At 37.8% G+C, this 72,089-nt stretch overlaps 1 protein-coding gene across 2 annotated transcripts; it reads right to left on the reverse strand.

Moving 5' to 3' along the window:
* Nucleotides 1-2,979: 2,979 nt before the first annotated feature.
* lmo1 (LIM domain only 1) lies at nt 2,980-42,758 on the reverse strand. Of its 2 annotated transcripts, XM_056461469.1 has the most exons (5): nt 42,169-42,758; nt 24,188-24,247; nt 19,084-19,297; nt 8,444-8,569; nt 2,980-3,818 (listed from the first exon to the last, which is right to left on the reverse strand). In XM_056461469.1, exons 1-5 carry the CDS (start codon nt 42,188-42,190, stop codon nt 3,713-3,715), a joined length of 528 nt encoding a protein of 175 aa, XP_056317444.1. In that variant the 5' UTR covers nt 42,191-42,758; the 3' UTR covers nt 2,980-3,712. The 2 variants fall into 2 exon arrangements, with proteins under 2 accessions (XP_056317444.1, XP_056317445.1); XM_056461470.1 differs by lacking the exon at nt 24,188-24,247.
* Nucleotides 42,759-72,089: the final 29,331 nt, after the last annotated feature.

A 72,089-nucleotide genomic window follows, 5' to 3' on the forward strand; every position in this document is an offset into this window, starting at 1 on the left:
AGCCTCAACACAGTACCGGGAAACACCCATACAATCTCGCACACACACGCACACGCACACGCACACGCACACGCACACGCACACACACACACGCACACACACACACACACACATTACAGCCAATTCAGTTCATCCAATTCACCTATAGCGCATGTCTTTGGACTGTGGGGGAAACCGGGGCACACGGAGGAAACCCACGCAAACTCAGGGAGAATATGCAAACTCCACACAGAAATGACAACTGGTCCAGCCGGGACGATGCTAACCACTGAGCCACCATGCCACCTTTTAGACAATATACAGTTATGAACAAAACACTGGGACATTTTCAGTTACTTTTGGATTTATTAGGTTTGGATGGAGTTGGGTACCGAAACGGTACCTATGTAACCAGTATGCAATGGACTGAATCCGCATATGAATTTTGGTGCCTAGTTTTGGTACCACTGGTGCTGCGACAAGGATGTAAGAAGCATCAAGGGGTACATCAAAGGCACACATAAGTATGCGTTGTGTCACACCATAACTAATCATTTAATTCTAAACAACTTTAAAGTATACGTACATCATCTGCGATGTTAGACGTTTATCCTTGTTGCTTTGGGAACGCACACAATTAGGCAGCATGCGGGGTACAGTCACAACCCTAGAAGAATGGTGTTAACTGATTTTGATGACAGCCTTTCCACAGGTTAGCAGTAAGCTAATGTAATGCTAATTGCATAATGCAAATCTTAAATTCATGATAACAAACAAATGATCAAAAGGAATATATTAAATTAAATTATTCATTCATTTACTTTCTTTTCAGCTTAGTCCCTTTATTAATCAGGGGTCGCCACAGCATAATGAACCGCCAACTTATCCAGCATATGCTTTACCCAGCGGATGCTCTTAAAGCTGCAACCCAACATTGGAAAACACCCATAAACTCTTGCATTCACACTCATACACTACGGTCAGTTTAGCTTATTTAATTCATCTATACTGCGTGTTTTTGGACTGTGGGGGAAACCGGAGCACCCGGAGGAAACCCACACAAACATGGGGAGAACATGCAAACTCCACACAGAAATGCCAACTGACCCAGTCGGGGCTCAACCAGTGACCTTCTTGCTGTGAGGCGAATTGAATTGAATCCAAATTTTATTTGACAGATTTTAGACAAGCTGTACAAAAATACAAGTATCCCATACATTTGGAAATAACTGTCACATTAAATACCTGGGATTGTTTTTTCTATTGTGGTCCTTGCTGTTAAATAAAAAAAATATGGCATTAAAATACAGTTGATGCATAAAACAAACAGTACCTCCCCAATTTAAAACAGGAACAAAATTATTCACAAATACATTTATTCCTTCCTTCATTCATTTTCTTTTCAGCTTAGTCCATCTATTATTCAGGGGTCCCCACAGTGGAATGAACTGCCAAATTATCCAGCAAATGTTTTACACAGCGGATGCCCTTCCAGCTGAAACCATATTCACAATACAATAACATATAAAATAAAACATCATAATCCACCATGCAAACTAATTATCCTCATCAAACAACCAATTTAATTATTTTGATTTCAAATTTTAATTATGTTGTTCAATTAAAATGATTAAAATATATCTTTTGGTCGAATAATATTTTTCTAGAGTCATCCACCAAAAATTTGTCGCTTAAAAGTATCGCTTAAGGCACCATTTTGGCACGATTTTAGAAGCATTCATTTAGCACTGGTATTGAAATAACCCCAAATGATACCCAACCCTAGGTTTGGTTTTGTGTAAAATTGTAATATTTGTTTTGTACTAAAACGCTCAGAGAATGGTTATTTCAAATAAAAAACATTGTTTTGAAAATGACAGTAGATCAAAAAAAAAATTTTTAATGAATGATTGAAAATCAGGGTTAGTCCATCAAAATCCATTTTACTCTCCTGCAGTCAGAAAATTGGTATGGCGTAGTCTAAAACTGCATATAAACGTCTGAAAAAGCTTGAGAACTTTGTTATTTTATGCTAAATTGCTTTAAATGGCAACATTCTTATTTTAAATTTAAAGAAATTTCATCAGTAGTAATCCAGAAACACTGAGAATTAAGTGCTCTCATTTTTTTTCCATAGCTGTTTATCCTATTAAATATTCAACGTGTGAAGCAATGTAGCATCCCTTTCTTATTTTATTTATAGTAAAGACGTTAGTATTTCAATTTTTCCATCTACATTTGACAGCCTTTGTAAGAAAAAGCATTCTTTTATCAAGTTCATGTTTGTTCTGTTTTTTTTTTAATTACTTTGTGCTCTTAGTTTTCAAAGCACTCTGGGAAACGGAGAGAAGTTTTCCGTATGAATAGCATGAAAGGCTCCATTTAGCAAAACTATACCGGAGAGTCTGCTTTAAGTATTGGACATCTGTAAATGAAATTTCAATATGCTGTGAGACCCCAACTGATACCCTTCCCATTTCTTACCCACAATGAATGAAACTAATTGCTTTAAATGGCAGATCCTCCGTGAAGCAGCTCTCCTGTGGTTCAGAGCTCATAGAAACAAGAATTACCACCAACAGATGAAAATCAAAAGTAATGGGACAGAAGATTGTGTCACCTCAGTCGCAATCCTTTAATTGCACTTCTTTTGTTCACGAAAGCCATTCGGAAATGCGCCGCTTTTGAGAGAGCAGTTTAACTCTCACAATGCCACCAAAAAACCTGAAAACCCCAAGGTGGCACGGAAAATTGCTCTGTATGTTTTTCTTACAAATACCACGCTGTTATTATAATTTTCTTTCAGACAACAGCACATTATGAGTGATATTTTGATAGTAGTAACGTGTTAGATATAAACTGAACAGATTAATTCATGAAAACTTGAATCACCACTAATATGACTTCATGTGTGAGTGTTTGAATCAAAGGAACTCAAAATCAGACACTTAGCAGATCTGTTGTGGAACTTGCGACGACAATAACGACAACAACATAGAGTTTTTGAATTCATTTGCTTTATTCGAAATGAGACCATATTTAATTCATCTGAAAACAACTTGTCTTTGTCCATCAGCAATTAAAATATGCTGCTTCATTATGCCATTCTGTATAGAAAATTGTCATTTATTATTTCTTTGTAGTTGTCCGCTAAACGTTTTTCGAAGCTTTAGCCGTTTTAAGAGTTCAATAATTACATCTGTTGATCCGTGGGCCAGCTTCTTCAAACTTTTTTGGGCTTTGGGATCAGAAAACAAACTCAACTATGAACATTTAAGAATCTTTTTAATTCACACTGGTAATAAAATTGCATTACAGTTTCATAAAATAAATGTTCCAGTTTATATATACAGAAAACAGACTGTACATACCCTCAGAGAAGCATTAGAAGAACATGAGAAAGAGAAATAGAGAGAGCGTGTGTGTGTGTGTGTTGGTGTGAGAGAGAAAGATTGAGACCAAAACAGAAAAAACATCACAAAAACCATACAGGCAATACAGTGCTCAGCTAAGCAGGCACAACTGTACATCAAAACGTGTAACTGCTCAGTGTTGGGGACAGGAAGGGCCAAAAAGTAGTACATTTACAATAGAGTCCTCAGGGACCAATACGGCTTTTACTGTAAAAAGTATTGCAGGCAAGCAGACAGATGCTCTTCTCTCTGAGTGCAGCAGAACATCCATCCAGCACGTAAGCGTGTGTTTGAGAGCCGCTGCTGCCGTCTCTGATTGGCTATTGAACTTGCGTCTCAAAGCTCCCGTTGAGCTGCCCCTCCTCATAGTCCATCTGACACAGAATCATGTTGTTTTTTAGGAAAAACTTGTCGCCCACACAAAACCTGCAGGAAAGCAAACAAACCAACATGCGCATTGGTTATTGTTTACCTTTTCTTTGGCCTATACACATTAATTATATCTCCTGCTGAATAGTGTTCACATTTCTAACGCACCTTTTAAGGCCTGGAGATGAGGTTTACATGCGCAACCTGTACTACTAGCTGGCCATCATTACAATTGCTCACCTCGTTTTTGTACCTTGAATATATATTCAGAATTACCCGTGAGTCAATTCCTGCAAAGTTATTCTGCTTGATGCATGTTAGTCATGCTTATTAAAGTTTTGAAAAAAATACACTCGTACATCATTAATTATGACCTACTTTGTGAAAGCAGCAGGTTTGAAATGTTGAACTCTCACGCAAGGGCTGTTGATTTATTATAAAAGTTAAATGATTAGACAACTCTGCTTCACGCTGTGGCGGCATCGCCATCCCAGGTGTGAATCACTTTCCAATAATTCATCAGTTCAGAGTATTTCTGCTTGCATTTAGCTTTTTGATATTGTTTGGATGTCGTATTTTAAGACGTTTGTCAGGCTTTTAGTACTCAAAACCCTCCTGTGAGTAGGACTAGCTACAGTAATTGTGGCTAGAGTCACTGACTACAGACTAATGCAGTTATAAATAAAGCCATTAGAGAAAGAGCTTTATTGTACTTTAGTCTCACAAATGAGGAACACAACAAGCAATTCATTTATCACAAATTAAATAACAGTTTTCTATTGTTATATAATGTAGGACTGCACAATTAATCGAAAAAAAAGATCACAATCTTGATTCGACCCAACACATGATCTTAATTTGGCTTTTCTACGATTCAGCCAATTTTATTTTCAAGGTCAGGAGAGAAACATAAAGGCTCAGCAACATGGACACCTCCAAATGCTGTTGAAAGTGTCACATACTGTATTTATAAGATATAAGTCACCCAAAAATGTCATTTCTGTCTTAATGTAATGACATATTCGTGGCCGCACGTGAGCTGATGCGCTGTTTGTTTACTACTGAGAGGACGCACGCGTGCCCACCAATGATGGCTACTTTAGTGAACAGAACCTGCATAGACAGGTAATAAAGTTGTAAGGAACGTTTAGTTTGATGCACAGAACGATCGTTTGGGAGTCGCTCGGGAACTATGACTTCCATGTAAATTTTTTTCTCAAAGTGACTGTAACCCTGAACCGCACTCGGCAATGAAAGTGAAACCGAAATCGCGTACATCGTTTAAATGATCACATCGCATTTTAGAGTTAAGATTATGACAAGCATTTGATGTTTTAACTTTCATAACGATCACAAAGTGTTGTGCATGAAAATAAATGTTTACTGGGTCAATATAACTACTCTAGCCTATAATGATGAATATAATGCAAGAAGGAATCTGATAATGATCTCATGAGTCTCATTTTACCAGTGAAAAAAATGTCTAATAATGTTGTCAATGACAATTGAGAAGCATATGTCTCAAACATAATAATTCAACTTTATAACTATGAATAGTTGTATTCTGATGTCGTCACTTTACTGTAAATTAAAAAACAGGACCTTTTCAAGTCTGTTCAAGCCTACGGTTCAAAGTCTATACAAAATGTAGCATTTTAACCAACAGTAGAGCTACACATAGGCCTAATATTATTATTGTTGTTTTACCATATGTTTAAGGAAATAACACTAATAATAGCCTATATTAATATTAATCTTTATTTTACATCTACAGAATCATGAGGAAAATCATGTTCTTGAATTTAAGCAAAAAAATAATAATAATTGTGATTCTCATTGTAGCCAGAATCGTGCAGCCCTAATATAATGCTATATGATTATCTTCGATTCTAAATGTAACCAATTCAATTCTCTTTGATTTCTGCATAGTTTGCCGGTAGCTCAGTATAATTACTTTTTGGCTGTGCAGTAAATTCTGCTCCATCTGAAAGCACATGCTGGAGATTTAAATCTGATTACACAACTGCCTTTAATTGTGCATGAAAAATATGTACATATTAGAGCTACAATATTAATCGTATTGTATACACGGTACAAGTGGCATTTGGCATTTCAGTGTGGAGTTTGTATGTTCTCCCCGTGTTTGTGTGATTATTTATTTTTTTTTTTTCCACCTGGTGCTCCGGTTTCCCCCACAGTCCAAAGACATGCGCTTTAAGTGAATAGGATTAACTGAATTGGCCATAGTTTATGAGTGTCTGTGTGGGAATGTGGGAGTGTGTGGGTGTTTCCCAGAACTGGGTTGCAGCTGGAAGGGCTTGTGCTGCGTAAAACATATGCCGGAATAGTTGTTGGTTCATTCTGCTGTGACAACCCCTGATAAATAAGGGACTAAGCCAAATGAAAACGAATGGATAAAATCTGTGTACATGAATTACATTTTTTATAATAGTGCATTAGTGGACCATTTTAGTCATCAATTGGTTAATGAATGCTACGGTTTCTGTGACTATCTGAAAGTCTCTTTGTCGTAATACGGTGCAGCTTTAACGAAAATGTTTTTTTAAACCAACAGCCTTTTTCAAAGCAGGATAGGACTGGCAATCAATGAAAGTATGCCACCAGTTCTTTTCATTGGTTAAAAAACACTTTACCAGTTACCAAGGAAACCCCACCGCTGAGTTTTTCCCCCCATGTTGGGGCTCCTTGCCAAAGTATAAATTGTTAGCCTTTAAAACTTCCCATGAAATTTCATGCTAATTAAAAAGAAAAACATTCCATGTGTGCACTGCATTTTTTACATCGACACGTTAGCATATGAAAGCCATGAATGTCATATGGACAATAGAACGGCCATGATGAAAGTGTTGCCAATGTTGTTTTCTCTTATCAATCAGTGCCACACCAATGTGCCGTGTTGGCAAAGGAATAAAGCAGATCATGCGAGAGTCAGGCTCCCCGTGTGCCATGCATCAGCGCTGAGGCTTCACTCACCAAGCTTTATTATGCATCTAGTGTGCACCAAATATGCCACTTGACCACTTATTCCTCTTTATTTAGCTTGATTGCTGCCCCTAGATCCTTCAGGAGGCCAAAGTCAGTTACATCACAAGAATGATTGAAAATCCTATATTTGCGACATCAGTTCTGAAATATAGTTTTAACTTGTTTGTGTTTATTAATATTAAAGCATTCAACGAGTGTAGAGCATGCATGCTGTAGCTTTTGAGAATGACACAAGAGTCTTTTTTAGAAGTAGGTCACACACTAGAGCATTTAAGACACTGTCACACTGCTTTGCTCCCTAGGAATGTTTGGAAGGATGATCCTTGAAAAGTTCATTGGTCCGGCCGCTTAATTCCCTCGCCGAGACACATAGTGGTGACGTGCTCAGCTTGGCTGTGTATTGAGTAGAAGCTTTCTGGCTGACTGTGTTCAATAAGGTGTTCACAGTTTGATCAGGCTTGGCATTGGTCTGCCAACAGTATCGCCACTGAAGCGCTGGTTAATTTCACTCAACTCAAGCTTATAATCCCACTTCTGGTCACAAATACAAACCAGGATGAGTTTGAGATGAAAACACAGTAGCAAAATCTTATGGGGCAACTGGAGAGCGTGTGTGATTCTAGAAGTAATGTGGTTAGATCATCCAAAGTTCATTCATTCATTCATTTTCCTTCAGCTTAGTCTCTATTTCAGAGGTCGCCACAGTGGAATGAATCACTTACTAATCCAGCATATGTTTTACAGACTGGATGCCCTTACAGCTGCAACCCAGTATTGGGAAGCACCCATACACACTCATTCACACACATACTCATACACTATGGCCAATTTAGTTCATTCAATTCACCTATAGTGCATGTGTTAGGACTGTGGGGAAACCGGTGCACCCAGGGGAAACCCATGTGAACACAGTAAGAACATGCAAACTCCACACAGAAATGTGAACTGGCCCAGCTGAGACTCAAACCAGCGACCTTCTTGCTGTGAGGCGACATTGCTAACCACTGAGCCACCGTGAAACCATAAGATGTAAAGTGTCATCCATTTAAATTTCTCATCCTCATGTCATGCCAAAAGTAGTTTGTTCATTTTTGATAAAGATATTTGTAATCATCTCAGAGATATTTATATATATAAAAAAAGATCTGATTTAATTAGTTTTATCCAAATCAGTTTTTTTAACACCATGTAAATTTGTTCAGAGAAGCCAGATGCTTGCTTGACATGTGAGAACCAGTAACAATGATTCTTGCTTGCTCCTGCAAGACCCAATACGGTTTGTTATCCATGTGTCAAGCAGGCATGGTTGAGCTTCTGTTTATACTGTATTTACTTATCAATAACTAATATGCCAAGAAAAGTCTAAATTAAAATAGTTCATCACATAAATTGATCATGTCTCCTAATAACTCCTTAATTAAACATCTTTTGATTGATATGAATTAAAAAAAAATTTCATTATGAATGTATGTTCATCAATATAAGGACATAATTACTTTTTCAGATTTCATGCATACATGGATTCATAGATTTGTTTTCAAAAGACGAACAAAAGTTGGAACGTTTAGGGGGCGCTAACTTATTAAGCAATTTTTCAGTTTGAGCCGATGAGATGTTGTGCATTTCTATGTAGAAAGTCAATCTTTCAGGTTTGTTGTGATTTGTTTCCTCCTTACCTCTGGTTACAAAGCTGACAGGCAAAACAGTCCAAATGGTAAACATTATCTCTGGCCCTCATCACCATTTCAAAGGCTGGGATCAGTTTACTGCAGGCTGCACAGTTCCCCGTTGTACCAAAGAGCCTGTGAGAGAAAACACAAAAAGCAGATTTACTCACTTATACCTTTCTTAGCCTTTACAAAATCTTGCAACAAACCAGAAAAGACAAGAAAACAACAGAAAAAGTAGAAGGGGAAAAAAAAAAAATTGGACATCTTATGCGATACGTGAATCCAGCTTGGCACACATTAGGTATTTTTTGTTAATGAGGGTACAAACCTAGATGTTAATTCTTAGCTAATGATCTAATTAAAATGATCACATGGTTCTAATCCCCTTCTTCAAAGAGTTTTCGCCTAGCACACTGCAAAAGCAATGAAAACAGGTCTGAGGCGAGCAATTGAACTGCTCAAAGTTTTTTTCCCCCCTCTCTTTTAAATCCGGAGTAACTAATGAGACTTTGCTCAGACCAAAGCCAGCTGGATTTTACACAAGAGGCTAAATACTATAATGTAGTCAAAAGTTCAAAAGATTCCCTTCGCAGGGATACTGCCTCTATCCAGTGCCTCTCTTCACGTTCCTTCCATATCTCTGTGACCTGCTAAAAGCGTAGTGAGATATAGAGGGAGTGTCTGCAAGGTACGTAACCTTGGAGAGGTAAATAGATGCTCACTGGAGCACGGAAAGGGACACAACTCGCATTTCTCCGCTGTTTGTTTAAGCTTATTAGATGGGACGCAAAACCGCCAAGGTCACAAACGGAACAAGGCATTGAAGCAGATCGCTTTTCCTCTGTTACATCTGGCTCTGGATTTACATTTTCATTTTCAAAGCCCTTGCTCCAATGTTTAATTTGGAGATTCAGAGTCAGAGATATAGATGTATACATTCTGCGGAACAGGGATGCTATGCACACGGGACGAGGAAATGGAGAAGAACGGTGGAAAGGAAAAAGGCAAAATAAGGCAGGATCAGGATGAGGTGGTATGCTAAGCGCTCCTCTAAAGTTAAGGACTCGTCTGGAAGGCAACGGCAACTGAACAAAGTTGTGTCGAGTCCATATTAGTCTCTCTCGACTGCTCGCCCTGCGTCACCGCCAGCATCTATCCAGCAGACCCTGCTGTTAATTAGAGCAACAGACCCGAGCGGAGAGGAGTCTTATGGTGGGAGAGGGCATGTTGTTATATCAGATAGGCGAGGTGTTAAAAAGAGCCATTGTTAGATCGGGTTACTGCTCCAGTAAAATGTGTTTATGTGGAACTCTGACACTCTGAGGAGGCCGTGCAACCCCAGCGAGGTGTTGCCTCACAAAAGAGTTCAGCTTATTAAAATAATGGCTTGACTGCAACTCTGTGTCAAGGTCAGCAAAGAATATGCAAGAACTAATAAATGCACAGAGAGTTTATGCTATACATTTTAGTTAGACTTTACATTAGTGTCTGTTACACACAGAATTAGATTAGTATTTACAAGCTGTTTAAAAATAATTGCGTTGTTGTCCACGCTGGTAGTATTTCTAGTGTGTCTCTGTATTATCAAAACATAGCAAAAACTCAGTGATGTACTGTGTTGTGACACATTTCTTGTGACAACTTGTGCCACAGCAGACGTTCTTGGCTCAGTTCAGACGGGACAGCCCTCATTGCCCTTGTGCATCAATGAGCCTTGTCTGCCAATGTGATTTGTCCCTTCCCAAACCATTGCTGACTGGGAGCGTTTCAGAAATCTCTGACCTAGTCACCTTTAGGCATGGGCCGGTATAACATTCTGACTGTATGATAACCTTGAATAAAAATATCACGGTATCATGATTACTGCTCTAAAACATATTCTTTTTAAACGTCTAAGTTAAAAACAAAATCTTTTTACCCTTTTGAACACTATTTATTTTGAGAAACATTTAAAATTTGAGCTGCAAACATATCAGGCTAAATTAATAATTGAGTTCTGCTGTTGTGATTTGTTTCAAAAACAGATTTTTTTGCAATTTAAAACAGCATCTTTAGAAATATTTTCTGCTGAAGATACTGTCGTCCTAAAAAAAATAAAATAAAAAATTGTGCACATACCTTAGGAACGGTATTGCAGAAAATTGACGGTTTTAAAACCTTGACTTTACAAACCGCGGTATACCCAGAAAATGGTTATCGTCCCATGCCTAGTCACCTTGCCAAATCAAATTGGCACTAGTCAAATTTGCTCTGATGTACCTCAACAGTAATAGTATAGCAATTCCTTAACAACGGCAATGTTTTGAGTTCACTTTCTGGAAAAAGCAACAACTAATAAAATGATTGCCTTCAATGCAATGTGGGTCACTTTGATATACTGTATGAGTCTTTTAAATTCATATTTTAATAGGAGACTATACAATATTATATTTGTGCATATACATTAGATTAGTCAGTACTGAAGCCAATTAGGGAGCTTATCTAACAAAAACGTACGATAATGGTCCAAAAACTAGTACTAGTTATAAAAAATATCAAATACAAATTTATAAAGAGGAAAAATCAAGAGAAACTAAAAATCTGACAAATTTATTAGAAATTTTGTAGACTGTAATTTTTTCCCAATATTTTGCTAGAATTTAATTGTATTATGTTTTTTATTTCTAAAGATGTTCGGTGACTAAAATGTTATTTTAATAAATGTATCTGTTTAAATTGCACCAAAAGACATTTGCCTATATTCACTGAGAAATAGATACAAATATTTCTTTTCAAAATGGGGATTACTCAATTATGCTGAGCACAGTAAATATATGGTCTTGTTGGGAGATGAATGATATTTGCTTCGTCTATGACTGGTCATAATGTTTTGCCTCATCATTATTCAAACTAAATAATTAAAAAATACAATTTGTGTTTCATGAACTATTTATTCAAAGAGCCTGCTCATATAAATCATGTGTGAACAGACTGTCCCAGATTTTGTAATTTGTGAATCTGACTATTAGTCATGCTTTGTTTTTGACTAAAAGACAACTCAGCTAAAAGTGCCTGGAGATCTTCAGCATTCACTTCAAATAACCACCAGCCAACTACGCTTATGAACCAGTTCTTTTACTGAATCAATAAGACTCATTATGTAAGAGCATAATGTATTCCAAAGCTTCTCAACCACGTTCCTAGGAATCACCAACACTGCATGTTTTGGATGTCTCCCCTTGTCTGTTACACCCATTACAGGTCTTTCAGTCTTTGCTAATGAGCCGATGATCTGAATCAGGTGTATCTGGTTAAGGAGACATGAAAAATGTACAGAGCTGGTGGTCGTCCAGGAGCATGGTTGAGAAACACTGATCTATTCACTGATCATTGACTACAGTAAGTCGCCTATTTGTTTGAGAATAAAGTTTTGTTGTATGTTTCTGATTCATATTGATAAAAGGGAGTCATTTGTTGCTTAATATTACTACATCAATTGTGCTCTATGAATTTAAATTAGTAAAAGAAATGGCTTTTTATTACAGTACTTTTTATTTTATACAGTATGTTTTTGATTCAGTATAAGAACTCATCATTTCTTTTGTGAATGGTCTGTTTTTGATACAGTAAAGGATCTGGCTCATAAGTAGGGCCAGCCGGAATCTGCGGACATTCTTGCTATTTCTGTGAAGAATTTTGGTAAAAATTCGCGGATTTCTGCGGAATTATTTTGGGAGTATCATAACTAAAACGTTAATATGTGAAATAAAAAATATTATCTTTTTAACTTGTATTTAATGTTTAAAATGCAAATCCAATTTGATTCACTTTATTTGCAAGTTTCTCATATAATATATCTACTAAAAGACTGAAAATATCACTTTACAAACTGCATTGTACATAAATCAGATTCAAATAATTTTCATTTTAGTCAATAATATTACTTTAATTAATTAAAAAACTGAATAAATATAGATTTACACACATTAACACAAGTAAATAAACAGAATTAATGATGGGCTAAAAATCTGCGGAAATCTGCGGAATTCTGCGCGTGCAGATTCCATGTGGGCCTACTCATAAGAGACATTTGTTTGTGAATTGCCTGTTTTTGATTTAGTGTATAAAACAGTAAAAACTAAGAGAGACTGAGCTTGCTGTACTTATTAAGCATTAAATATAGCATTACATTCAGTTCAGACTGTGATCAAACATTCACGATTCAGGTGAAACATGACTTTTCTCAATTTGATGCCAAATGTTCATCATTAAAATACAATAAGTATTATGATTAATCAGAATCAATCAGTTTTTTAACACAGCCGTTTGTATTGGTATTTCATGTTGTCTAAGAATCACCAGTAAGACAAACCGAGATCTGGCCAATAATCATCTTTTAATGAGGACTTTTGGCAGCGCGTTAAAGAGACGACGCCAAATCATTTGCCACAACATTTGACAGGACAACCATTAACGGTGAGAATGTCAGTTTACAGTTGTTGGCTGAGATATATCTACCAGTTATTCTTCGATCTTGGAAAGTTGTCAAATGGCAGGCCACATAATCCTAACGTTTGCAGACACACATTCATGGTCAGAGGCAGAAAGAAGGATTAAGGCGTCTGTCTGAAGGAACGTGTTCTCTAAAAGGGAAACACGCACAGATTGCGGTCGAACACATTTCAAATGTCATGCCTTAATGCTGGAGCAAGCAACTGAAGTTGTGAGTTCAATGTTGTGTTATCCTGAAAAGGTGCTCGGAGTCCCTGGGGATCCTGAACAATTTCTTATGGCTCACGTCCATCATGTTGCACAGTAGAGGGTGTTACAGATCACATCACAAGACCCATTTTCTTTTCTTTTCTAAATCAGGTCAGGGAAAGCACAGGAATGGCAGTTTGAGAGGGTTGTTACTGACTTGTGAAAATTCAGGGACCTCTTGAAGAGCAATGGAGTCTTCTTAAAAGAGAAGGCACTTCTCTCTCTCACACACACACACAGACAGACAGATAACCACGGTTCTGCAAAGAAATCTGCGGTGGTTTAATTGTGGGTTTTTGCGGCACTGTGATGGCCCGGCTCAAAATGGAGACTTTACTGGTGGTTAATTTAAGTGGATTAGGAGGTTACAGAAACTCATTTGGAAGGTCACCAGCAAACTTTGAAATACAATGGCTTGGATTTTCAGGCAATAAAATTCCAGATAAAGCGAAACCAACCATTTTATCAGTAAGGCCATTTAATGTGTTATTCTAAGCAAAATGTGCTCAAGAACGTCCTGGCCCACATCTATTGTGCAGCTTTTTTTGCTATATGAATTGTCAATACGAGCTAACTTTTTGTTGTATCCTTGAAAACAAAGCAGTCTATTCAATAACAGATAACACAGATAATATTAACGAGCTCTTAACTTGCTTTAATGTTATTGTAGTTGCTGCAAACAAAAAAAAATCTCAAAGTTCCCTGTGTGGTTATTTCAGCGAACAGGGGAATATTCACAGGACAATAAAGGAAAGGAGAACAGAGCTTTTCCTTCATAATCGTGTTTGTGTTTAACTAAACTTTAGTATTAAAGCTGAAAGCCTTTGCTCATTGTTCTGATTCCCCGTGGCTCTGTGTAGACAGGTGTTTCTCTTCTGGTGTTTCTTCATAACTCCTCTGAAGCCGGCATCAGCTTCCTTCTCTTTAATGTCTCTCTGTGATTAGACTTCAGCTGTTCTAGTCTTTTACTTGCGTTCAAAGAGACGGTGGTTTAATACTGTGTGTTAATTTGCAAACTTCTAAATACACTGAGGTTCAAAAGTTTGAGACCACAATGAAGATCTGGTATGTTTGAGACTTCACGCTTGAATCTGGACCTAAACCAAATATTTAGGGAATTTTATGTGTATTATTTACACTGCTACAACAATTACTGTTATTAACAGTTATAATAACAACACTGTAAAACCCAAAAAGTTAAGGTAACTCGAACCATTTGAGGAAACCGATTACAACAAACCAATTTAAATTCAAAAACGAATTCAATTGAGTACTGTGAACTTAATCCATTTAAGTAAAAGAAGCAATTTGATCACAGTTAAATCCAATAAATGAAAAGAACTCAAACCAACTGAGTACTGTAAAACTCAATAAGTTAAGTCGACTCAATCCGTTTGAGGAAACCAATTGCAACAAATCATTTGAGTTAAACTAATCTATATGAGTACTGTGAACTTAGTCAATTTAAGTTGAAGTAATGAAGTAATTAATTAACTCATTACCTTCAACATTGAGTTGAAAACTCTTCAAATTAATAGAATTAACTTTCAGTTCATTTTGAGGTAACTACACTCATTTCATTTGATAAAGTTGACTGTTGGGTTTTACAGTGAAGCAGTATGTTCTATGTTAGTACAATGTTGTATACAGTGTACTTACAGTATAGGCTAAAATATTTGTATTAAAATAACTCATTAAACATCATTTAATATAATTATTTTTACAGAATATACTCACTGTAGCAATGGTTACATACTAAAAATCTTTTTAGGCATATTTAGTTTTATGACAAATTATAAGACTATTTAAGAATCCAATAGTCCCAAAAATCTAATTAAATGTAATTTAAAGTTTTATGCTTTGCCACTATCCTTTAAACCACTCATTTATCAGCAAGAAGGTTCATTTCAAATATATTAAAATTTAGTGTTCTTTTATATATTTGAACATGCTAGAATAATTATGCCGTTTGATTTTCACAAAAAGGCTTGGCTGAACGAAAATGTAATTTTTTTTAACCAAATATATTTGAAACAGTATAGTGGACGCTTATTTTTCATTTAATATGCCTTCCAAGTATATTTTATGATTTGAAATTTCATGTGGATACCAAAATGGGACTTTTCGTGACTTATTATGTTTATTATCATGCCAATTATAGCATAATTCTTGATTATTACATTTACTGATGATGTTAACAATTTGGGCACCACTTTAGTTTTTTTTTTTCCTCTCTTTCTCTTTTGTATTTAGGCATATTAGTTATTTTTTTAAAGTGAGATTGCCCTTCCGCTCAAACAGTATGACTGATTTTCCCTCATAGGAATAGCTGTGCTTGCTCAGTAGACTATTTTAACATCAAAATCACTAAATGATTGCTGAGACTTATCTCTGCCCTTTAATCATACTCACATGCTGGCTAGTAATGGATGTGCCGTCATTAGAAAGAGTTGTAATCTACTTTATATTTCAATTAAAAGCACTCTTCTTTGATCAGTAAATCACTGATGTGTCCCCCCGTATTATAATGCAGTGGCTGAGATTTAAAAATAATTTCAGGTCTGGGGTGAGCGCAGTCAAACCCAGAGACACTTTCATTCTCTGGTCATAGGGTCAAAGGATTCTTGACCCCGGCAAAACAGATTAATCTATTTCTGCGCTCAGTAATGCAAGTGTATGGCCTGAAAGCTTATAAATCCTGCAATCTAGTGAGGAAATGGTCAAATGCAAAAACGCTCAATCTAGTTTGTGCGATGATGGGGCTGTGTATGTGTGTGTGTGTGTGTTTTCATGGGGTGGGGGTTCATTATGGCTCTCCAGTACTCCTGAAGGACAGAACGCAGAAGGAGCGCGGCTCATAATTAATGTGCGCATGGCAGGGCTCCAAAAAACCCAGCCGAAAATAAAAGAAATGTGTTTGATCCACCCGCCTGTCTTTAATGAAGTGCCTCCCTGTATGGGAGGCTAATTCTGGGTGAGATTTCAGCTTCATTACTGAAGGCGAGCGGGCTGATTCTCCTGCAGTGCACTGGAGGTGAGGTTTAGGTGGGACACCCTGCGTGGAGTCTCAATCACTGGTGTTTAAAGCGAACGCGCTGATGCTGCCTCGCTCTGTCTGCACGGAGAGGGATACTTCTTAATTTGTTCCTTAATAGAATTCATATCCAGCATCTCCAGGCATTAAGTAGCACACATTTGTCACAGGCTGAAGAGCAGATGAGTGGGCTAGATTTCATTAAGACATCAGAGTCAATACAGCGGCAACAGGAAACTCATCTTTTGTGCGGTTTCGTCTCAATCTTTCTCCATGTTGATTCTCTAACAAACAAAAAGGTAATTAGCACACATTTTCAGCTTATTTAGATTACTTTATGATTCATTGTGATCAGCACCTCAGATGCTGCAGTGTACCTTGGAGTCTCGAGTAGAGGTGTGAACCTACAGTGTTCTTACAGTTTGGTTCGGTTACGATTATCATGCCATCGATTCGGTTCAAATCGATATCTCGGTGCACTGACGATGCTCTCCATAAACAATTTTATATTTTACTTCACAACACAAGAATTCTTGTATTAAAATGTATAAATGTACTTATATTTATATATTATTTGTAATAGAATTCTGTCCTTTAATACAAGCAGTCAGATATATAAACTGTAGCTTTAATTGTACCTTCTCAAAGAAAACACTCTTTTTGAATGTATCAAACAAAACTCAAGTATATGCACAGAACAACATGAGCATTTATAGCAAATAAAGAAATGTAAATATTATCCCGCTTGTTTTTTGAGCGCCTATGATTGGTAACGCGCTCAACAGGAAAGGCTGCGATTGGCTCTAGCACTGTTCACCGATGAGTGACACTGATCTCAGCTGGTCTATAATAGACCCGGTGGAAAAAAAGTCATTCTGCAGACACGCTCGTGTATTGACATTTATCGCTGTTTATCGTTTAATTACTCCAAGTTGCCTCCCTCGCCATAGTAAGCTACTGCAATGTAGCACATATGAGATATGATGTCAATATGTAATAACCGATTAGGATCTATTACTGAACCGATACTAAATTTTCAGTGTCTGCATTGCGCTGCACCGAAGAAAATTTTAATTTTGACACCCCTAGACTTGAGTATGTATTCTTTTTAATACTTACAGTTGAAATAAGAATTATCAAACCCCCTTTGAATTTTTTTTTCTTATTTAAATATTTCCCAAATGTTGTTTAACAGAGACAGAAAATTTTCACAGTATGTCTGATAATATTTTTTCTTCTGGAGAAAGTATTATTTGTTTTATTTCAGCTAGAATAAAGGCAGTTTTTACTTCTTTAAAAAACATTTTAAGGTCAATATTATTAGCCCCTTTAAGCTATATATTTTTTCGATATTATCCTTAAATTTTATTTATTTTTAATTAGTAATAACAATATTTTCATTACATGGATGAATACATTACACGTTATACTTTCAATATGTGCAACAATATTGTGAATTATTGATGCTGTGGTTATTAATTGTTTTTTTAATTGTGACATTATGAAAATTTGAATTTATCATCTGAAAGCTATATAAATAAGATCTCTATTAATTTATGGCTTGCTAGGATAGGAGAATATTTGGCAGAAATGCAACTATTAGACAATCTGGAATATAAATATGCAAAAAAAAAAAAAATCTAAATATTGAGAAAATCATCTTTAAAGTTGTCAAGTTAAGTTCTTACCACTGCATATTTTTAATAAAAAATTAAGTATTGATATATTTATGGACGGAAGTTCATAAAATGTCTTCTTGGAACAGGATCTTTACTTAATATTCTACTGATTTTGGCATAAAATAATTTTTTTTTTTTTTTTGACTCATGCTATGTATTTTTATATTTCCTGCAATGTATTTTTGGCTATTCACATTCATTGCACTATTGGTGTTTTATGTTTTCTATAATTTGCAATTGATATTTGTTATTTGATTAAATTCACATTTAAATGTATTGGTGTTTACAAAAAAATATGTAATATTTTACTAGCTTCATGTCAAACCTCTATGACTTTATTCGAAACACATAATTAGATTTTTTTTCTCCATAGAGTAGCAGTCAGGATTGCTTAATGTTATTTATCACCTAATTTAATGTCAATCAGTGATACCAGTTTGAAACTACAGTACATGAAAGTGACTGATAATATTTTTATTTTTGGGTGAACTGTTCCTTTAAGAGTCATAATGACGACAATGCTGAACTGCATGTCTCACTGCAAAGGGCCTCAGCAGTGGGGGCTCTTTGGGGAGAGCAGCTTGGGGATAAATGACTGGATCTGGTTGGGAGACCCCAGGGACTGGGATTTAACGCCCAGGAAATAATCATGTTTAATTTAGCAAGCAGATGGCTCAGAGATAGGAGGCAAAACAGATCCTTAGACCTGCGGTTCTGCCACTTAGCTGCCTGGGGTGAGTTGAAGGTCTATACACGCACTCATTCGCAACGTTCTATCACTCAACTTAGAAAATGGACGCCACGTCACATTTATGTAAACAAGTGAAACTTCACCTTTCTAAACATAAACAACCGCTAAAAGATGTCACTCCAAGCTATTTGCATGAGTGGGATTTAATTGGAACAGACAGAGTCTTGGTCGCTACACTGCGATGAGGAAAGAACAAGCACTTTATCTTCTGGAACAGCCTCAAAGAAAACATCATTTACAAGCTAAAAAAAAAAAGTATTATCTTCTAACCCTGCAAGTTAGCAGATAAACGCAACAGGGAGAGGACAGGGCCAGGGACGAGACAGGCAGGGTGGCAATCATTGGCTGTTAGATGAGGGTGTACTTTTCTGAATGTCATGCAGCCTGAGGTGTAACAAGCCCTTTCTGCTTTGGCAGCACTTTGACTGGAGCGTGTTCTTACCTCAGGTAGTCCCTGCGACAGAGGATGAGATTGGCTTTGGTGTAGAGGGTGGAGCCCACCTCCCCCAGGCGGCAGTCACAGCAGGCACATTTCAGGCAGTCTTCATGCCAGTATTTGTCCAGGGCCTTGAGCAGGTAGCGGTCTTTAATCTTACGGTTGCAGCCGGCGCATCCCTTCTGTTTTCCTTTGGGCTGGACGGAGAGCATCGGCACACCTGTGGCGATAGGGAGACAAACACAGAGAGTGTTGTGATTTACTGCCTGGCTAAACCGGCGACTTTTCATGTACCGCGCTCTTTGATAAGGGTGGCGACACCGCTGAAGCTCAGCCCGCTGTTTCATATGCATTAGCCATGGATGCTCTTTCTGGCAGATAGGCGCGTGGGTCACTTTGGACTGTGTTCATCTGTCACTGCCCCCGTTCAAAAGAACAGATGTTATTTTTGGCCAGTGGCATGCACCCGTTTAATGGGGGTTTGAATGCATCTCTATGTTGGGATGCCCTAGGACCATCTCTATTTAGATAGCTGACAGAGGTATTTATGTTGTTTGGAAGATTACCCATGGCCCTATTTCATCAGCATGAGAACTGTTGGCCATGCTAAAAGCCTCCCGTGGGCTTTGTTTGGTATAGATCAACATTAACCTTTTAGAGCACTGTTGACCACAAGAAGGCTGCTCTCAGCTTCCAGTGAGATACGCTATGGCCTAAGTGCCTTCCAGACACGCACACACACACACACACATACTCTAAAGCTTGATCTCCTTTTACACTCGCGCTCGCTGCATTGCGACTAGCGAAGAGTAACCAAACCGGCTAAATTGCCGCGCTGTCATGTAGCCTCCCCCCTTTAAGCATGCCTTTTAGCCTCCTAAAGGACAAATAAAGTCCATTTAATAACTGCACTAAACACTAATAGTCTATCTGCGGTCTGACATTTGTGTGTGGACTAAAAGCCGCCCCCGGGCCAGAGCTGGTAACACTGGCACTCGGCACCCCTCTGCCAGCACTAACAGGTCTGCCACAGCTGAAAGCGCAGGACAACAGCTCTTAAGACACTCTCTCCCACACTGAGCTATTGATCCGTCTAATAGAACGCACAGCTAAACCGGCACTCTCCCTCTCTCTATACCTCTCTTTTGCTCTCTGCTTTCAAAACACATTTCTCTCAGAAAGCCCTGTGTGATGCCCCCTTTGACACCCAACCACCCCCCCTCGTGCCTCCTCCCCCCGTCATTCAGCAATATATCGGGCCCCGGATGGTCAAACCATTAAAAGCCCCCAGTCCTGGATGGAGACAGACCTGTCTGGACAGAGGGCTTTTCATTCAAGCATTAGCCATTTTACAGTTGTGTAGTACAGAAAAGTGTATAAATGCTCTCCACACAAATATCCTAAAGAATGTTGATTTGTTTGGAAGCATTAAAAAGGAATGATGTACATTATGCTCATAATAACCGAATAACCGTTAACCGAAAGGGTGTGTTTAACTGATTAATGATATCAGTTAAATTATTAAAAAAAATATTGTTATATATAATTTTAGAGTATGGCTGCATAGGCAAGGCAAGTTCATTTATGTAGCACATTTCATACACCCTGGCAATTCAAAGTGCTTTACATAAACAAGAATAAAATGGACAAGTATAAATAAAATAGAAACAAACAATATAAAAACAGATGAAAACAGCATGGAGACATTTTTTTTCCATATTCCAAAACACTGCTGTATCATATTTTCTCATTTTACTCTGTGACTTCCCTTTTCTTCCTTTGGATTTTTTCGGTACCTCTAAATCTATTGGACGTCTCCAACAGATTCAGTTTTTCATCTAAAATCCAAAATTTAATCTTTACAGCTCTAATTACGTGCCTCCCAATTTCAACGTCCTTCTGGAAGTAAATCGCATGGTCCCTGATTTCTACCCCCTCCCAGGAGTAGATCACTTTAGCTAGCCAAACTGAATAAAAGTTCTTGATCTCAGCCAGACGACCCCTTTGCATAAGGCGCCGATCACAGCGATCGTGCTTTTTGCGTTGAGAGGGGCATCTTTTGAATGGTTTATTAAAGGCCGTGAGCGTTTTGTGTCACCCTGCGCACCTTGTATTTTTGCGTTGCGTGCTGTGAGCTCGGAAACGGAAAAAGCGTGTTAAATCAGTCGCGTCTTTTCATTCTTCAATGAAATGAAAGCAGAGGCAGGATTTCCGTTGATTAAATGCATATTTTTTGAGGTAGCCTGCTATTTTATTTGATGGAAGAAAAAAACAAAACAAATGATTGGACAAGCAGCATATGCCGTTTCTTAAAAAGGATTCAGTCAGTGTTTTCATTTTGAAATGTAAACTTGTCATATAAGTGAAAAATATCTAGGGCAAGACTATTTATTTTATTCTTTTTATTTAGTTTATTCTGTTTTCTATGTTGGGCGTCACGGTGGTGCAGTGGGTAGCACGATCGCCTCACAGCAAGGAGGTTGCTGGTTCAAGCCTCAGATGGGTCAGTTGGCATTACTGTGTGGAGTTTGCATGTGTTCGTGTGGGTTTCCTCCGGGTGCTCCGGTTTCCCCCACAAGTCCAAAGACATGTAGTATAGGTAAATTGGGTAAGCTAAATTGTATGTAGTGTATGTGTGTGAATGAGTGTGTGTGGATATTTCCTAGTGATGGGTTGCAGCTGGAAGGGCATCCGCTGCGCAAAACATATGCTGGATAAGTTGGCAGTCCATTCCACTGTGGTGACCCCTGATTAATAAAGGGACCAAGCTGAAAAGAAAATTAATTTCTATGCTGTTGGAAACGCTGCAGGTGCTTGAAGATGTGCTGTTGTTAATATGTTCTGTAAGCTGTTGTTCACATGTTTAAATAAATCAATATTTTAACATGCAATACTTAATGTGTCAGACACCAAACAGACACGTCCATTATTATTTTTAATTAAATACTAATTTACTATTAATCTGACCAGTTAACCATCAATATTCGGTTAACCAGCAGCAGTTGTTGGTTGGCAAAATTAACCGAATGAGCATCCCTAATGTACATGAAATCAAAATTCTGTCACAAATGACTAACCAAGATTATATTTTGACACTGAGGTCCAGTGTTTTCAGTGAATGGAAAACAACTTCCATCCAAGAAAAGTTGCCAACAAACATTCAGCATTTTTTTCTGTGAACTATCCCTTTAAATTCTTATTCTCCCAGTATCATCATGTTTATATAATGCTTGTGCTTAGCTTATTGTTAGTGCATTTGTGTATGAGACGAGATGTCCGTTAAGAGTATCCTGATGGCAGAGGTCACAGGCAGCAGCTCTTGTTCAGCTCCGGCTTTAATGTCCGGTAATGGCTCTACTGTACATGATCAACAAATGTACGCCAGTGGGCATGAACTCCATTATCCAGTACCCCGCATGCAACTATCAGCATATTAATGTTTTTTTTTTTGGAGTGTGTGTATTCTCCTCTAACTGGACTAACCTTGCATTGTACTCTGAAAGGATGTTTAGTGCTCTCAGGGTTGGACAATATGCAGAATATTGTGAAACTTTAAACCAAACTTTTGTAGTTACACATTGTAGTGCATTCATTTGAACTGGACTTCCTTACACTCAAAACCTGTATCATATCCTGCGTACGGTTTCCAATTAAAGGATTAAATGAGAATTTAGAAGACATTCTCAATTCTGATTAGTGCACAGACCTGATATGCACTCATTCTCCCACTTTTCCTATGTGCTGCATATACAGTATTCACTAACCATATTCAGATTTGTTCAGTGATTCTGGACTGTCCACACATCAGTGGTGCTATGAATATAATATAATTAGCATTTCCTCGGTTATAAAATGGGGTAAAAATGTGAGAGCACTCAGGAAAGACTGAAAAAGGGAGAGAGAGAGGGCAGGAGAGCGAGGGCTTGTTAGTTAAATTTATGACTTGGATGTGAATAAGAGCTCTGGTGGTATTCAACCATCTTATTTCTTTATCAGAACTGGAAAAAGAGGGAAGCTAATTGGTCTAGCACCACTGATGGGAGCCATCAATTAGCCGTGCGATTCCCCCTCTAGCTTCCTCCCCCGTCCCCCCTCCGGCCCCAATACGGGCCCCTTGAAGCCGCCGCATTAGGATCACAAAACTCGCTATAAATACCAATGTTCAGTATAAATGAAGGTAAAAAGCCTTTAAATTGAAGCCACACTAGCTGAGGGCGGTCGTTTTCTACCTGCATTTCATGGCTTGTTAGAGGTGCACTCTGCAGGTATGCCAACAGTGCTCTCCTGTCAGCCTTCTACAGAACTAGAAACAGTCTTAATGAGGAGAGAGAGCGCTCGTCTGCGAGGGAAAAAAGTGTGTCTGTGTTTGTACGTGAGTGTGCGCATGAGACGGAAACGAGCTTGGGAATCAGGCTCCTTCAGTTCCCCAAGGGATGGCACAAAAATCTTTAATTTGCCTTTTATGACAGCTAATTAGTTATTCTATTCAAAATCTTTGCTTTAAATAAGAGAACTAATTATACACAAAGGTCGTTTCCCCCACCTCAGGAGAACCACACATAATTGGTTTAGGCCACCCCCCCCCACACACACACTCCCCGCTTTCCACCCACCTTTTAACAACTCACATGTTGGTTGAAGAAAAAAGTTAACAGTAAAGAGCTTAACCCTTTGTGTAGTAATCCACTCAAGGCTCGTGTGTGAGAACCTCGGAGTGTTCCCATTCTGTAATTACCTGGATGGATTCAGGTTTGTGGGTAACTGAATGGCAACGTCATGTTGTGACAGGTTTCCTAACCCAAATTCAAGGCGGCTAACGCTTTCTGTCTCACCAGGCTAGAGCAGCAGCCTCCAGGATAAGTTAGTTGATATGAGGAGCGCTGTATTCTGTCTGAGCTAATCATCTTGTTTCTGCCATCTCGGAGAAACCTCTTGTTGTTTTCCGAAAAAAAAAAAAGAAAAAAGTCAGCTGAGATAGGCTTTAGAAGCCCTATATAGCCTCAGCACATTTTAAACCTGAAACGACAGAGTAAATGACTGAATAAAAGTACATAATGTTGACTCTGACATCAGCAAACTGGTATTTTGGGGTTTATACAGAAGAGTGCACCTGTCATCATTCTTTGCACAGCCTGGAATCTCGGTTGTCGACCCTTCCCCCATTTCTGTCCTGCAGAACAAAAAAGGGGAACATTATAAACGGAGACGCAAACTGAGGAGGCAGCTCCCACTTAATCCAATCCATTTAACAGATACAAGTGCTGCTGACCTTCCTGTGTCATTCCATGTCACAAAAAAAGCATATCCTGCTATCTGCCACTTGATTCATATCCTAACAGTAGATGCATTTTATTTTTTTCCCCCTTCAAGAGGCAACGTTTGCCTTGTCAAACATTTCTCCCAAACAAATAGAAAGGAGGAAAAGAAATCATTCGCTATTAGTAATTGGTGTGCACCCTGTCATCCGCCTCTTTTCCGCCCATCCACCCTTTAAAGACCTTATCTCAGTCGAATATGTACGGATGCGTTTTTGCATTTGAAACTGTCAGACCATGTACTTTCCATTATAAAGATAGGATCCGGTTTCTATGTAGGCCTTCATTTCAAGTTCCATTTTTGTGGATATCATAAAAATCAAATCAGTGGTACCCTTTTGATGTATTTAAGGTTTAGAGCAAGAGGGGAAAAAAGTCAAGGAATCCTTTTAAAGCATTACAGCACAATTATAATATCTTTGGGGGGAGATTTTAAGAGAGAAGGATTTGTTTGTCTTTGTAGTCAGTTTCTTTTTCCTTTATTGCATCTTTTAATGAGCACACAGTTGAAAGCCTGAGATGATGCAAACTTTACTGTATGCAGGGTCACTGTTATTAGATCTGATTAATTAGCTGGACACCTCAGTGTGAGGCCTCTCCATGGGGGCAGGTGAAGGGGCCGCTGGGGTATTAGGCTTGAATGTGAGATCACAAAGAGAGTGACTGATTGGACTGTGCTAGCTATTCTTACAGAAATGCCTTAAAGAGGTTGCGTAATGTTGCATTATTTACTCACCCAATAAACCGCTATGATGTTGATTATTTATTTTTTATTTTTTGCAGAATATATGAAAGAAATTTCAAATGCGTTTATAGTTTGTGATTGTATCATAATTGTTGTTTTAATGGCATGTGAGCTGATATTAAGCATGTCATTCCTTAGCAAAACAAAAATGCCTTTAGAGTACAAAAGAATTCCCTGCTAATAAGCTTATTAGAATGCAGTTAGAATGACCTTATAATTTGAGGTATGAAAACTAAAAACATGCCTGTATATGTTTTTATATTTATGATGAAATAAAGTTAGGGTGGTGATTATATACAACACTAGAACAACACTAAACAAAATATTTAGTTACATTTTAGTCTCAATATTTTTTTTTCTTCTCACTAAAAAACCAAAACAGAAAATCCTAGCACATCTTAGATCTGATGTCATTTGTTTTGATTAAATCAATTTTTTAGTAAATTGAGTGAATCACTGATTCATTTGTAAAAATGAATCAGTGATTCATTTTTTTTTTTTTTGTTTGTTTTGAAATGAATCCGCTATTTTTGAATTTATTTATCAATTAAAAGGGGTGTAAAACTCAATTCCTGTAGGGCCACAGCCTTGCAGAGTTTAGTTCCAGCCCTGCTTCAACACAACTATCTTCATCAAATAAGCCTAAAGCACTCAATTAGTTTGATCAGGTGTGTTTAATTAGGGTTGGGACTAAACTGTGCATAGCTTTGGCCCTCCAGGAACGGAGTTTGACACCTGTGCAATATTGTGTTTATTTATATTAATTGGTATAAATATATAAATTTCATGCCAATATCACACATAACCTATAGTGTTAGAAACTGATTAGAAACTGACTGCTTATGTTTATTATAGATTATTATTAAATGTTCAGTAAATTTTTTTATAGTAGTAGTATTTAATAAAAGAATTTGGTGTTGCTCGGAATGCTCAGTATGTATGAGCAATGGTGACTGACTGGTTACATTGCTATGCAATTAAATGGCAACAAGAACTAGGCATGGGCCGGTATATGATTCTGACGGTAACCTTGGATAAAAATATCACGGAATCACTGTATTGTGATTACTGCTCTAAAATTAATTATTTTTAAAAAAGGTAAAAACCAAAAACTACCCTCTATTGAACAATATATTTTATTTTGAAAAACATTTAAATATTTTGAAGCAGTAAACATGTCAGGCTAAATAATTTAATTGAATCGTTAACTTTTGCTGTTTCAAAAACACAGATTTCTTTACAATTTAAAATGGCATCTTTGGATATCTTTTCTGCTGGAGATACTGCTGTCCTAAAAAACTAAAATAAATAAATAAATAAATAAATAAAAAGATCTTACATATACTATAGGAATAGTATAGCAGAAAAATTTGGCGGTTTTAAAAGCTTGACTTTTCTATACCTATGAAGAACTAGTATTTAGTGAGTCAATATCTAAGACTTTTATATTAATAGGAACCAAAATAAGGTTGTTAATGACGACAATACTTTTAATTTCTTATCGCATACAATAATCATACATAATACAATAAGTCATTCAGTGAAGCATCTCAACATTCCTTCATTACTAGCTTTAAATTGTGATGGCTTTGACTTAGTAACAGAGGCTTAGGCTCAGCTGTTAAACGGTCTTAAGGTTTGAATCTAGGGCTGGGCTGATAAACGATATTATATCGAATCACGATAAAATTTCTGTCAGTAACAATGATAAGCTCTGGACTTTTTTTACTCTATATTGATCTAAGAGCCAATCACACAGCAGAAATGTGCAACAATAGGAATATAAAAAATTTTTGATATTAGAGATGTACCAAATTTTTAGCCACCGAAAAATGTATTGGCCAAAAATGTTATGCCATTTAACTGACCCTCTAATTTTGTGGCTTCAGTCATTATTGGGGTACTCTTTTAAATCTGTAAGGGTTAACAACTTATGCCAAAATATATATCGTTATTGGAAGAATTTGCTTACACAAAATGGTTTAAGAGACTCAACTATGGTTGTTTTTTACTTGTGTGGTCAAACCCTTGTATTAAAGAAATATAACACTCATAGTTGTCTAATATGGCTCTATATTAACACAACTGTGATTAGCTATGGCACATTGCTATGAGTGATCTTGCCCAATCATACTGTACATGTTTGGAGCAACATTAGTTAACGTATCCTTTTTTTAAATTGCAATGTCAACGTATGAATTTTGGTCAGATATAAACATGGCTTTGTGCTTTATGAGGGTCTGCATATGGATCTCGCAGTGCCCTTAAACGAACCTCGACAGCATAAAGCATGACCTCAAAACATCTGAAAAAGGGACCAATTTAGAGGAACAAAGTGTTGGAGACTTGAACTACAGATGTATGAGGGATTACAGGCAGTCATCTGTCGCAAAGCTGTTGGCATGATTTTTCATGTATGACAGCCTCTGGTTCTGACAGCAGCAATGCATGCATGGAGCCCAAGTGTTCTCCAAAATATTAAACACCAACAGGGAATGAAAAAGTGTCTTAACTGTTTTTAGCGGCAGGCGAGATTGAACGTACAGTACAAGGAATCGCTTAATTGAAATGGAAATGATTCCAAAAGCAATGTAAGCTTAAAGGCTTTCATTGGTTTAAGGTAAAGGCTCTGAAAAGAGGCAAGAGAGTGTTTTGGAGATGAGTGTATACGGTGGTTGAGACAGATTGGACCAGAAGGCCACAGTGTGACAAATGAAAGCTGATCAAGCCATGGGAGGTTGTAGTCTTTGATTGAGCTGAACCATTTGCCAGAAGGGAGTCTTGGTGGTGACAGGGATGGGAGAGGTCTGTGATGATATTAACTGCATGTCTCCAAGGCATGTGATGAAGATGATCTCTGTGGACTTGATAAGCACTTGCAGCTTACCCTGAGAGAGGGCAGATGCAGTTTCCTTACAGAATGGATGGGATTGATATTTTGGTTGAGGTTTTTGGAATTAAATGAGACCTGGTAGGGATGTGCAAAAATATGTTTTAAAAAGTCAGCTAGTTTGGGAGTTTAAAAGTCAAATAATGTAATAAAAGCTGAAATAATTAGGCTGATTTTTGATTCACCTGGACCCTGGTCATGTATTTTAGGTGGATGCTTATATACAACATGTTCTTGCATTTAAATACAGCAAGACTACAATTTAGGTTGTTTTTAATCACGTGGTTGTGGTGACGCGCAAAATTCAGATGGAGGGCAGGAAGTAAAAAACTAAATCGGAGACATAGAGGAAAGTCCCTATTTTTAAAGAGTTGTACACATTACACACTTTACTATGTAGTTCAAAAACATGTTTATTATAAATTACTATGGTTTCTTTCCCATGCGGATATCTTGCAGACATCATGAAATAAGAGATGGAAGCAAATAAAAGTGTGGACGTATAGTCTACATTATTATTTATTTATTTTTAAGGCTCCACAGTAATAACTGTCTAGTTTAGTCGCTTTTTTTTGTCGATGAACTTACCATCAATAAACATTCACAAATGGTATATTTCGCCGAAACGCAAGTAAAGACATGAATTATTGCAAAACAAGACTGAGATTTCATAGCAGCGATTACATGGCAGGGTACGTTATTTATATTCTCCTGAATTTTGTAAAAGTCTGGTGGTGTTTGTATCTGATTTTTATATAACACATTATATAATCTTTATTGGTGCTGTCAAATGAATTTATTGCGTTCAAAAAAGTTTGTATTGAATAAATGTTTACATTTTCTTCTGTTTTTCAGTCAGTTTCTTGAACTTTCCCCCCTTTACAAGCAAAAACTTTTGGAAGTCTATAAAAATTGTTCAGCATTTCTTATTTTGGCCAATTTAAACAATTATAAACAACATAAAACAGAAACATTTTGATGTTCTAATAGCGATTCCTAGGTAGAAGAACCACTTCCTCGTTTCATTTGATAAAGGTCTGATAACATTTCCAAATTTCAAACAAAAAAAAAGTCATTTGGAGCATTTCAATTTATTTTATTTTTTTTGAAAATGACAATTTGTCAAAATAATGTTTAATGTGTTGTGAGTGATCAAAAAATATTGGGTTCATAACTCTTTTGAAATAAAAACCTTGGTATTGTGTCAAGAAAACATGGCAACTTTTTGTTATTTCGTTCAAAAAAGCTCTAAAATGACAGCATTTTTATATTAAATGACAATATTTAAAAAATAAACTATTTAAAGATGCATGTTTTAGGAGGCAGCATTTCTGAGAGGGTTTTACTGTAAGCCAAAGCACAAATCATGCTGATTATTTGAATTATTTAAGTGCCAGATCACAATGCCAATCAAGCATGAAAACTATTTAAAACTAATAGACATTTTTTAACACTTATAATAACTTGTGACAAACTTTTCTAAAAAACAAACCTTTGAGTTAGATAAAGCTATGTATGGGAGGCTGTTCTGTGTGTAAGCTGTGTAAACTCTGTGGCCATGGCAATCTGGAGTAAAATTTGTCAGCCAGCCACTGTGGAGGTTAATGGGGAACCAAGGCAGATGTCCTGCCATTGTCTGCGTGAATCAGTTCCTTTCAATCAGTCAACATCATTACTGTAATTGAGCCTGTAGACACTCATTCTCCTTTACCGCCAAGACAAAACACATCTGGTAATAATGTCAGGTAGAATATGCCAGCTGAAACACAGACAAATGAATAAAGAGCTTGATCCTAGTTGATAAGTCCTGTGCAGAATGGTCTGGAACGCATTGATTTGTGTCTTTGGTGGACATCATTTGGCATATAATAGGAGAACAGAGTATCCAGCTTGTAGGCAAATTAGGGTAAAGCATTTGTGGACACAATTAGATCTTTTTCAAGACTGCTCTGTGTTATGAAATCAGGCTTAGCTTGCTGTGATTACGATATAATTAACACCCCGGAAAAGTTTGGACAAGGAGTAAATTTGACTGAAAGAAAGATGAAGGAAGAGAGTGAAAAAAAAGAATGAGAGACTCTTGGCTGGCACGACCAGTGCAGTTGGAACGAGGGTGCCGTTCATTAATATGATGCACTTTCACAAACTTTAGCAGCCTGCTGCCGCTAATAAGCCCCGGTGAAACAGAGCAGTGCTGCTCCCTCACAGTGACCCTGGCAGTGCCCAGGATAAGGGAGGGTTTTGTCTCCGGGAATAATTGCTCTTTTCACATGTTACAAGTGTCCTGACCCCTGCGGTCAGCAGCCACTTTCCCCGAGCATAATTACTTCTGATCCGGCCCAAATGAGGCAGCCGCATTAGGCCTGCAATAACACTGGCCCGGCTTCAAGCAAAGCAGCGTGGGGAGTCTGAGCAGAGCAGGGCCTGGAAACAGGGGGTTTCTTTTCTCCAGGCCCTGGCGGTCATTTCCATCACGTCAGAGGTGCATTTCTTACACTTGCAGTCAGAGTTAGGACCCAAGGCCTTCTCTTTCTCTCTCTCTCTCTCTCTCTCTCTCTCTCTCTTTGTCTAGCATGAGGAGATTGAGAGGCTTACTAAACACATTGTTAGCTCCTAGTGCCCTGCTAAAGCTTTGGCTAACAGATGCGATTCCAATTAACGGATAACTTCATTAGCTTGTGTGTGCGTGCTATTTATTTATTTATTTTTTTGCTCTACACTTTTCTTTCTCCTATTAATTTTAATTTATTCACATGGGGTTAATTAAAAGAAATGTATCAGAGAGATATGCAACAGCTATCTAATTAAATTCATTACTGCTTATTTTGGAGACGTGCGAAAACTGGCAGTGTTATTGCAAGAGGCAAGTTGTTCCAACACTTTGGCGCTCGCTCGCTAGCATGGTGAGAAAACAGCTCTGGAAGGTGAACTGCCGACAGACCAGAATCAGAAAAGCTTGTGCGAAGGAAGAGGAAGAGCATGCCCGACTCGGGGGTTATAAGAGTTTCAGAGGAACAATCAGTCGCTCGATAGAGAAAGAATAGGGAGGTGTGTGACCCCAAATCCGGCTAATCGAGCGTCACCAGTCTGGAAGTTGTTCTCTTCAGTGGACCCGCAGTGCACGTTTGTTTTAGGTCTTCATTTAGACGGAGCTCGGAGACGGCAGCTTTCCCATTTACTCCACCAGAAGTCATAAACTGTCAATATCCCTGCTGATGAATGACTCTTCATATATATATGAACTCAATTCATTTCCCCCCCTCTTTTCCCACAGATTGCATTTGCATCTGAATAAAGGAATAAACCCATCTATTCTCCCTCCAGATCTTTTCATACTTTGAGGGGAAAAAAATAATAATAAGGACAATCTTATCTGCTACTTCATGACTCCTGGCAAGAATGTAACCATTAGCACTGTCAGAGCCTCTTTCCGCCATCCGTCGCACAATGATGCCCCAACACTTTTTAGCCAACATTAAAAATGCATTTGGCTAGGCATAAATGTAGGCCTTCTAAAGTTTGTGTCACTCCCAAGGTTAGGGAGTGATGTATGAATTTCCCCTCTCCCCGGCAATTACTACACATTTAGCGTTTCAAAAGATATGCCAGGAGACAGGTGTGCCATTCAGAGCCATGCTGCAAGGTGGAAAATGGAGGAAACACCATGCAGCACAACTCCGTTTAGAGCTGAATAATGCAAATCCACCACAGGAGGTATTTGTTTGGTGTGTGGGGCCTCTGTGTCACTCGAACACTCTATCAGATGCCCGTCTCCTTATGGGGTAAATAATAAAGCAGGGTTTGGATTGCAACAGTTGCACTTCTTTTTCTCCAAGGATGTTTTTTGTTCCACAAATTGCATTGGAACCAGTATTAACTGTATCAGGATTAATCAAGCAAACGTTTTGTGGAATTAACGTTAAGAGTTACTGTAAGTATTAGCAGTCATCTGACAAGTTGCTACGATTTCTCAAGCATCTGAGTGAACATTGTATGCATGTAAACTTCAGGACTATACCAGTGTCACTGCCAATGTGCATTTAGATACTTTGTTTTTATCACAACACAATTAGTGTTTAGGGTAAACTGTTTAACTCCTGTTTATTGATGCACAGTTTTGGTAGATAGTGACAATAATTTAATTTGTTAATGTAGAACAATATTGTATATTTATCATACAACATATAATTTAAATGTCTAGGTACTTTTATCGGCAGCATGGTGGCACCGTGGGTAGAAGGGTCACCTCACAGCAAGAAAGTTGCTGGTTCGAGCCCCGGGTGGGTCAGTTGGCATTTCTGTATGGAGTTTGCATGTTCTCCCAGTGTTCTCGTGGGTTTCTTCCAGGTGCTCCAAGGAATCTAAATAGATGTGCTATAGGCGAATTGGTTAAGCTAAATTGACCGTAGTGTATGTCCTGTTCCTCCAGGTTGGGGGAAACACCAACATGGTGCAGTTAAATATTAACCATCCACATAAACGGCCCTGGGAGTAAGTAAGTAAGGTTACTTTTATATTTTCATCCAGCTCAATGCTGCGTTTACACCAGACGCGGATGAAGCATCAATCACGAGTGTTTTACATGTTAAGTCAATGCAAAGACGTAAATAGACATCCTGCAGTGTGAATGATGCGATTTGTGCGAATAAAGCGTCGCAAGTTGAGCAATTTGCACCTTTTAACGTGAATCGCTTGAGTTGGAAAATCTGAACTTCAGCGGACATTCGTGCCACGTTAACCAATCAGGAGCTTTCTCTTGTAGGGGTGTGTATCGCCTGTCCCGAGGGGAAATTCTTCTGCCGACACCAGTCAAAAGTTCATCAAACTGGGCTCGGCTCAGTCGGAAGCACCGCTGAAAGCCTCCATCTTCCAGGTATAGTTTCTGGAGGAGTTGATGAACTCACAGAGCTGGGTGCACCTCTGAAAGGATCTAGTGGACTCGGCACCAAAGGAATCTATGCTGTTTTTCAGCCTTCTTATAGCACATAAACACAGATATTCTCTCAATAAAATCCATGCTAGTCATTTAGCAACAAAGCTAGGGTCACCAGGCAAACAGAAACCTTGCCCATGACGCAAATCCTCATCTATTTTGAAGTGAATTTGACCCACAAATGAAGCAAATTTGACGTGTGAATGAAGGGAGTAAACTCAATGTTTACGCGTCCATTTACAATTTATTCGAGCGTTCCGCATCTGGTGTGAACATAGCATTAGGGTTAATCCTGTTGGTGATCAGTCCGTTGGTATAATGTTCAATTGATTAACTAAAAAACATAAATATATTCACTTGTAGCATAACAACTATTGTTGTTTGTGCTTTTAAGGGGTAGTTTGCAGTTGATTTACACATGTCAGGGCCATTCAAGATTTGACATTTTGTTTCTTCAATAAAATATTAAAGTTTAGCATACAGCAAAACAAAATGAATACCCCTTGTCTTTTGAGTTCTAGAGTTTGAGTTTTCTGCTACTGACAACAAATGGATGCAAACGTGAGCTAAAGTATTTGACAGTAAAGAGGGAGGGCATTTGTTGTAGTTCATTAAACTATTACTTATAATGGATACTGTAACCTACATAAAAACAGAAAGCATAGAGTATCAGCACACATGAGTTTGCATCCATGTATATGCATTATGCGTCAGAAATGCATCTCGTGCTCCAGACTTATTCGGTCATGAACACTCAAAGGAGTCATGACAGTCTGCCAGGGCTGTGGGATAAAAGTGTGAATAATGTTGAATTTCCTGTTTTCTTTCACTTCATAATACCTTAATGTATCATCAAGAGCAAAGGGTATTAATTTTTCTTTGTCTGTACAGTTTTTTTTATTTTTATTTATTTTTTTTTTTTGTACTCTCAAAGAGCCAGTAGCCGTTGACTATGTGAAATCACCAAGGACATTTTTAATGAAGAAAACAGAAGTTACCTACATTTTAGCTGGCCTGAGGATGGGTAAATTAACTTTCTTTTTTCAGTGAACTGTCTGTCAAATTTTTATTAATATTGGCTATTATGTGTTACTGGCCATAATATGAAAATAATTATTAGCTACAGTAACTGTACTCTGCCAGAATCAAATTTTTTCCTCTTTGGGTAGATTTAAGAATTGGATCTAGTCTTAATTAGCTTCAAATAAGGCCTGTTATGTCCTCATTTATAAGACATGTTCAGATGACAAGTAAATGTGTCTGCTTCAGCATTGGGAGCGCTATGATTGAATGGCCACACATCATCCAAGGTTACTGTTGCTGGAGAATTCAAGAGTTAAATCGAATAGCCACACCATTATAAGCTCCAACTGTGCACGGGAGACAGTTGTGTTTATACGTGTCAAGAAAGGGTAAAAAAAATCAGCGGCCAGCTGAAAGGAGGCTGGACAGCATTATTCAGCCTGTGCTCAGTTTCCAATTTCAATTAAAGCCAAGCAGAGTGGCCAAGCGTTGGACCACAGCTGCCACTCTAATGGATCAGAACCTCACACTGAACATTGATTAAATCAACCTCACCAATACTGTGTCCTTCCCCTTTAAGGAACAATAGAAACTAACCGGCAATCACTGCCTTTAATTAGGTATTCAAGATTTGATTTATCGAAGGTCAGCCAATGAGTTGTGGAAGTTAGTATCTCATTAAGTGGACTGAGTTTCCATTAGCCAGCTTCCCTCCAGTGCTTTCTCTAACAGCGTCCTCTCTTATATGTTGTGGCTTTTTTATTAAAAAAAAAAAAAGGAATAGATTTTAATATCCATGTAATATTTGGATGGAATGTGTTTACACAGGCTATATTGGATTTCTCTCTCCCAACTATTTTCTTAAGTACTTTACATGAGGTTTGTTATTATCGGTTTGTGGCATATATATTTATATATATATATATGGAAAGCTTATTGAGCTGGTGTAGGGGGGAGATTTCATTATGTCGTCCAGGTAGAAAGGGAAAAAGCCTACATGCTTCCTATATTTAAATGAGTGACCTAGTCAGAATAGGTCAAATATTGATGAAAAGAATCCATAGATTTAAAAAAATCTAAATAAAAGCATGAAGGAAGGGTAACTTTTAACACAGTTTGGTTTCTTCTTGAACAACAGAATACAAACAATGTCTGCAATAATGATAGCATGAAAGTATAAAAATAAATATCTAAAATTCTGTGTTCTACTGTTCAGTAATTTGTGTGTGTGTGTGCACGTGTGTTTGGAGAATTATTAACCATCCATCCATCAAATCAGCATAAGAGTTATTTCTGAAGGATCATAAATACAATTTTAGGTATTATATATTGAAACCTGGTGGTTCAGTGGTTAGCACTGTTGCCTCACAGCAAGAAGGTCGCTGGTTCAAACACTGGCTGGGTCAGTTGGCGTTTCTGTGTGGAGTTTGCATGTTCTCCCTGTGTTAGTGTGGGTTTCCTCCAGGTGCTCCAGTTTCCTCCCAGGGTCCAACGACATGTGGTATAGATTCATTGAATGAGCTAAATTGGCTATAGGGTATAGCTGGGTCCCAAATGGTATACTATACACTATGCACTTACGCACTTACACACTCAACAGCATAGTATATGTATGTAGTGTCATCTCAAATGGAACACTAACGTTTTTTTTTTGCCAAGCAGAAATTCAAACTGTTTGCCAAATGATGTTTGACGGTCACCAGATTAGTGAAATAAAATAAATAAATCCAAAATAAATAATCCAACGTCAGTGCCCAAAAGCTCCTCCCATTACGCAATGTTAACAAAGCTGCGACCGTTGAGTGCGTGAAATGTCCATGATTCCACACTTCATTTTACCGATTGAATAAGTGCATTATCCGGGTATTTAAAGTGCACTTATTAATTTTTCTAGTTTTCAGTGTAAACCCCCAATACTTACACTATTTATACTACAAAATGGCGTAGAATAGTGTATAAGTACACGATTTGGGATGCATCTTATGTGTGTGAATGTGAGTGTACTGTATGGGTGTTTCTTAGTACTGGGTTGCAGCTGGAAGGGCATCAAAACATATGCTGGATAAGTTGGCAGTTCATTCCACAGTGGCAACCCCTGTGAAAATAAAGGGACTAGGCCAAAGGATAATGAACAAATGAAGAATTTGTCTATTCATCACCTGCTTCGAGGAGTTTCATATCTCCTTCCAGAATATATTGAAATCTTGTATATTTGCACAAATGACTAAAGCCAAGAACAATATGCATTAATAAAATAAATAAGCTCAAATCCATGGTGACAATTTTGTTTTAAATATACAGCACACACGTCTAAACTATAAAGACAGTGAAACAGTATTCTTTCTGATTATAAAATGATTTACATTGTTTTCAGAAAATACAACACTAAAATATATCTACATTTTAATCTTTGTAGCTTGTCCAAAAGCATTAAAAGCACTAGTTAGACTATCTTCCTCACTCCAGGAATGACGAATTGAATCATATTGAACAGTGAATCATTCCTCATTTAAGAATTCATCGCGCTGCACTCTGCTATTTAGTAATCTTCAACAGCTCCATTGCAAAACACCGATGCATATCAGCTATAATGAGGGCTTGAACTTCAACAGCACTCCGAGACATGCTGCGCACATGCATTCAAACATGTAAACATGCATGGTAAATATATTCTGAACATGCAAACCAATTGCACACAGACATGCACGCCCATGCACACGGTAAACACGCATCCATGCAGGTGTGCATACATGCTCACATACCAATGTACCAACAAGACACACCATCCAAAAAACAACACAACGGTTATCAGTGCATGCCTGCAGTTCTCCGGTAAACACACTCCTGCGAATATGTATCCAGGGAGCATTTCAGGAGGGATTAAAAAAGGCCTTCCAACTAATAGGCATAATGGAAGATCAATGTATAACAAGATGGAAACTCGCATGCATAAACAGACCCGGTTACAATTATGCCACAAGATTCTATTTCTGCATTAATCATTCATAACTGCATTACGCTCCCTCATAAACATTCACAAAGCAACAAGGCTTTCCCTTTCTCTATCAAAAATACCATGTCTGCCATCTTTTCATAGTATCACATCTGTTATTTACTGAAAAAAAGTCAAGGTGTGCACAATCACATTTTTTTTTCTGTAAAGGCAAGACTAATGAACAGCTATGATACCCTGAGCTGCACTTTCTAACTTCATTAGAGGCAAATGTGGATATCAGTGTAGGTATCATTAGAAAAGCTTTTATCAAGTTACAGAATGTGATAAGGTTAATGAGGAGTTTATAAAAGTGTCTCTGGCGGACGGAAAGAGCTGGCAGGGAGGACGAGACCTTAAGCAAAGTATGCTAGTCATTTATTTCATTAGCATGGCCACCTGTACTTTTTTTTTTTTTTTGAAGGGCTGAACCTTTTAAAACAAGAAGGTCATGCCAAAAAGTAACATTCAAAAGTGCAGCAGCAGAACTTGGTCGTGAAATGAGCTGTAGGTCACGGCGCTGTTCTTTACCTAGCGCTATAGGTCACAGTCAGTGGTAAAGTAGCATTCCTAGAGCGTCATAGGACAACCGGCACGATATGAAACGAAGAAAGGAGGGAGAAAAAATAAACAAATAAATAAATACAGGAATGGAAGAGGAACTGATGAAATGGAGCCAAGTGTGACGACCTGCTGTAAGAGAAAGTGGAGTGTGTGCGAGTCTGATTGTGTGTGTGGGTTGGGGGGGGGGGGGGGGGGGGAAAGTGATCACACAAAAATGCAATAGACGAAGCAACTCACCCTTGCAGTGCGACGTGCTAGCAAGAGGTGCTGCGACAAGGTGACACGAGGGAATAACATGTGGTCTAAAGACCAAAGGAAAGTAAATTAAAAACCACCTAGTGTAAAATCATCAATATGTAGCTGTATATCCCTTTCAGCAGAGCATATGTACTATTACTTGGAGCATGTCCACTGGGAGAAGCTACTGTTGTAGAGAATTCCAGAGCAGTGCAAATTTGAAAAGAAAAAGGCTGATATTTCTACAGACATTGTAGCACAAGTGCAATATTATATAGTGTTTTTATTATTTTAAGATAAAGCTACAATAGGCTAGACAGGTTTGAGTAAATGTGCTTTATACAAAACACTTAGATATTGTTTTCTCTCATTCCCCCCCCTTTCTTTTGAACACTGCACCTGTCTGCATTCATCTCAGGACTCAAGGTGAAAGATAAGGTTGCTTCGAGACATTTTAAAAGGTAGCCTAAAAATGACGATTCATCTCGCTGGCAGCATGTCTGAGGATGTTATAAAAGGTTTTCTGTGTTCCCAATGCTTCAGTGATGGACTGTACGTCCTTGGAGCTTTTCAAAAATCCCATGTTTATTGGAATTATTTAGCAAACTTGCCAATAACTACATCTTTACACAGGGAAATAGAAGCAAGACTGTGAAGGATTCGTAAAAACATGCTGTCATGACTGAACATATGGATGCAACGTGAGCCTTAGCCAGCTCCCTTGAGTATTGAGGAAGTGTTTATACATGTAAACGTGTGGGGTGTAGATTTAATAAGTGTTCGCATGTAAGGGACTGGGATCGAGCTGGTTCTGATGAGCACAGCCGTTTGCATCATAGACAAGTGTATTGTACCTTTAACTCTCGCTAAAACCTTAGTCTATATTCGGGTCCCCTTTGAGTTGTGGTGAAATGATGGAAAATGATATACATCTGCAGTCACTGATGTGAGAAAGCACAATTTGATAGTGATCAAGTGCCTTGGGATAGGGACGGAAATGGGTTCGGTGAAATGTACGTTTAGATGATCACATACGATCTACTTAAATCTAATTTTTTAGTTTAATTCTCATTATAATGGAGGAAACGTTAGTCCCGAGTCTTTTGATGGGGGCCCAGTCGTAAATTTAGTATTGGGTCCCCAGATTTTAAGCAAAGGCTCTGCATGCAATTATGGTAAAACAGTATGGCCAGCTGTCCAATTTTGTGCTGTTGAAAGGGAGGCATCACCTTGTAATGTTTAACATTTCAACCTCATCAGAATGTGTCCAACCATCATGCATTCAAAACAGGGCATTTTAAGACCACACAGCAATGACGGATCTCTGCGTTGAGGACACATCAGTTGCAGATATATTGAACTGTAATTGCATCAGGAGGAATGTTTATAAAGTAGGAATTTCTTCAGGCTGAAGCAATATAAGTGACAGGAACACAAGCATTAGGCCGCGAATCCAAGCGCAATATTGCAAGAGACCCAGGGCGAGAGAAACATTGATGTAATTTCAATATTTGAAATTGGCAAGTTTAATTTAGAGTAAGAACAAGCCAATAAGCTGAGAAAATAGCAAATACAAGAGAGAAAATTACCTTGCAGGATGAAAAAAGTGAAAAGACTTAAGGAATGTATAAAAGTAATCTCCAAGTGGAAATTAGAAATCAACCCACAGAAAGGGGAATAACGGAAAAGAAATATTACTGTCCACTCTCTAAATCAATATAAAATTGCTACAAGACAGAATTACCATGGTAACTCGAGTAAAGAATGAAGCAATTCTTATTATTTCAAAATAAAAACTGGTGCCTGAAGCCCCGAGTTTTATTACAGCAGCAGACAGATCAGGGGTCTAGTATTCATTTGAAACATTGCATTTCAAGTACATGCGCTAGTAACCAATGGATTTCATTGGTCAGTCGGCACGCAGGGCTCCTAAATTAAACGGTAACCAAGAATTTATCATCAGAATGAAGAACGGAGGGTGTTCTTTTCTCTTCCTCAGGTTCTTACAGAGCCCAGCGATGCGAATGATCAATCCTGAACAAGTCCACAATGAGGACCCAATTATTTCGTCCAATCCAGTTTTAAATACCTTGAAGGGAAAGAAAATGGCTGAATAGCGTATTTCTCCAGAGAGAATTAAAAGTCAACCGAGAGCTTCTTTTATTTAAAGGTAGTCATGAAAAGGAGTTGTGCTTGTTCTGTACCTTAACACATTACCACAACCGTGGTAAGAAAGTACTAAATGGTTTTGTGCTATTGCCTGAAAGCAGTACGGCTTTTTTTTTTTTTTTTTGCAAGGATCAAATACAGTGCAAGGACAACTGATGACAAAGCCAGCAAAACTGAAATGTGAAAGGGCTGATAATTTGGGAAGGCAGTGTAATAGTGGTACAATAGCGAGAGTGTGCACAAGCCCCGCATCGCTCTACTTTCAATCTCCTGTGCTTAGTGCATCATTACATAGTATACAGCATTTGAATGACCTAATATTTCACATAGGAAACTGTACATATTTTAAGACTTCCTAATAGGGCCTCCCAACAGCTCAGCGTGAATTTGTGGATGGAAAACTAAAGCAAGACTATAGTTTAGTAAAATCTGCTTCATATTGCACTTTTTGGAGGATGTTGGGGAGAAGGTAACAGGATAATTCTTCTGTTGCTGGATGCAGTTATTTCAGTGACTCGCAGTGAGAGCCTTTAAAAGTTCAGTTATTGGAAACCAAATGCATACTGGCATCTTCTGTAGTTATTCAAAAATCATTATAAAATCATTATAAATACCATATTATGCCTTTTTTGTATTAAATCTGCAGAATCACCATGCAAGTTAATAAGCACTGAGGACCTATTCACAGTGAACATGAAAGTCAGGCATATGGTTATTCTTTCACAAGGCTTTCACAATTCATCTAATTCCTCCCTCACTTTTAATATAGTACAAGATGTACTGAACTGAGAATACTGTACCTCTGATATATTTAGAGTACAGCCTTATATTAGGATCAGACTTATCTGTTCAGTTCCTGTGTTAGTTAAAAGTGTGTGTGCATCTGTGTTAGTATATGTGTGTATGAGAGAGAGAGAAGGAGAGAGAGCAGATCCAAGCTGCTTCCCCATCCCTGCCAAAATGCCAGCGCAGTTGGTCGGCACCAGCACGCAAAGGGTGAAGCTTTTAGGCAATGAGCAGCAGGTGATCTAAGCTTTTCTGTAAGTCCTAATGCTCCTAAAAGCCACTCTCCCTGCTTCTGTAATTGGGCATCAGTAGTTAATGTAGTATTGACTGCATTACATGCTCCTGTGCATCCTCTCCTACTAATGCCATTTGCATCACCTTGTACATTTACCATATTGCTTAGCCAATAGCTGTTAAAAGCAATCTGAATCATGAATCATATGGGGAACTTTTAGCAAGACAGACATCCAAAGGAGACAATTTACAGTTGAGTTAATCTGGGTACATTAGCGCAACATGGATTGAGCGAGACAGACCAATTTATGTTTCTACGGCAATCTCTTTATTGGTTTTTAGATGGGTTAGTGAAAGGATGGTTGGCTCAAAGAGATATGAAATATCCATTTTCAAACATAAATATGGGTCTGAAATGCAAGCCATTAGTTTGGAGGGGAAAGGGCCCCTGGCTAAAACTAAAGGTGTGTTTGATGACAGTATTCCCAGAAACATGACAAGAAAGGCATTTTTAGGTCAAAGACGCTTTGAAGGGATTATTTCCCATTTCAACACGGTTTAAAAACGCATTAGAATACAAAAAAACGGGATTCAGCTTAACCACAAACTTGTCAGCACCACAACCTCCAAAAGAAAAGTTTATAAACGGTTTCCATAGGAACCAGCCAGCAGCGTAAATACAGAGAAGTGCATTGCTCATATGGCTATAAAACGCTGACATGTTTACAAACGCAATACACTGCTATCCAATTGGTCATGTATAAATGTTGTCGTTTACATCTTTCGGTAAAGGTTAAGGTTCAAATGCTCTCACCTGTGATCGAAGACACCCGCTGTTGATAAAACATCTCCGTAACTTCACAGATTTGCACAAGCTCTAACTAACACTGCGGTGAATACGGACGCTGGTTCTACGTCTTTCTAACAGACACGTATCAATATTCATATACAAATGGACAGTGAGAGGAGTACACCGTATTCGGCATGTCTCCCGACTCAAAGTGTTTCAGAGTCGCGTACGCGCTCTGTCCCTCATGTAAACCTGGCAAACGTACATGTCCGTTTGATATGACAAACGAACTGGAGCATGAAAGTGCCGTTCAGAGGGAAAATGGACGCTAAATGCTGCGTTTCCTTACTGTCCCGCGTTCCTCATAGTCATGCGGAGCAAATGAAAGCACTAACAATCATCCGTGCACTTACCCTCTTCCTTGTCTAACACCATCGTCCTGAGGAGCGAGGAGTCCGGCTCCAGGCGATCCGCTCTCGGCTCCAGCACACTTCTGCGCGCGCCGCTCGCGTCTCTGAGAAGAAATTGCTTTGCAACAACAAAATAATAATCGTCCGCGTTGCTGCCGCAAGCTTTAACTATACAGGCTCGTCTGTGTTGGTTTTCCGCTTTTCAGAGACGGAATGCCATGTAGAGAAGCATATGCGTCTGTTATTCTATTGTTTAATGTATTTCGGAGATTACATGCAGCGATGTCCCCCCAGTCGCGTTCGGGTGCGCAGCGCGTCAGTATAATATCCACGCTTGCAATTAACGATGTCTAAAACTAAAGTGAGACGCCACGGTGCATTCCATGCGAAAATGAAACGACTGCACTAACTCAAATCTAATTTAAACACCCGTTTAAATTGAGCTGCCGCGAAGAAGCTATTCTCGGAGTAGAAACGTGTTCCTCCCAGTTCTCATTTGCTCCGAAACTGTAACTATATTCAAGAAATCCAATTCTGAGGCTGACAACTCCTAACAGCATGCTCACGCTGCCTCTCTCACCCAATTTATGCGCTCGGCGCGCTCCTGCTACTGAATAAATGCGCGCGCTTCCCAGAGAGCCACGGATTCCCCTGTTAATTAAATCAATTCATTATGCTCAGATCTGATTAGCAGCCCTTCCCCCCTCTTTGAATCAATTATTCAATACACAAACATAATTGCTTGTGCCAGAGGTGTCTAAGTATTAGCTTATTTAACTCCAAGGACACTAATTACCCCTAGGGCAAGGGAACTTTTCTCATTAATTCTGACAAAACACAAAAGCACAGCTAAGGGAAAGTGTGTGTGTGTGTGTGTGTGTGTGTGTGTGTGTGTCTAACAGAGTGTGTGTGTGTGTGTGTGTGTGTGTGAGTGTTTTTGTGAAGTGCTCACAGGGGATGTGTGTGTGTGTACGTGTGTTCTTGTGTGATTGTGATGTGTGTTATAAATAGAGAAAAGAGGGTTTGAGCTTTTAAAAGCGTTTTAAGCAGTTCTCATGATCTAATTTCTTCTCGTTCTTCGCTCTTGTCATTATAATAATACTAGATATGTATGATCGGCTAGACGACTCACTTTCCATATTCAGATAAACAGTCATTTTGAGAGCAACAACACAACAGATGGGCTGTGTTTTGATTAGTGGTGAGATAGGAGAGCACGTTTGGCTCTGGTAATATAATTGTTAGCTGTTACTTTGCTGATACAAGTATTGCTGTTTCATGGTGGGCAATTGATGGGCTTTCACCTGCCCTGCGGAGACTCTTATCCAATCAAGGCAGAGATCCACCCCAGATTAACCATTAGCAGAGATGCAGAGGTTACAAGTGCTCTGTTTGTCCATAAGTGATCTGGCATACTAGTTTTTCCTTTGCTTTTATTGTACATCACTGTCAAAGGTAGAGATGAAAATGTGCCTCGTTTAATGCCTCTGAGATCTGGAACTCCTCGAAGCAGGTGATGAATAGACATAAATTATGAAACTGTAATTCATATCTGCTCATAAGACATTAGGGTGCAAATCTGCCATGCCCCTAGACATTCATTCGTAGTTTAATTTGAGCTATAGACTGTAGTAACCTTAGCAGATTGGGACATTGCCCTGCCCTTAAAATCCATTGTTTGAGCCTTTGCTCTCTTCTTCTCTTGCTTGACATGTCTGACTTTTCATTTCAGCAGTGTGATAGATGGATGACTTTTGACCACAAATGTATGTCTGCTGACCTCTTGTGAAGTGAATGACACCCAATTAATCCAATCACAACAAACTGAGGGAACAAGGAAAGCGTGGCCCATTGTAGTTGTATGCTGGACTACACAAGTCCCCCTGACACTTAAATGGAGAAACAATAACAAATAATAAAATAAGCCTTATGCTGTTAAGATGCTACTTACAAAAAAGAGAAAAAATATATTGATATTTAATGTTATCCTTGTTACAACAGTAAATGAATGCCTAGACTTTAAAAAAAATTCTGGTTGCCTTAAATTTTTAAGATGAATCAAATTAACTTTATGAGTCCATTGAACCTATATTGTTAAACCAACTTTAAACTGCTTGCATTACTTATAAAAATTAAGTTAGAACATGATTAACTTTGTTTAATAGGTTACAATGAGCTTAAAACATATGCTGTCATGACCAATTATTCATATTTGTTTATTATAGGGTAGTTAATGGCAACTAACCATGAAACTCTCACATTAAAGTGAGCAAATAAATATTTACTCAGTATTTACGTATTTACTCTCCCTTAAGTGGTTAAAATCCTTTTTGAAATTCTTTTTTTCTGTTGAACACAAAGAAGATATTTTGAAGAAAGCTGCAAACCTCTATTGGCATCAATAATAGGAAAAACAAATACAGCACTATGGGCATCAGTGTTTCCAGGTTTCCAGTTTTCTTCAAAATATCTTCATTTGTGTTCAGTGGAAGAAAGAAACTCAAAAAGATTTGGAACAAGTGAAAGGAGAGTACATAATTACATAATTTAAATTTTTGGATGAACTATCTTTTCCCAGCAGGCACACAACATCATACGATGTTAATACTATGTTAGATTTAGGTCATGACGTCAGGTTACCAAAATTCAATGTCTAGCTTGAGTCTAAGGACAACGTTATGTTGAACCAAAATCCAACTTCTGATAGATGTCATAGTGGTAACGTCCACACAACGTCAAGGTGTAACATAATTAGACATTGACAGTTGGTTGATTTTAGGTTGGAAGTTGGACATTGACGTGGGCCTGACAAAATCCCGATTTTCGTTTCCAAGCAAAATCCAACGTCCCCCGTGACGTTGGGGTATGTTGGGGTACAGTGTCAATATGACGTCATGTTGATGTCCTGTGCCTGGAGGGTTTAACACTAACTGTATAGGAAGTACACAAACTGTACTTCATTTATATTACTCAATACTGCAGTTACACTGTAACAAGAGCGCTGTGAAGTAATGTGTAACATAATTGACAAATTTAAACTATAAAGTGGTTCATTACACCATTTACACAATACCCCTTTCATTAATAAAACTGAATTTTGAAAACAGTACAGTTATTGTCTCTGTCTAAACTGCAAAAAATATCATTTTGTAAAAATAGTGATGTGATGATCATGCATTGAATCACGTTTCTTTACAAAGTGACTACCTGTGGTGTGAAGAGTACTGAAAAGTCATACTTAAGTAAAAGTACCAGTACTTGCCTAAAAATGTAGGGCACTTCATGACACGTCATGACATTAATATTAGGTTAGATTTAGGTTGTGATGTCTGGTGACAAAAATTCAATGTCTAGCCAGCGTATGAGGACAACATTATTTTGATGTCTGATAACAACATCAAATGACGTTGATATTTGGTCGATTTTAGGTTGTGTTAAAAACTGACCAAAATCCAACGTTGAGCCAACAATATATAACAACGTCATGTTGACGTCAAATACTGACATATATTCATCAGGCATGGCAACCAAAATACAACATCTGATTGACGTCATAGAGGTAACATTCACACAACATCAAGCTTAAATATCATTAGACAATTATATTTGGTTGCTTTTAGGTTGGACGTTGGACATTGATGTCGTCGGCCTGACGTTGGGTTCTGATGTCAATCCGATTTTCATTTCCAAAAAAATGCAATGTCCCTACGACGTTGGGGTACAACGTCATTCTGACGTCATGTTGACATCTTGTGCCTGCTTGGTGTTTAAGGCTATTTCGGTCATCATACAATAAACATTCGTCATCTTCTCATCAGTGACATGCATCTAAACAGTTTCTGGGTCAATGCGTGAAAAGATTTTGGTCATTTTCTTGCACATTTTTTATGCTTCCAAACAGTTTGCTGCAATTATAAATCACCCATGTCTTGTGATTGCCTCATGTCTTAGTTCATTATGATATGAATTACTCTCGATGTGTGATTTGATTGGACAGGAATCACAGGACTGATTTTTGTAATCAGCATAGAGAAGAAAAAATAAAGTAGTGACTACAGGTTGAAGGAAAATACTGAAGTAAAAGTACCAATACAGCACTAAAAATGTACTCAAGAGAAAGTAAAAGTACACATAAAAAAAACTATACAATTACAGTAGTTTGAGTATTTGTAATTTATTATTTTACACCACTGGTGACTACTGAGTTGACATGCAGGATACAAAGTTTTAGTTATTTGTGTGGATCATTGTGAAGGAGGACTGTTCTGACATTAATTAAATAAATATTTTTAGCTTTTAGTGCCATAAAAAAGGAATAAAGCCTGCTAGGAATGACTTCCACAAGTGCAGTGACACGTATCATGCTTTCCTTCTGTATTGATGGTCAGTGATGGAGCAATCCATTGTTTCTTTTATTATTTGGAGGCCTGGAGTGCATCCCCGTTCGATAGCATACTGCATTTGGGGTCAGCTGTGACTGGAAACCATCCTGGAGTGTGGGCCTTGTGTTGCAGAGTTAATTAAAATTCATTTCTGATTGGGAATTAAGCAGGCCCATCTATTTACTGCTGGGGCTCACATACAGCCAGTTCAAAAACACAGCGCAGTAATTAACCCTACCTAATCAGATAGCATAGAGCCGAGTTAGGTTCCCATTTATCCTGGGGCAAACAATCAGTGGATGGTGGAGTCAGGGAGAGGTTGAACAAGAGCCTCTCCTATATTTCATAATGGTTAAGCTGATTATAAACCAATATCAGACATGGTACTTTTCTGTAACTGCGTTCAATGGAAAAGTCCTGCTTGGAGGAAAGACGCAGAGAGGCCTGTTGTGATGATATCTGGATAAATGAGATAAAAGATGCACATGATAGATGGTGCTTGCTTACGTTGTCCTGAATTAATTCAAAAACCAGTTGAAAATTGTACTTGTTTTCTTTCAGTTGATGTGCAGCCCTGAAGATGCTTTATTTATTATTTATTTGCCACACTTTATTTTGATGGTCCGTTTGTTGAATTTATGTTACATTGCATCTACATGCCAACTAATTCTCATTAGATTATAAGTAGACTGTTAGGTTAGGGTTAATGTAAGTTGACATGTACTTGCAAAGTTTCTTATAGTCAGTTAAATGTCTGTTGAAGGAGCAGTATCAACAGATATTAAGCAGACAGTCTACTTATACTCAAATGGACCATCAAAATAAAGTGTTCCCTATTTTTTTATTATTATTTTTTATTAAACATGTTTCATAGTGCAGATAATTATCTTATGTTTTAATAGTTGTTCCAGGATATATATTTGTAAAGCCCACCCTCTGTGTTCTGGCAGTGAGTTCAGGTCACATATTAATTCTGTGTCGTGTAGTGCACTAACTTTTTAATATTACAATGCCACAGGACCACTTCAGGCTTAAGTAGTGGACAATGGTTGTTTATTTACTTTTCTGACAGTTTATGTAGCCCCTCCTAGTGGCTGCATAATGCATGTTCACTTTAAAGTGAACCAGCAAGATTCTTTTTCAGCTCTCCTTCCTGTTACAAGAACATGTTCCGTATAATTCAAGAAACTGCCTGTGACCTTAGAGAGCCTTGCTACTTGAATATGCTGCACTGCATTTGATTGCTGGAAACAGCAATTTGCAGTCCACCTACTCGTTCCAAATGGGACCAGTCAAAAATAGCTTAGGTGTCATTTGGGGGCAAAGAATCCTCTTCCCAAACATTTAATCCAACTTTAATCCCAGTCATTAAGAATTAGACATGCAGAGCTGTCCGGCCGTGCCTCTAAATTACAATCAAACGGTTACCAATTACACAAATTATTGATGGTAGATTCTCTTTTCAACTGCAAATTAAGGCTATTAAGAAAGGCTCCTTTTTAATGCAAAAGTGACTAATTAACCAACGGATGGGAAATCTGCAGCCCAGATATCAAAAAAAGTGCTCGGCGCACATTGCAGAAACACAAGGGAACCAATTAGTTTAATTATCAAAACAGCTAATTAAAATTGCACAGTTCCTAATTAGTTCTTTGCTTTTGCCTCTAATTGACAGTATGGAGATAAATGGGCTGCCGATGAAAAAGGAGAGAGAGAGGGAGAGAGAGAAAAGGGGAGAGGAGAAAAACAGGAGAAACTTCTGCGGAATATTTATGCTGACTTTATCTCCGTCTGTGTGGCAGCCCTTGAAAGTGGAAAATTAATGACCTTAATTCCCAAACTGTTTTCCCTCTAACGGCACTCCCCTCCATGCTCCCGGTACACTCGCCTTTGTATGGGGTTTGCCACCCTGCCAACTACTGGAATGGGGGGAAAAGGAGGACTTGGGGGTGGGAAAAAGCCACCAATTCTCCTCCTAATGTGACAGCTCCCACCTAACAATAGAGCGAGATGAAAGACTGGAGCAGATGTAACCACTGGGAGCGTTGCATCATGGGACTGCAACTTTGTCGCAAAAGGGCTTGTGCCATCTTTTCCGAGCGCTAATTTGTCCTATAAAAAGAGAAGTCTGCTGGGATGTAGATAAAAGACATTTGATGGAGGAAAAAAGTGCTTTTATTGAATGTTCAAATGCCAGATGAATAATTGCTCTCCAAACTTTGTATTTATTTTCAGATTCATTTAACCAGCTAGTGACCCGCGCCTGCATTATTACCGTCTTGCTGCGTTTTATAGGAAAGGCTTCCATCTCTCCAAAGGCAGTCGAAGCTAAAAAGCAACCATGGATCCCGCTACACGAAATTGCTTCCCGGGCAATCTTGAATGACAGCCATTTGATATCGAAGACAATGTTTGGAGGGTCCTGTGCTCTGGTAAGGCCCGATCCTGGCTGACTGGCTGTAATCCTGCCTATATCCCTTCACATGTCACTGTCGCAACAGCCCCCCCTGCACATTAGGAGATAAGCATCTACTAATCAGTTTACTCAGGGGCCTGTGTTAAAATGTAAATTACATTAATGCTCAAATTATGCATTATGGTAGTCACTGATGCCTGGCCCATAGCCTGCATAATGTCCCCATCATTTGGATACAATCTTTCTAGGTTTGTCGTTAATGCACACTGATTTGCCCTGGTCTGGTCAGCATCAAGTGTGATACATCAGTCGGCTAGCGTGTGTGGGACATCATAGGAGAGACGCCATTTCTGAATTAGCGGGAGAGGAGCTTTTTAGCGGAGCTGCTCTAAAAGGTTACGATAATAACATGTTGGTTTCTTTTGCCTAGCACTCGCCCATGGAGAAAGACATTTCTGCTCTTCGCATTAATATTTCGGTGCTGGCGGTCGGAAAATTGCATAGGTATTAATTTACTTGTAATCCCAGTGAGTCAAAGTGGATTGCCTGAAGAGCTTTTAGGAACAACATTCGAAATGTGATTTATCTGTCCTCTTCCTGGCCATTTCGAAATTGCACCCTGAAGAGACCCTCGTGTTGCAGAAGCTCTTTCTGCCCCGAGGAACCTGCTGCCCATGACTAACAAAGACGCACGTTCCTGGCTAATTGATTGTCTTCTGTTTTATTTATGGAAAGGCGGTAATTAGTGGCCAGCATAATGTACGCCCTTCATTAGCGCACGGGTACCACTATGGATTTGGCTGCTTTGTTTTAGATGCGCACACCATTAGGAGGAAACAAAAGACGAGAATTTATTAGCGCAGGCTCTTGTAAATATCCCTGAAAAGTCGGTGTGCCTTTAAGGGAGAGCCTTAGCAGGGCCTGTAAAACTTCAGTCATCGCTTGCTCACTGCTTCCATTCGCGAGACGGAATACGTTAAGGAAGAAGCGGTATAAATTTAATTTTAATTGTTTTGTACACACGCCAGTGAAAAGGAACTGATTGGACACAGTTCACAGACAGTATATTAATATGTTATTTTCATATGTTAATTGGTTTGCATAATCTTTCCCCGTGCCTGGTTTCAGAGTACCTGGCACCGAGAAGGGGCCTAGAGAGAGAAAAAGGATGACTCCAATTTACATAAAATCAGACTCTCCGAACATTAAATAATAATGCGTCTGCGAGCCGAAGGTGTGTTCAGTTAGCAGAAAGCACATTTCTATAATTTATACGCCAGCTGTTTCGATGCTTTCGAGTCCATTTGCCTCCCTGCCTGCATTTAATGAAATCTTGTTACTGGAGAATTGACTGGAGCAGAATTGAGATTTTAATCCCATTGACGTTGCGGCATGGAAATGCACACTGGTGGGAACTTTTAATGGAGGATCTTGTAATCAGAAGACACTTGTATTCAGCTCCTTTACAATAATGAATCTCATCAAATGCTCCGGGCCGGGCCGTGCGTGAGCGGCTCAAATTTCAAGGTTTTTGACCATCCCCATTTGAGACATTCCTTGGGGAGAGTGTGATTACTCAAGTTTAGCAGTTTATTGCCTCATCTTTCAATAGCCACTGAAGCACAAAATTCTCATCTAGGTTACTCCTTTTTTTCTTCCTTTACTTGAAGAGCAGGCCAATATAGACTGAGGAACAGCTGGTGACATCTCACCGAAGCACTACGTGAAATGCTAATATGATGAAGGCTATTGTTGTCCAAATAATGCTCATGTTATTACAATCATTATCAGTCTATGTATACTCTCAGAAACAATATTAATAATAATAGTAATTTCTTACATTTATATAGCGCTTTTTAGGACACTCAAAGCGCTTTTCACATTGAGGGAATCTCCTTATCCACCACCAGTGTGCAGCATCCACCTGGATGGCGCAACGGCAGCCATATTGCACCAGACCGCACACCACACACCAGTTGGGGGTGGTTAGGAGGCCATGATGGACAGGCCAGTGGGGAAATTTGGCCAGGATGACAGGACTCTTTTTGAAGGACATGCTGGGATTTTAAATGACAGCAGGAGTCAGGACCTTGGTTTAACGTCTCATCCGAAAGACGGCACTCATTGAGCAGTACACTGAAAAAAGTGTTGCATGCAAAACTGTTGCAAACAATTTATTTGTGTTGAATTTATACAAACAAATTAAATTGTGCAATGTTCAACTTAATTTTTTTGTTTAAATCTAGCCCAAATAAATTGTTTACAACCACTTAACGTAAAAAAAAATTGAGTAAATCCAAGGAATCATCTTTGAATAATTTTTTTCAGTGTATAGTGTCCCCTTCACTGTACTGGGGCGTTAGGACCCACACATACCGCAGGTTGAGCACCTCCTGCTGGCCTCACTAACACCACATACAGCAGCAACCTAGCTTTCCCATGTGGTCTCCCATTACTGACAGGGCACAGCCCTGCTTAGCTTCAGTGGGCAACCATGTGAAAGTTGCAGAGAGCTAGCTGCCGGAATAAAGGAGTTGTCACTGGGGCAGTACCTTTTCAAACGGTACATATTTGTACCTGAAGCGTCCATAATGGTAGTGTAGTTTTATTATTTCTCTCAGAAATACTTGATAGGGATTGGTTATTTGACATTCAGTGATCAGATATTCCGAATATTCGGAATCATTACTGGCAATGTTGGATGCTGAATGAGCAATTTATTTGAGTATCTTGACCAATCAGATTCCAGAGAGTGCCTTTTTAAATACATAAAATTTACTAGTAAGATAAAATATAAGTGCCCAAAAGTTATTCATGTTACATTGTGAGCAGTCTTTCATCTAATACAAATGGATTGGGTGCCATTTGACATCATATCACATTGTGAACTGGCTATGCATATGCATTAGATGTCAGATATATATTTAATAAGAAAAAGATGTATTAACATTGTGTAATATGCCGAAAAAATTAACAACCAACCAGTCGTGTGTGTATATATGTGTATGTGTGTGTGTGTGTGTGTGTGTGTGTGTGTGTGTGTGTGTGTGTGTGTGTGTGTGTGTGTGTGTGTGTGTGTGTATACATACATACATACATACATACATACATACATACATGTGTGTGTATACATACATGCATGCATACATACATACATACATACATACATACATACATACATACATACATACATACATACATACATACATACATACATACATACATACATACATACATACATATATATATATATATATATATATATATATATATATATATATATATATATATATATATATATATATATATATATATATATATATATATATATATAAACCCCTTTTGTGGCAGACAAGACTGATTAATGTTCTGATATAAAACAGCTTTATGCTGTATATACCTTATTTATCAGTATTACATATGCCTCAATACATGAAAGTCACAAATAATTACAAGCACCACACCTTGCTCACCAGCTAGCTCTACCATGATTGCATGGATATCATAAAAAGTTGCGAGACTTTTTTGGGGGAGGTCCATCAGCCTTGTTTTCCTTTGTGGAGATCATGTAGGGACACGGAGGTTGCAGTCGAGGCCGGATTTGTCCATGTTCCTCCTGGAGGTCTACTGCAGATCAATCACTGCAGAGCTGCTCCCACTGGGACTCTCAGTAACATCCACTGATTGCTTTCTGTGGTGGAGGCTGTTAAGTGGGAGCTGCATGATGGGCTCATGGACAACACTTAACGATCAATCAGCAAGGTCCAGACCTATTTCCAACTGCATACAGAGGCCGTCCTACACACCACACGCATTCAGCTGGAGAACCATTCAGGTGGTCAGAAGTGTTTAAGAATCACCAGAGAGAGAGTCCCCATCAGCGCTGGAGTGGAGCCTGAGGGAGGGTGGTGGTGGACAAGGACGCAGTGAATGTGCGTTATCCGCATTCAGTGGTGAATGTTTGGTCATTATTTATAATAGGGGAGATTTGAAAGTTGATATTTTGTTTTGAATGGTGTTTGAGAGCATGACCTTCAAAGAGTCAGTGTGCGTTTCAGCTGGCACTTGATGAGAAGAGCTTGTCTTTGGGATTGGCAGGCATTCTGTTGTTTCCCTACCAATTTAAATACACCAGACAAACAAAGCTCTGCAAAAAGGCAAAACGCATCTACCCAAGCAGAAATACTTCATATGCTGCTCTTTACCGCAAAATGTAATGATCCGTTTCGTTTAGTACCATGTCTGTTAGAACCTTGTTGCGTTTAGCAGTACTTCTAAAATGCAACATAATCCACTCTGTACTCACAGGCCTTTATATGAAATGCATTTTAAGTGCCTCCATAGAGCAGATGAAGCTCTAATAGCGAGAGAGCTACTTGAAGTTTTCCCATTGATTAAGGATTCCATTGACTTAATGAACCTTGTGCCTTCTATCAGACAAGCAGCCAATAAGTTCTAATCTCCCAAACAGATGTCAGGCACAGACTAGCTATAAATGAATTGATCTGCTCATCTTCCACAAATGGGAAAATGGCAAAGTATTGATATGACTCCCAGCATGGTGTGATGGATCAGGGATGGTGTTAAAACATGATCCATTGACCAGGAAGTGATCAGGCAGTAATGGTAATTAGAATCCTTCCGAGGTATATGAGATGAAAAGATGGGAAGATTGTTAAATTGCTATTTTTTTCTTTTCTTTTACTGCAAGACAGTGGAGATCAAAATTAGAGAACAAATATAATTTTCCGATTTTTTTGATGTGACTGTTTGGTCTTATTTGGAGTTATGTTAACAGAAGTGAAAGAACATGTTTTAAGCAAATAAGCACAGAATAAAAAAAGGTCAAATGAGATATTTTAAAAAGAACATTGATTAAAATTAATGGATACTTTCAGATACCTGCTAAATTTGGTTAATCTGGCACATGATGGTAAATTTCTTAATTATTTATTCAACCCTATTTAACTACAGTAATAACTTCTAGTTCTCCCAAACTGCATTAAGACAAACTAGTGATCCATATTGAATTGCCTGAAACTTTGACAGCAGATGAGGAAAAACACTTTCAGTCATACAAAGAGAACCTGGTTCAAGATTTGTGATTTTTTTTTTTTTTTTTTTTTTGAACATTCCATCGTTACAATTTCTCATTTGTTGTTTCTCATTTGTTGTTCATGATAAACAAATGCACAAGAGCTTTCTGTAGAGTGGGGCCTTTAATACAGCTACAGTACATGATAGAGCGAACAGCCACTAATTTTCACACAGCAAAATGGGTAAAGCAATTTCCTGAAGCTGAAGACAAAAAAATACTGAAATGGCAGACCAAAGTCCTGAACTGAATCTGATTGAAAATGGAAAATCCCTGGTGACAATGTTGTTGTAACATATTTGTTGTAATCTTTCTTCATGCTACAATCATTTATTGTCTCTTATTTTGATTAGTGTTTATTACAATCTAAAAGGGTTTGGTAACATTTATAATAACTACACACTATAAAGCATTTATTAAGCATTAGTAAATCATTAATTCAGCATTTGTTAATTATTGACTTTACATTATAAGACATTAGTAAGCAGTTTATAAATACAGCTACAAATGCTGTGTTGTTGAGAAGCACAATTATAATGTGCTTCATGACTGTATTTTCATACTTTGTTACTGATTATTTTTTCAATACTAAATTAAGAATTGGAGTATTTAGAAAGCATTTGTAAATGATTAATAAACCTATTTAAAATAAACATTTATAATTATTAATTTTCAGGTATATACTAATAGTTACTCTGTATGTTAATAAATGTTTTAATAACTCAACATTATGCAGTTTTGTGACCTAATATAAAGTGAGGACCATTCATGCTTTATAAATCCCTTATAAATGTGTTATAAATATAATTATCTAAATAGATTTCCATTTGATAGTTTCATTTGTGTAGCTTGAAATGATTATTATTATTTATTTTTATTTTTTTGGTTATGAATCATTCTGTAGTTTTGTCTGATTAGAATATAACTGAGCCTTTAATTATCGTTTATAAGGAATTTACAAAGCATAAATAGTCCTCACTTTAGATTAGGTCACAAAACTGCATGAAATTGTGGTTATAAAGCATTTATTAACACACAGAGTAACCATTACTATATACCTGAATAATAAGATATACACTACCTGACAAAAGTCTTGTCGCCTATCCAAGTTTTAGGAACAAAAAATAATAACTTGACTTCTAATTGATCATTTGATATCAGAAGTGGTATATATAAAAGGCAAAGGCCTCTAGATTATGCTTATTTTACCGAAATAAAACATGATCATGCCTGGATTTTTAATTATTTAATTAGGACAGTAAGGTCTGACTTTGCTTAGACAAAAGTCTTCTAACTTAAGAACAGTATAGATTATAAAGTCATGGTGCAGTGAAAAAAGAATTAATATTGTGTGTGACTCCAATGAGCTTGGAGGTCTGCGTGGATCTCTGCAATGACTCAAATAATATATTAATAAAGTCATCTGGAATGGCAAAGAGAGTGTTCTTACAGGACTCCCAGAGTTCATGAAACTACTTTGGATTCATCTTCAATGCCTCCTCCTTCATCTTACCCCAGACATCCTCAATAATATTCATGTCTGGTGACTGGGCTGACCAATCCTGGAGCACCTTGACCTTCTTTGTATTTTTGGGGGAATTTTGATGTGGAGGCTGACGAATGAGAAGGAGCTCTATCCTGCTGAAGAATTTGCCCTCTCCTGTGGTTTGTAATGTAATGGGCAGCACAAATGTCTTGATATCTCAGGCTGTTGATATTGCCATCCACTCTGCAGATCTCTCGCACGCCCCATACTGAATGTAACCCCAAACAATGATTTTTCCTTCATCCCTTGTCTGATGTCAGTGAGAATCTTGGGTCAATGCAGGTTCCAATAGGTCTTCTGCAGTATATTTGTGGGATACAGTTCAACAGATGATTTATTGAAAAATTTACCTTCTGGCACTTTCAAATGATCAACTAGAAATCAAGTTATTATTTGTTGCTAGGATCGATGGCAAGACTTTTGTCAGGTAGTGTACAAATGTTGATTTAAATAGTTTATTAATCATTTATTAACTCATTCTCAATGAGTTATAACCACTAACTAATCCTAAATACAAATGTTTTTTAAATACTGCAATACTTAATTTAGTAAAAAAAAAATAACCAGTAACAAAGTCTTAAACTACAATTATTATGCACATTAAGCTAAGAACACAGCATTTGTAGCCGTTTTTATAACCTGCTTACTCATGTCTTATGATGTAGAGGTAATGCTTACCAAATGATGAATTAACTATGTGCTAATGCTTAATAAATGATTTTTAGTGTGTAGTTATTATAAAATGTTTTGTTGAAGTGCATTGGTTAATTTTAAAGCACCGATCTAATAGCATAGTATAGATGTGACTGATACTGCTTCAAATTTGGAACAATGAAGATCAAGTGTTTATAAATTGTTCTCTTATTCTGGTCTCCACTGTAGGTTTTCAGCAGGGAATGCTATTCAGTGAAAAGTGAGGCTGCTATGAAAGAAATGTTTTGTATTCACTTTAATGTAATCGTACTTGTATGGGAAGAATGCTTGTTATATGATGAAACCTAATAAGCAGTATCAGCCAAAAATATGTCAAACATCTCTTAGAGAAGTAAAGATTTTTAACTTGATTTTTGTATTGCTGCAGAAAAAGCTACGAGTCTGTTCTTTCAGGTATTTCTGTGGCCCAAAATACAGCCGCATTTTTGAGTTATGGAGACTATAGTTATTAGACTTGGATTCTTATGAAATCTTGGGAAGATTTATACAACCTCCCTCCGTATTATTGTCACAGTCGCAGCAAGAAGATCAAGTTTTGAATAAGAACAACTGCTTATTTAATAGAAACTGAAACAATCTCGTCTCTCGCTAATCTTTCTCGATTTGGTTGTCAGAAATGTTAATCTTTCCTGTGGCCTGCAATAATGAGCCTGCTTTATTGGTCAAAGGCCATAATCATTTGAGCTCTTGCTTTATAAACTCATTTCTGCAGACTGACATTGTGATAGAGGCACGAATAATAAATCATAAACGGGTCCTCCTAGAAGATTGCATTGTAAATGTCAAACCACACAGGAAATTGTAATTAAAGAAAGGAAATTGCCTCAAAGAACCACCTGATTTTGAACCGCACTAAGCATGGAATTTTGTAAGCATTTAATTATGGTTCAATTTGCCAGGACTGTTAGTTTTTTCCCCCTCTTTGTTCATCTTTCTCTCTTGGACTTATTATTCTTTCCTCTTCTTCACAGTCACTCAGCGTGAGTTGCTGAAAAGAGGATCAGGAAAAGAGCTTAATTCTCTATGCTTTCCTTCACAACCAGAGTGATTATTTCATAAAATATTTTGTTCTGTCATTATCCAGTCTTTGAGAAGCAAAGGCGGCTTGTTTAACTGCAAACCTTCTTTTGTTCAGCTCTTATCACATACCTTTATCTGAAATATATATTTATACACAAATCATTTTTCATTTTTTGATTGAAAAAAGACACAGAATCAGGAACTTTTTTTCTGTTGTGCATCTTTCTACCCCTTAGATAACATTAATCCATCATGTTCTGAAGTAGCATTAATTATTTGACATTATAATCGCACTCTAGAACATTCTCTGTACTCTAGAAGAGTTGATGCTTATTGATTATTTGTGCTATCTAGTTTTCAGATCTTACTGTAGATATGTTTACTGTATGTAGATCCTATATACAGCTCCTAACATGTGAATGTGTCCGCCATCTTGGTTTCTTTCTTATCTGACCTCATTATTGATTTTAATTAATTCTCACTTTTCAACCCCACATGACTGCAATTACTTGTATGCCTACAAAGAGATGACTGTTATTTTTTTGTTGGAGATTGTTTAAGTTGGAAATGACTGTGATTGGATGAGCGTGATCGGATACAGCGTTAGTCAAAGGATTATATTGTGTAACATGTAAGTTATTGATTCTTATGCTACTTGTATAGTTTGATTGACAGAATGACATCTGATTGCGTACTACAGAAACAGTGATAAAGGAGATGGTGTCGTGGTCTTGTTCCCTTTGAGAGCGCATGTGCATTAGCTTGGGCAACCTGAAAATAAAAAACAAAAAATAAAAATAAAACAACGTATATATATATTTTTTTCATTTAAATGCTTAATAATAAAATTTAAGATACAGCTGTTGTTAAAATGCGGCATGGTGGCTCAGTGGTTTGCTCGGCCCCATTAAAGCAAGAAGGTCACTGCTTCGAGTCCCGGCTGGGTCAGTTGGCATTTCTGTGGGAAGTTTGCATGTTCTCCCCATGTTGGTGTGGGTTTCCTCTGGGTGCCCTAGTTGCCCCCACAAGTCCTAAGACCTGCGGTATAGATGAATTGAATAAACCAAATTGGCCATAGTTTATGAGTGTGTGTGTAAATGTGAGGGTGTATGTGTGTTTCCCAGTACTGTGTTGCGGATGGAAGGGCATCCACTTCGTAAAATATATGCTGGAATAGTTAGCGATTCATTCTGCTTTGGTGGCCCCTGATAAATAAGGGACTAAGACTAAGGAAAAAGAATGAATGAATGAATGAATGTTGTTAAATTTCATAGGTGATTTCAAATATAAAATAAAAAAAGCTTAGCATTTTTGAAGAATTTGGTGTTTCCCAATGCATTCAAAGAGATAGGAGATGCACTTGTATGCCTGAGAGGTGTTTCAAAGATGGTCGCGGAGTGAAATGACTTGCCTTAAAGGGTCTTTGAGTTCACTGAATGGCCACATTTTTTATGTCTGACACTAGAATTGCGGTCAATACAGTTGATTTGTGCTTCATATATAAAGCAAAATGGCATGATTTTAAGGTGAGACCAAGGTTATTATAGTTTAGCTTTTTTTAACACTGTTTAAATTTGCTGTAAATTTTAGTTTAGGTTTTGTAAGTTTTATTTTTTTATTTACTTTATTTTTTTAAACATATATATACTTCTTGTTAGTTTATTATAGAGTTAGTTTTAGATTTGGTTTAAGTAATTGCAGTTTAGGAAGAATTCTAATAATAATAATTATTATTTTTGCATATTATTTTTGTTAGTTTAATTTAGTTGTAGTTTTACACACACGTTTTACACATAACCTGCTTGAGAAACTGTTCTACTATGATAATTGGTGATGAAAATAAATGGCGTTCAATAAGATGTACTTGTGTTTAATAACTGTTTATTCAGTTCAAAATTAATTTTGAACTGTAGGCCTACATAAACTCCAAAACAGCGATTTCATGCTTGCTTTTGATGTACGTACATACAGAAAATGCTGCTTCGCATAGCCAAGTTCACAGAGCCTTGAAGTTGTGTCAAACATTGAGTATGTTTACATGGGCAACAAAACTTTAATACGATTTTAATATAATTAAAACAATACTCTGATTAAGAGTCTACCATGTAAACAGAGATTTTTGATTACCTTAATGCGACTAAAGTCATAATTGAACTAAACAGAAATGGAATTAAGACATGTGGAGGATGCATATATTAGTGGTATTATTGAAGTAAACACCGCACTTTTTTTTCTTTCCATTTGGCGCACGTTATTAAATTCCATAAAACTCTCACCAGTCCTTACTCCTTATTTGCGTCTAAAACCCCAGTTTGTCATGGGTGTATGAATGAAATGTTCATTAGTTAAAGTAAAACTGCCGAACTGCAGTTTAAGTTAGGCATCCTGCTGATTTGATTCAGAAGGGCACTTTTTTGTCAGACGGCTCACCGGTCAGGTATACATCCGCGCTAAACTATCAAGGTGAAAGTCATCATAGCTTGCGAAGAATAGACCCAGCTCCCAAAACAATTTTGTGAATAGATTAACAGAATTTTTTTTTTATCACACGATAAAAGTCTCGCGTTAACGCAGCACGTTAAGGCCGATAACGGCCCACCACCACTAATATATATATATATATATATATATATATATATATATATATATATATATATATATATATATACACACACACAACCGTTCTGTCTGGTTCTTGAATCTGATTGGCTGATAGCTGTGCGATTATTCTGCAAATAACAGCACTCTGCCCTTCACTTTTGTGTATTATTCCGCCCATATACAGCGATAAGCAGAGGGCACTCTACAATTCGACAAATTGTTAAGTCGTGACATGTGAAATACTGTTTCCGGGTCCAAGCCGCTACTCATTTGAATTGAGATAATATTCGTTCATGACCACTTTTTAGTCCTATCACACATTAAAGTGAATTTTATATAAAATCATAGTGTACACAACAGTCTCTGGACTTGCTGCATCACAGACACCAAATTTTAACAATTAAAAAAACAATTATCACTTTCTGGCCATCAAATATTAGGCATGGATATATATATATATATATATATATATATATATATATATATATATATATATATATATATATATATATATTGTGATTTTCAAAAGTATTACAGCACTTTGTCTCCCCATACAGTTTGAAAGACGCTTGGACCCGGAAGCCGCTTTGCGTGATGTCACACTTAACAAGCGGATTGCTGCTGTTGGATAACATAATGTACTTTTGAGGCTTTTTTTAGTCAAGAATGTAGTTATATAAAGATAGTGCCTATTTTAAATTTTCATAATTTTGATGCATCGGATTCAGTGCGTCGGTTGCCATCAGCCTGTCTGAGCAGACCAAAGAAAGTGATGGTTGTTGTTATGCCACAAGACGGCGACAGAGACTGCATAATAAGTCTTTAGGGGAGAAAAACAGAATTTTCTCGTCGTAAATTTTAAACTACAGCAGATCAAATCACTATAAAACTGGTGACATTTTGAGTCGATCTCTCTCTTTTGTTTGTTGTAGTGCTGTATTTTTACCACAGAAACTGGAAGTGTTTGCTTTGGTTTGGCTTTTTCAGGGTTAATTATTGTAAAATCCTGATTGCAACAGAGAAATACTGGGAAATCTCTGTAGACTGATGGCCTTTCATGCCATTCAGCCTTATAATCTTAAAATCAGCAAAATCACCTGTTTTGTCATCACTTTAGACATTATGCTAGAGAATCATTCAAATACTAGCTCTAAAATGACATTCGTGAATTAGTAATGGTTTCTGCTGTTCTGACGTCAACTGCAGATGTGAATGAATGGCGAAGGAAAGTAGTTCCTAATCCAAAAGGGTGTTTAGACTTTGTGTTTGATTTTCTTTTTTATATACACAATTATTCAATCAAACTGTTGTATAAATGCAATATCACTCCCATAGCGGTGCGATATGGCTGTATATTGTCACTGGTGTGGCATTAAGGCACGAGGCCACGCATGCCTCCCACCAGTGCTGATATACAGCCATATCAGAGACGAGTGTGATATTGCTCATATATTTACACATACAGTATATAATATTTTACTAGATATTTTTCAATAAACTAGTATTCAGCTTGAAGTGCTACAAATCATTAAATTACAGTTTGTTCTATAGACAATCGAAAAAATTGGGGGCTAATAATACTGACCTTAAATTTTTTTTTCACTGCTTTTATTTTAGTTGAAATAAAACAAATAAGACTTTCTCCAGAAGAAAAAAAAATATTATAGGAAATACTGTGAAAAATTCCTTGCTCTGATAAGCATAATTTGCGTAATTGACTTTGACCATATTACAAACTCACAAAAATATAAACAAAAATATTTTTTGATCAAAAGTTTGTCTTCATTTTAGTTTGCTTAAAAACCTGACTATCTGTTTGTAAAATGTTACTTGAATCCAGCCAAATTCCTTTGCAGTTCTGTTTAGCACCTCTAGTGGCACAGACCAGCACTTGTCTCTAGTTAACGCTTCACCAGCTACAGACCTCCATCATCTGACATATCAGGAGACCTCATTCACACACGATAGTGGTGCAGGGCTGTGACAGATAGTGGTGAGTGTGTGTCTGGCAGTGAGAGAGAAAGATCTGGTCTTGAAGAGGGTATCTACCCACACTCCTTAGCCCAGCGCAGCGATGTCAACCAGCCCCTCTGCGAATCAGCCTGAGTGAGAGGAACAACAGAAATTTCAACTGAGAAGATCAATTATAGATAGAAGGAAATGAATGGGAAAAGTAATTTAATAAATTATTGAGTTGATGTCTTATATCATCTACAAAAGCAAATGAAAAATTAGATTGTGTGTTTGGATGAAACTGGATTTTTAAAAGGGCTCAGAAAACATATTTAATTAGAAAAAGGAAAAAGATGGTGATTGGTATAGCCGGTTACACATGGAGGAAAATGAATAGGTAGGAAGAGAGATAGTGAAACATGGGCCCGAGAGAGAAATGGAGAGACATCTCATGGACAGTATCATCAAAAAGTTGAGAGGCAAAACTTCCTCACTTCTAAGGACCGAGCGGAATAAAATATCTTAAACTCCCGAGGCAGGACATTGCAAATGAATTAGCACTGGCTATAAACTCTTAGATCACCACGTATCCAGTTTCAAATCTCATAGATGCAGAACATGCAGTGGATTGTAAACTTATAAACACCAGCCGTAGTAGAGAAATAGCCTCAGTTCATTCATTTTTTTGTTTTCAACATACTGTCCTCAGCACAAACACATGTATCTAAACATAAAAGGAGGCGCTCTGATATACCCATCAGCCTCAGGAAAAAGTAAACAGCAAAAGTAATTAAAAGGGAGTAACTTGAAAGTTGAATGTGGATTTCTCCTCTGTTTGAACCGGAGTGCGAGCGCGAGTTATAGTGCAGATGAGGGAGGAGAGGGGAAGTAAGGAAGACTAATTATGCGTTCCTCTGAGTGGCTTCTTTGGGACGAGGCGATGTGGTGCTGAGACACGAGGAATGCAAATCGCGGATGTTTCTAGGTAAGGTGCGCCATAGTCACAGTTTGTGTTGGGACCCACAGCGTGCTCAACAAGGCCTTTGTGTTGGCATTCCCCAGAGACCTACTCAACCAATGGTATTATCAGCATTGCCATGTTGTCTAAGCAAAAAAAATTGTCACTATTTATAAGATGAAAGGGTATCTTCAGGGAAGGAACAAATTATTTTGTTTTGTTTTTTTTCAGTTAATTGGTGTTGTGATATACTCTCCTCGTTGCCAGCTCTCTTGCGGTTTGATATTTGTATAATTACTCGATTGCACTTCTTTTCTGCAGAATTACGACCCAAGGTGATGTATTTGTCAGTGTGCTGACCTCATGTTTGATGCAGTGAATACCCGAATCAAGTTAGATTTCAACAATGGAGCAGATTTAACATTGTCAATCAATAACAGTAACTTCTAAGTGCAGTCAAAGTACTAAACCAAGAATAAGAAAAATCATACAGCGATAACCTTACTGATATTTAATGAGAAATCAAGTGTGCAAACAAGTGATTTTTTTATTATGTTTTCAAGTTTGAACAACAGGGTGTCCGCAGGGTCTTAAAAAGTATTAAATTTGATAAATCAATGTAGAGAAATTTAAAGGCCTTAAAAAGTCTTAAGTCTTGAAAGTATTAAATTTATGCCATTTTTGAATATGCAATGTATAGTTGGATGCTAAAGTTTGCCTAAATTAAATCTACAAATATCAGGATGCTGTGTAGTTTATGAAATCAATAAACTCCTGCTAGATTTTACATCACGCTGCTTTGTTTACTGCAGTAACCCAGGCAACACCATTACTTCTGCAACTCTATTGGTGCCAACCTGCTGAATTAGCTAGATTTCATAGATTTTTATTCAGTATATGAATAATGTTTTAGTTTTGGATTAGTTTCTTGCATTAATGTTTAGTAAATATACTATAAGTTAAAATGTCGCCAGTGTTTCCAGTTGAAACCTAAAGTGGTTATAAGGTCTTAAAATGTATGGAAAGAGACTTAAAAGAGGTCTTAAAAAGGTACTGGATTTCACTGCATGATTCCTGTATATACTCTGAATAACTAATGGTAATACACAAATATGGATAATACACTAATATGGATGTCCATATTAGAGAATGTGTCTAACTAGCTTGACCTTTTAAAGCAGATTTAGGCCCAATCCCAATTCTATTTTTGTACCCCATATCCCTTCCCCTTCCTCTTGGCCCTTGAAATGGAGTGTGAAGGGGAAGGGCTTTTTTTTTATTTACCCCTAAGAAATACTGTACTACAACACCTGCACATGTCATTGCGATCTATCTGTAAAGATGGCTTAATCTCTCCAGAATATCAGACCCTGGGAACTGTTATGGAACTTCATGAGATGCAATAAAACAATAAACTTTCTGATCTGAGAAGATCAGGAAACCGGCTGTTCAACTGTTCTATTCAAATCAACCTGAGACAGTTGACAATAGGCTGGAAACACAGAGCTACACCTCACCAGTGCTCCTTTCACCTCAAGCCCCCCTTCTTGACCTTTAAGTTCAGAGCAAATTTTACATAAAATGTCCAAGGTTTTAATGTGGTGTACATTGTAGCCTTATATTCATGCTTGGTATCATTTTAAATGTCTCTGTGTGATTGGTAAAGTGGTCTTACTTTCACTGTAATATTTTATTTGTATATGTTGATTTGTTTTTTTTGGCTTTAATAAAATCTCTGCCAGATGCTCCCCCCCATGGAGATGGTTAACTCCTCAAATTCACCAGGCAAGGGTCTCGGAGACGCTTCTATTGTCTTGAACTTGTGGCTCTTTGTTCTGAGTTAAGTATTTAAGGGAAATTGGCAAAAATATCATTGGGATCTTGTAGCCAAGACACCCCGTTGCAGCATCTCTGAGACTTATACTGCAATGTACTTCTCTGGTCAGGTATGCATCTCTAACCCTTTGATTTATCTTCGAGTAATGAATGTTGTATTTTTACAGTATCATCTCTTAGTTCGTCTTTCTGATTGTTTTATTATGTAATTGGCAATATACAATTTTACCTGACAAATAAAATGTTAAGTTTTGATTCATTCTGAATTCTCCTGAAATCTTTTTATATACAGTACATTAAGTGGAGTCTGCGCTACCTTTATGATTCGACATAGTTATTTGATTGATAGACGCATTTGATTGTACGAAGCCGTTTTGCCGCGACAGCATGAAGATCTTTTAATCATCTAATCACTGAAATTAGCAAGTTGCATGGGCTTGACTAAATTTGACTATTCTTTTAGGATGAATGTGCAGTTTGCAACCAGTCTATTTGAATGTTAGTTAATCCTGCACCCTCTGACTAACTTCAGTGTCGACAAACTGTCCGTGAGAAGAGACACAAACCCGGGCCGTGAAACTCTGAATGGCGTTTGGTGCCTAATGAACATATAACTGAAGAGTAAGGACTCCGATATAAATCAAAACTCTAAATTAAGTCATAAATGATGAATGTGATCCGTTCCTACAATTAGAAATACAGTCAAAATTTTAGGATCACTTAAAATTGCAGTCAGATTAAATTCGGAGGTAAAAAAATGAATATAAATAAATTCTAATGAATAACAAAATTCTTTTCAGAAGCACTAGAAAAGGTTTACATGCATTTAACCTTCGACCATGCTGTGAGTTTCATCATTGGACTAACAGATGGACTTTTACATCTTTATATGACATCGACGATGGCGACTGCTGTAGTTATTAAAGTTGCGTTATTTTTTGGGATCTATCTTCAGGAAATCACTGAAGGCAATGATATCATGTTATCATAATGATATAATGTGGCAACAAGATTGTAACTGTACGGAACATTTACACCAGTCATATTCATCTATGTAAACGCACCAAAACATTATACCAGACACTGTAAAACGGCCATTCACAGCCATCAGACATTTCTGAGAGGGTATTCCAGTGTCAGATGTGAAGGTATGTTGTGGGACTGCTGTACAGAAGTTATTAATATAGATTAAAGATAGTGAAATTTCTATATATTTTTTTAAAGCATGACCGTAAAACACGAACGTCATTATGAATGTAATAAAAAATATGCTTTTTTTTGTTGTAAAAAATTGTAATAATGACAAAAAATACTAATTTGTGCATCTTCTTACTTCCATGTGCAGCCATGCTTTCATTGTAGATGGTGTATTCTGGGAAACAATTCCTCCAGTTCAAATCTGTTTACTCTGGTGTGGTTAAAATAAAAGAACAGCATTTGATTTCGAATTTTGGTTCTGAAGTAACATTAGGGGGTGGCACAATGGCTCATTGGTTAGAACTGTCGTCTCACTGCAAGAAGGTCGCTGGATTGAGTCCCGGCTGATCCAGTTGGCATTTCTGTGTGGACTTTGCATGTTCTCCCCATGTTTGTGTGGGTTTCCATCAGGGGCTCTGGTTTCCCCATAGTCCAAATACATGTGCCCGAGGTGATTTGGATTAACTAAATTGGCCGTAGTGTATTGTGGAAATGTGAGGTGCTTTCCTATGGGTTGCGGCTGGAAGGGCATCTCTGCGCAAAACATATGCAGGAATAGTTGCCAGTTCATTTAATCTGCTGTGGCGATCCCTGATAAATAAGGGACTAAGCCAAAGGAAAATGAATGAATGAATTAATTAATGAATGAAGTAACAGTAATAGTTTCCTAAATTAAGTATGCTACAGATGCTTATATAATGTACAAACCTTATCGTCTATCACTTTTTCCTATTGATGCTACTTTTTTTTTTCTTAAGTTATTTCAACTATTTGATCTCAAGGATGTTAGGATATTTTCTCCAGATTTCAATGCTGTAGCTCCAAGAATACAGTAATCAGAGAGTCCATGGAAGTGAAAGAGCCGACCGCGTCTTGGACATGAAAACAATCTTGTAATTGCGAAATGCTTCTCAAGCATCAATCAATGATTAAGAATAAAAGCAACTCTGAGACCTTAATCAAACAAAGAAGTGGAGCTGAATTCCAAACAGCACTTCAAAGTGAAGCAGCATTTAGATATAGATTTGCACAACAACAATCTATAACGCTGCTTTGTTGTTTTTCTCTCAGCAGACTCGAAAGGGGAAGAAAATCTATTAACTCCTGATTAAAATGTACTCAGTTGCGTCAGAAATACTTGTGATTCAAGTGTGAATAGATTGTCGCTGCCATTAGATATGAGTTTATGCAGGTGTTGGCCACAGTCGGCGCTTGTGTGGGTGTCTTCAGGCGGGCCCGGAGCTGAAATGGTGATAATATAAAAATGCGTGAATCCGCTAATGAGACCCTCTTAATATTCTGCAAATCTAAGCATCATATTATCATAAACGTGCTCACAATTTAGTCAACTCCAACGAGCGGCTGTGCTAGGAAATAAATTGTCCCGTTCTTTACTGCTAAGTATTTGAGAGCACATGGATCCCTGCCACTGCTGTCAACCTTTTAAAAGCTCAGTGATTGGCATATGAATAGAGAGTGCCTCTTTTGAGCGAACGTACAAGTTCCTGCCAGTGCAGTGAATAGAGCTCTATATTTTACCGTATACCAACAAGATCTCTAATTGCATTCCCGATCAGGCTAATTGAGTTGGATTCCAGTGCAAAGTCACAGTCATAAAGGCTTTCTGAAAAAAAAAAAAAAAAACAGATGCCTGTACGGATGTACTTCAGATGGGCGAGAGAGCGGATTGATGCCAACGGCCTTTGTTCTGACATCTGTCAGTGACATCTGATGATTGGTTGGAATGCGGCATTACTGGATGTATTTTTCCGCAGCCAGAGCTAAAATTGAGCTGTGTTTCAGGGTCAGCAACACCATTGTGTCCGTCCATTAGAGGTCACATCTTTTGTCATCTGATTGTGTGTGTGAGTGAATAAGAATCATTACATTAGATCATAAGTTGCTGAAATACAGCCGCCCTAACCTTAGAGTAGCTCCCGCTCCTTGCTCCGCTGTAATTGAATAACTTACCCACACACACAAACACACACACACAAACTCTGCTCATCCTTTTTGCCTTCTCTGCAGCAACACGAAAAGAAAAAAAGAAGTCTGCTCTGTAACTACCTGGGAAAGCAACCCATCAACAGCTGTTAGAGCTGACTTGAAGGTTAAATATTAGGAAGGAATCCAATTTCTCTTGTCTATTCAGCTCAGCGGTGTGTTAGATTGCAGCTGGAGTGTGCTTAGCGAGTATGGGGATATGAAGTGGGCTAATCAATCCCCTCTGCCTCATTCTCAAATTCCTCTCATATCAGGTCCCTGCCCCCCAGGCAGGCCTTCTGCTTTCCGAAAGCCAATTCCACACGAAATAAGAACTGTGACCTGCAGCTAGAGGGTGAAGTTGAGTTTTCCCTTCATGATTAATCTCTTCTTGGGTGGCTTTCAGAAAAAAAGGGCAGGGGAGAGGGTGGAAGTTGTGGGGGATATAGTGTTAGCATAAGACAACATGCAAGTTGCTGTTTCACAACAAGCCCAAGAGTGCTCTTTTTTTTTTTTTTTATTAAGAAGTTTGTGTGGCTTATTAACATAGGGACTGCTTGTTTTGATTGGGCTTTCTTCTGATATTAAAGGGATAGTTCACAGTGAGTTTGCGCAAACAAGTGTCATTATGCAACAAGAAGCCTATGCTCCAAATTGCCTTGAACGTGCTCAGGACTGATAGAATAATAGGTAATAATGTATATAATGTACAATTTCTTGCAGACTGTTTCCTTCATATGACCGTTTTATTTATCGTCAGGAACCAGAGATATTAATTTAGCTTTGAGTGTATCATAGACCCCGCGCAATAAGGTGTAAGATGTGTTTTGAGCGATTTGTTGCTATTTTGAGACCAGCGCAACACTGTCGCACATTTTTGCCGCACTGCTATTTTGAGAAACTGAAATAGACTGTGCTGTTGACCAACTAAAAGCTGGTCTAAAGTCCAGTGCAGAGCTGTTAGTTGTGCACTTATGCAGGTACAAACGCTTACACATTGCTTAATACACACAGGATGTACAGCTATACAATTATATTTTTACAAGGGGAAAACAGTCAAGGATAAAAAATATTACAAAATTATCATTTTCTACATAAATATAAAAACCACTGCCTCCAAGCCTTCATCTTGGGGGGACTTTTTTCAGTTTATTGGTGACAGTTTGCTTTTGTATATTGTTGTTATTATTATTATTAGCAGTATTATTTATTATATGCATATTTATATTTGTTTTAATAAAAACAAGTTGAGATTTGTCCATCTGTCAGGTTTTGAAGACGTACAGTATGCATCACCATTTGGGGCATAAGAATATAATGTGTGTTTGGATACAACCAGGGCTTAATTTGTGCCGGAACAAGACGGATATGGTAACATGCCGGATCCATTACCCCGATCTGTTCTGGGGCCTCACAATTTAAAAATTAAGCACTGGATATAACTCAGTTTTTTGTTTACCACACTTGGTTATGATTGTTCATTTATTCATCTGCTGGAAATTAGAACTGAATTTAGAAATAGTTTTGAAACAACTCTTTGCACTTAACAAACTAAATGAAATATTTAGGCTAATGAATGTCTTCAGTGGAGTGTGTACAACACCGTTTCCTTATCCATGAAAGTAAAGGAGTAAAGTAAAGAGTATAAGTAAAGTAAAGAGGCCAAATGGAGGAGGCTCGTTCTTTATCCTTGCTGCAGATGGTCTGTTTAACTGTTTTCTCGCTAGTTAAGCGCTTAAGTTAAGTTAGTTAAGTTTTTTCCCTTACAAAGTCCACCACATACAGTAAATAGCAAATGTTTCATCACACAACTGACTCTTAAAGAGAATGAGAGATGAAACTCTGATTGGTTTAATTCACGTTATACCCAAAACACACTCCTAATTCATTAAGCACAACCCTGTTAGACCATGCATCATGGTGCAGAGCGTATTTTTCCATCCCTAAAATAGCAAAAGTGTATTCGGACACTCCCTTAATGTGTTTGTGCCATGCACTTTGCAGACTTTCATTGTTAAAATAGAGCTGTTTTTGTTTTTTTCCTCAAAGTGCCAGAAGCTGTTGTCTTCAATCACAGTTTAATGTAAAATATTCTTTAATATTCTTCTAAAAATATTAAAAAGTCAGAAAATATTAAACAGAAACAAGTTTCAAACAGGGATGGCAGCAAAGACGCACAACTTGCAGACTCCAAAAATTTAAATTATGCTATTAATTACTCACCCTCATGTTGTTCCAATCCCCTTAAACCTGTGTTCCTCTTTGGAATAAAAATTAAAATATTTTAGGTGAAATCTGAGAGCTCCCTTATCCTCCAAAGATAGCAACGGTCGCAACTTCTTAAAAGACCATGAAAAATACCAAATTAATACATCCTCAAAACTGACCATATGCCTTTAGTGGATCAATCAGAATATTATCAAGTTATGAAAAATTCATGTGTCACGTTTAAATAAGCTTCTGACATATTACTTCAGATGCACCTGTGCTTTTTTTCAAACAGAGGAATTTGCAGATGGGCATTTAGGAGGTAAACATCACAGACGCCATAGTTATATCACCCTGCAGCCCAAGACCGGTTACACACTGAAGCTAAGCAGGGCTGAGCCTGGTCAGTACCTGGATGGGAGACCACATGGGAAAACTAGTTTGCTGTTGGAAGTGGTGTTAGAGAGGCCAGCAGGGGGCACTTAACTTGTTGTCTGGGTGAGTCCTAATGCCCTAGAAAAATTCAAGGGGACATCATATTGTAGGTGGCGTCTTTTGGATGAGACATTAAACCGAGGTCCTGACTCTCTGTGGTCATTAAAAATCCCATGGCACTTCTCGTAAAGAGTAGGGGTGTAACCAACACAATCTCACGGCAATTCGTAACTTTTTGATTTAGTGGCTAATTTGTATGAATTTGTACGATCTAATTCGTACATTTTAGTTCGATTTGCTCATCCCCCAATGACGGTTGGGTTTAGGGGTGGGGTTAGGTGCCACGCCTCCTTTTTAAAATCGTACAATTTCGTACGACCAAACTTGTACGAATTCATACGAATTAGCCACTAAACTGACAAAACGGAAAATACTTACATTTTCTCGTGAGATCAGGGTGGTGTCCTATTCCAAATTCCCTCCATCGGCCCTTACCCATCATCTATCTGTCTGTGTCTCTCCACTCCACCTATAGCTGGTGTGTGGTGAGTGCTCTGGCATTGTTGTGGCTGCCGTCGCATCATCCAAGTGGATTCTGCACATTGGTGGTGGTGTGGATACCCCCCCCCCCCCAAGTGAAGCACTTTGGGTGTATAACTATACACAATAAATTCGCTAAATAAATACACATTACATTAATGCAAAGTACACATGAACGTGCGCAATATAATGACACTGAGTAAAAGAAACTGTTGAATAATGTAATTTAACTGTTGAATAATGTAATTCACGTAGCTTGTTAAAATTCTGATTAAACCACAGATTTTTTGGATGTTTTTGGGTGTTTTTCTGAACTTTTAAACAAGTCAGGAACCTTGCTGTCTATGGAGAATGAGGGAGATCTCAGATTCCATGTAAAATATCATAATTTGTGTTCTGACGATGAACATGAGTAATTAATAACATCATTTTTTTGGGTGAACTAACCAATTAAATACATTACAAATCACATTCTTTTGTATTTTTACTGAAGTAAAATTGAAAATGATGGTATCTCTGCTTTTACTCTAGTGCTTGATTTGTGTACTCCGTCCACCACCGGAAGTAACAGATGCCACGGTTAGACCTGCCACTGACACAGTTGTCACCTGAACAGAAGAACGCTAATGTGCATTTCAACAGCTCCTACATTTTTCCACGGGCCTCACATGGCTTGGCATGATGAAGTGATATATGTGTTATCAACTAACAGTTCTGTGGCAATCGTGTACAGATGTACAAGCTGTGTTACTTAGCAACTCTGTATTTTATTCTCACGGATCTAATCATATAGGCCACTGAATTCTATTTTATTCTATATATTTTACATTGATTTATTTTGGAATGCAGATTTGTAATGATCGTAGCTGCCAATTAGATAAAAGCAGATATAAAATCACAAAAAGACATCAAGACAAGCAGAGTGCAGAGTCTTCAGCGTAAGGCAGTATAACCTTAAAGTGCCAATGTAGCATTTTATAGCATATAATGACATCTTTCACTGAAATTGGACCTGTCAAGCACTCATCCATCCAGTTGGA

This window comes from Danio aesculapii, chromosome 7 (genome assembly GCF_903798145.1).
Source record: "Danio aesculapii chromosome 7, fDanAes4.1, whole genome shotgun sequence".
NCBI lineage: Eukaryota > Metazoa > Chordata > Actinopteri > Cypriniformes > Danionidae > Danio > Danio aesculapii.

Excerpts from the sequence above, each read along its gene's own strand:
- lmo1 (XM_056461469.1), bottom strand. The coding sequence starts at position 42,190 with ATGGTGTTAGACAAGGAAGAGG. Across the intron at positions 19,298-24,187 it reads TGTGCAAAGAATGATGACAG|GTGTGCCGATGCTCTCCGTC; the intron begins GTGCACTCTTCT and ends CTATCGCCACAG. Across the intron at positions 3,819-8,443 it reads TGTCAGCTTTGTAACCAGAG|GTTTTGTGTGGGCGACAAGT; the intron begins GTAAGGAGGAAA and ends GCTTTCCTGCAG.